A 72,089-nucleotide genomic window follows, 5' to 3' on the forward strand; every position below is an offset into this window, starting at 1 on the left:
CTCATTGACGGAGACCGGGTCTTCGCCCTACAGGCCCTAAACAAATACCAAGCCCAGACCAAAGCATGGCGCGACCACGCAGTCATCCCAAGGGAGTTCAGCGAGGGGGACCTCGTACTCGTCCGAACAGCTCGGACGGAGTCCAAGGGCAAGTTGGAGCCCAAGTGGGAGGGCCCCTTCATAGTCAAGTCAAAAGCTCCCCCCAGCGCTTACAGGCTCACAACGCCAAATGGCGAGGACCTAGAGCACTCCTGGAACATCGACAACCTTCGCAAATTTTTTGTTTGACCCATTCAGGGCTGATTTCGCCCTTGTAATTCGCCGCAAACAATCTTGCACCGGCCCGCACTCTTTTCCTCCCGGGGGGTGAGGTTTTTAACGAGGCGGAGCCATGTAATATATGTGACAAAAATCCCCCGCAAAAACATGTGTCGAAAAAAGACCGCGACGACGGTCTTCGGCATTCGACCAATTCGAAGTCACCGCGAGGCTAAGCGCTAGCCACCCTCGCGTGCGACAAATCCGCGCAGAAGTCGCCTAAGGGTGCAGCCGGACCAAGCACAACAAGTGCGAAAAAATCCAATGTCTATCGCGAAGACTATCCGCGCAGAAGTCGCCTAAGGGTGCAGCCGGACCAAGCACAACAAGTGCGAAAAAATCCAATGGCTATCGCGAAGACTATCCGCGCAGAAGTCGCCTAAGGGTGCAGCCGGACCAAGCACAACAAGTGCGAAAAAATCCAATGTCTATCGCGAAGACTATCCGCGCAGAAGTCGCCTAAGGGTGCAGCCGGACCAAGCACAACAAGTGCGAAAAAATCCAATGTCTATCGCGAAGACTATCCGCGCAGAAGTCGCCTAAGGGTGCAGCCGGACCAAGCACAACAAGTGCGAAAAAATCCAACGTCTATCGCGAAGACTATCCGCGCAGAAGTCGCCTAAGGGTGCAGCCGGACCAAGCACAACAAGTGCGAAAAAATCCAATGTCTATCGCGAAGACTATCCGCGCAGAAGTCGCCTAAGGGTGCAGCCGGACCAAGCACAACAAGTGCGAAAAAATCCAATGTCTATCGCGAAGACTCCGCGCAGAAGTCGCCTAAGGGTGCAGCCGGACTAAGCACAACAAGTGCGAAAAAATCCAATGTCTATCGCGAAGACTATCCGCGCAGAAGTCGCCTAAGGGTGCAGCCGGACTAAGCACAACAAGTGCGAAAAAACCCGAAGTCCATCGCAAAGACTCCGCGCAGAAGTCGCCTAAGGGTGCAGCCGGACTAGCACAACAAGTGCGTAAAAACCCGAAGTCTATCGCAAAGACTCCGCGCAGAAGCCGCCCAAGGGCACAGCCGAACTAGTACAACAAAAGCAGAAACAATAGCATCAAACCATCCGTGCTAAGAACGACTATAATCACAACAACACAGCGTAACCAACCATACCAGACAAAGATACACGACGTCCTCGCAGGCACAGGCACGCGAGGGCACACAACTTCATCGTACAAACCTTTACACATATACAAGCGAGGGCACCACACTCTATATCGGCTCAACCTTAGGAATAATTCCCATCTCTCTATAATTAAATAACATTATCCTAAGCTCCTCACCCGCAAAAAGACTTCGCAGTTCCCCTTCCCCTGTACTCGCAGCGGCCGGCAAAGACAACAGTTCCTGCCGACCAGCCCTACTCACGCGAAGCCGAGCCCCTTCCTCCGCACTAACCCTACGCTTTGCAACCGCCCTTCGTCGTCGGCGCCCGGTGCTAGGACCTGGCACATCTGGCGCGTCCGCGGCGTGTGGCGAAGCCTCCGCCGCAGCCACGTCCAAGGCCGCAAAATAATCCAGGTCCTCCTCCGACGACTCCTCAGTCCACTCAACCGAGCTCCCAGAGTCAGTGAAATCAAAAAACTCAGATATTGACCCACCATATTCATTCCCACCTTCCGCGGTCAAAGCCGCCAAAAACTCAGTAGTAGCGGTTGCGTGCGCAGGCCCAAAATCTTGAACCTGCGCAGCAACCAAAATTCAGTACAACATCCAAAATTCCCCAACCCTAAACACCCACTACGCCACCTGCGAAGGCCCTGACGCTGCGGGAGCCTCCGCCGTTGGCTCCGCCGCCACTTCCGCCGTTGTTTCCATCGCCTCCACTGCGGGATCTTCAATGCTCGGCGCAGCTGCTGCGGGGGCATCAGGGGCGCCTTCGGCCACCTTTGGGGGCAGGTCTTCGCCGGCCGCAGCAGATGTGGGGGCAGCCGTCGCAATCGCTGCGGTCTCCGGGGTTGGCTCCAGGGCGGCCCCGGTCGCAGCCTCCGCAGGGGTCGGCTCCGGGTCTGGCAGCGCGCTGTTCAGAGCCCCGAAGTCGTCCACCCGCTCGCCGCGCTCCGCCTAAGATAAAACACGCAAAACTCAGCAAACACAAGCACACCCCACATGCAGCAAACGCCAAACCAACAACAACATTACCTGAGCCCTCGCGATCTCGGCCCACTCCCTGACCACCTCACGGCCGTGCGGACCCCACATTCGGTCATAGAGGGCCCCGGCGGATTCCTTCACAACGGGGTCTTCGACCGTATAGACATCTCGCTCAAAGTCTTTATCTGCCTGGTCGAAGACCTCGAAGTGCCGGCACCCTTCGCGGGAGAGTGCGTTCATCGCCCCCTCGCAGGTGACCAGGGAGGCGTACGACATAAAGCCCCCCACAACAGCGGGGAGTTCCTGCAGCTCCTCCCGCACCCATTGCAGACAACGAAGCCCGGGCTCTCGGTCCGGCACCTCGAAGTCGCCGGTCCGCGCGCCCAGCTCGCGATATGTATCCTTAAGCTGAGCGCGCGTCCGTTCAGCCTCCGCACGCATCGCGGTCTCGGCCCCCTTCGCGCGGCTCTCCAGGGCGGCAAGCCGCTCTTGCAGATGTTCGGCGAGCTCCTTGGCAAGATTGCCCTCCGCCCGCGCCAGTTTGGCCTCCGCCTGCGCAGCCTGCTCCTTGGCGATGGCCTCGTTCGCCTCCCTCCTCTCCGCCGCCAGTTGGCGCCGGAGGTCAGCTTTTTCCTTCTCCAGGGCGGCCACCCTGTCCGACAGCTTACGGCACTTGCTGTCGGAGGCCGATTTCTCACGGACAGCGTCAGCATGTTGTGTCCGAAGTCTCTCGACTTCGGCAGACACAGCTGCCGTGAGGGCCCCCGACGCAGTACGGCTAGCGAAGTCAGCAACCTGCAGGGCACACGTAAGGCCGTTGCCCCAAAAGAAAGAGGTGGGGGAGAGAGTATAACTCAGCGGACCTGACTCAGCGCCTCCGTCGCCTGACTCAGCGCCTCCGTCACTCCCTTCAGCCGGCGGGTCGCTGCGCTCGCCTCGTCCCTAACCACCGCGAGGGCCGACACCTCGCCTCCGGTGCCAAGGGCCTCGCCCCTCGCCCTCGGCACTATGGCCGCCGTCGCGGTCTCCGCGCCAGGCGCAACCATAGCAAGCTGCCCCTCGTCCGACCCTGCAACGCATCTTCGAATCAAAAAATAATAATAATAATAATAATAATAGGCCAAAGACTTACCACCAAGATAGTCGTCTACAGTAATATCGGTGCCGAAGTCGGCAACGCGCTTGCCAGACAACGGCAACGCTCGGGCCGCCTTCGAGGCCTCCGCCACTCCGCTGGCCGGCGGCACCACCTTCGTTGACTTGGAGCCTCCAGCGCCCGCCGTTGCCTCCGGCGCCTTGCTAGGTGCAGAGGCGCCCGCCTTCGCCGCCAGCGGCGGCTTGCCTCCACCGGAGGCCGCAGCCTTCGCAGCCCCTCGCTGCCTCTTCGGCCTAGCTTCATGCAGCCTGACGGTCGCCTGGCGTTTTCGCGCCGCACCTTGGCGATCCTTGTCCATCACTGCCCACACAACAGCACCGATATTTCGCCCATAAGGAAAAACTCTCCACTGATGAAGCATACGAGATGTAAAACAGTCCTCCTCTGCCGCGCAGGGGATAGGAACATTTCTAGGCCAGCAGCCCCCGGTAACCCTCAGCATCCGAGCCGAAGACTCCCGGAGCTCGGGCGAAGACATCCTTTCCCCCGGGGCCGCACACGTCCTCATCAACTCTCTAGCAAAACTGTCAGACACCCCAAGTCCTCCCATCGCAGTACCTAATTTTCTCTTTTTCGAGGAAGGGGCGGCCGCCGGCGCAGGGTCGTCTCTAGTCTCCACCACCGGTTTCTTACCACGACGGTCCGCTTCGTCTTGACCGGGATAGCCGTCGTACGGCAATTGATTTAATTCGAAGACCCTGTTCAAACGGTCATTTGACCCGCGGATATCAAAGCTGCGCTGGCCTTCCGTCCTCGGCACGTAACGTCCCACGAGCCGCACCGCCAAGTCCTCCGCATCACGCACAAAGGCGGCCGGGTCACGGTTTCGCAAATTCAGTGCGAAGGTAGGACTTCGCACCACCCTTCCTCCGTGAAAAGGCATCTGGCGAGGGCACACTTCACCCAACGCCCAGCCGTGCGCCAAGGGCCAGACCCCGTACGCCACGAACTCTTCAACTAAATCACGCCCACTGCTCTGACCGGCGACGCACCGAAGGGCCCCTTCGTCTGCATCCTCTTCTGCCACTTCAAAAGGCGGATACGCAGAGTAATAATGAGAGCACATCTCAGACACGGGGAGTCCCTCATGGCCTTCGACAGTACCCTCAGCAACGTAAAACCAAAATTCATTCCAATTGCCCCACTTGTTGCGGGCGCACGGAACCAACTCCACTACTGGCATTGTGGTCTTGCCGGTCTTCGGCGTGAATGTGCATGACCCGAACTGGGCAACTCCGTCCCCAACCATCCTCTTCTGCCAATGCAAACAATAATTCTTCGCAAAAACTTCAACCGACGGCTGTCCGCCGTACGAAGTCATCGCCCAGACATACTTCGCCAGCGCCACCATGGCATTCGGTGTCAGCTGATGTATTTGAACGTTGAATCTACGGAGGACTTCGCCAACAAACCGGTGCGCAGGCAAGCGGAGACCGGCGGCGAAGAACGCCTCGAAAACGACCAACTCACCCTCCGGCTCGGGGACTTCCTCCGTCCCCGGAGCACGAGCAACTCCGCCGCCAAAGTAGCCCAACCGCTGCATATCTTCAACGCGGGCTGACGTCATCCGTGACACACCAAAATCAACAGAGTCGCCGGCGCGCAACTCCTCCACCATCAAGCTACTCAACGACTCCTCAGACGAGGCGGCCGCCGGCGGCGTGGTGTCGGCGGAAGAAGAAGAGGACGGCATTGCTACGTACCGTCGGCGGCGGCGGGCGGTCTGCTTCACTCGAGCCAGATCTCCGGCGATCAAGAGCACGGCGGGCAGACGAGCAGCAAGACGGCGGGCGGCTAGGGTTTTCGCGGAGCACGGAAGGCAAAGTTCAAAAAGCACCGACCCCCGCCCCCTTTTATAGGCAGGGCGCGGCGCTTCGGGAAACCCGCAATCCAACAGTACGCCGTCCATCAACGGTCACATCGAAAACCCCCGCGGAACCACTTCGAGCGAGGGCAGCGTCTCCGCCATCTAGCGACGTCTTCGGCACCAGGTGACTTTGTCGAACTGGTCCCTCGGAGGGCAAATGTTGGGGCGAAGGCAAAGACGCCACCCTTCGCTCGTCGCCTTTCGCTGCAGTCGCTGGTCTGACAAAGACAAAACGGGCAGGGACACCCTTCGCTTCATTCAGCACCAGACGAAGGCCTGCGGTCACGTCTCCCCGCAGCACGGCCTCGTCCTGCTCTGAGGCCCACGTGTGATCTGGCCCATTGTAACGGGCCCCGCGTGGCCGCCTTTGTGTTACGGGCCTAGTTTGTAAAGGCATTCTTGTAATTACAGCTTGTAACCCTGCTTTGTGGGAATATTCTGGGGATAAACTAGGTGTCTGAGGGCACATGCGTCCTTAACACAAGGCGCTGGGCACTCAGATACCTATAAATACCCCCGCACAGTGCCCGTGAGAGGCTAGAGAAACAGAGCTATTGCCCCCGAGCACGTAACCCTGTTGTCACCACTGTTCACCCTTGTTGGCCTCTTTGCTGCTGAGAGCAAGTTCCAACACTCTCTATGCTTGTCTCGGGGTGGAACTGGTGGTGGTGGTGGAGGCAGTGGCACTTGTTGCTGCTGTTGCTGTTGTTGTTGCTGTTGTTGAAGTTGTTGTTGCAGCTGCTGTTGTTGTGCCCTCCTTTCCTGGCGTATCTCATCTCGCTCCTGGCGCAACTCCTGTCGTATATCTTCTCTTTCCTGACGCATCTCCTTTCCTGGCGTATCTCACCCTTGCTGTCTCACACCCGGCTTTAAGGAACAAAGCCAGGTGCATCTCATACATGCGCCAAGAAGACAACATATATAATAACAGAGTGTATAGAGATAAATGTCATAAAACATCAGAGTATTTATTACATAGCGGAAGACTTATTACAAAATAAAAGATAAAAGTAAAACGAACTAAGGATCGTCGGCGCCAATGTCAACTAAGAAACGCCACCTAGATCAGATCATACTCCTCGCCTTGTGGCTCCTCCTGAACCACCTGCTCCTCTCCTGTGGGGGGTGTGAGACAGCAAGGGTGAGCTCACACATGATCATAGCTCAACAAGTTGTGGGGAACCAGTGGACATAAACTCACAAAGGTGTGAGTTCATGTGATGTGTCAGGCTAATCAATGATAGGGGTTAAAGCTGAGCATTGCTTTTAAGTAGTTGGTCAAAATTTTATTAGCAGTTACTAAGTGTAAGTAAATACCAAACCATAAGTAAAGTAATAGAACAAAATTAATAACAAACCCATGCAATGCTAATGACAAAATTGAATTTAAGTTCCATAATTTAAACATCAGAGAGTCCTGAGCTGCTCATGACCGTGAGCTCGGCTAGTATACCAGTTTTACACTCTGCAGAGGTTGTACCCTTTACCCACAAGTCATGTTACCCATCTGCCAAGGGATCGCGACTTCCCATACACCTCTACCGAGGAGGCGAGGCAGGGTAACACTACGAGGCCTTTACAAAGTTCCACTAGCTTCCGAAAACCCGCTACAGTTTATAGGAAGTTCCAATGCAGGGTTCCTGGCTGACCGCCATCGCAGCAAAATCAACCAGGGACCTCCCTACACTGACCACTCCCCTACTGCCCTTGCCCCTTTCGGGTAAGGTAGTCTTCCACTAGCTTTCCTAATTAGTCAGCCAAGGGCGTCCCATTAAACCCTTGTGGTGGCACGTGTTACTCAAGTTAAGCTCTATGTTCCAATTAACATTAATGAACTTGACATGAACATAAACAGAATAACAAAAAGAATTGGAACATAGAGGTAGTAAATGATTATCCCAAAACCAGGTAAAGCAATAGCAAACTACCCAAGTGAATCAGGGGTAAACAAAGTAATGAGATAAACAAATCTAGGGTGACCTATTGGGTCCCATCAAAATTAACCTATGCATGAATGAGTGATATTAAAGAACATTATTAGGTAAAAAGTGGTCAAGGGCACAACTTGCCTTCAATGAGCTCCTGCTCAGCTACTTCAACCTGCTGCTCACCAGGATCCTCAGCAACGGGCTCTTCTACTTGCCACAATACAACAAGCGCAGTGCATATAGAGAAATTAACATTACACCAAACATATATACAAAATACACAGTAATAATCTACACATTAAAATAAAATCCTAGGAACAGAAATCATAATTTTTGGAGTTATAGATTTTAAGTTATGGATTTCCAAAGGTTTTATGTGTTTAAAGTAAGATTAAGTGTGAGGTTAATTTTCTTACTGTTGTCATGATAAAACAGTGGCTCTAAGTGATAGACAATAAAATTATAAAAATTTAGAAAGTGGAATGGATTAATTTGGAGCAAGTATGAATTTTCTATGAATTATTGAAGATTTAGCACTTATTTTTGTATTAAAAATGCATTTTCTAATTCATTTACTCATTTTAAAACAGCACTGGACTGGGCCTCAAATCCAGATAAACCCAGGGGCTATTCTACAACTAATCCTGAGACTCAGAGCACTGTTGCTCTGGACGGCGGGTTGATTTCAATGAAACCGAGGGGCTCTTAAGTAAAATGGACCCGCGAAGGGGTACCGTTTGATCCCGGCCGTTGGATCAAGCGCGAGCGATCCAGATTAAATTAAGTTCTTATTCGAATCGGTATGCAAATCCCACCGTTGGATCCAGGATCCACGGTGCGGATTTTATTACTCTAAACCTAACACTGCCCGTACGATCCAGATCGACGGTCCCAATCGACCGAGGCGAAAAGGTATGCCAAGATCTAATCCTAGCCGTGTGTTAGCGGATCAACGGCAGAGGCTCCCCCAACCCAATCCGACGCAGCGAACGGCGGCGCCGCCCACAGTACGCGGCGAACCTCGCCGGCGAAATTCAAATCAGGAGTGCCAGAGCTCCAGCGTCTAACCCGCTCGCTTCTACGTGTTACGGGAACAATAAGGAATCTGTATGAGCCATCATACCGGAGTAATCGTCGCGTAGAGCGCTAGTTGTGGAGGAATGGCGGGACAGTGGCAAGGCGACGACGACGGCGAGCAATTCGGAGCTGCCCCGGTGATCAAACCCGTCCGATTCAGCTGGGGTTGTCTTCCTGGTGATGGCGAAGCTTCACGGCCTCCCCTCCCAAGGCTTCTAAGGCGATGGGGTCGAATATCAGCTGTGGCGGCTCTCTTCCCTAATCCGGCCTCTCTACTGGCGGGTAGAAGTGGTGAACGAGGGGAGAGCACGTGAGTGTCTTTGCGACGCGGCCGGGTCCTCTCTTTCCCCCCATATAGCCCTGGGTCCCTAACGGAAAACGTGGCGCGGACCCGGTAGATTCGGCGCGGTGGATGCGGAGGTGATAGGCAGTCGCGGAGGGGATGAGGATGGATATGACATGCGGGGGCCACCATCAGTGACACGGAGGAGCGCGTGCGCGATTCGCAAGAACGGAGATGTGGGCTGCGGAGTACGCACACCGCGGCTGACATCCGGGTCCCACGAGGCAGAGGTCGTGAGGGTGAGCGCGCGCGCGACGAGACTGACAGCCGGGCCCTGGGTGTAAGTGGCAGCACGGTGAGGCAGGCGCGTGCGGGCTGAAAACTTGGGCCGCGGAAGGGGAGGGAAGAGGAGATGGGCCGAATACGAGGTTGGGGCCCAGTTAGGGTAGTTTTGTTTTATTCTTTTCTTTTCCATTTCTTTTTCCCCATTTCAAATTTAATTTGAATTCAGATCTAATTCAAACCTTTTGGCCCTTCCTTAAAATTTTATATTGTGCCATTAAAGTACTGACTTTGAAGATACTATTTTTGTATATATATTTTCTATAAATTCTATACTCTTCCCCTTTCTTTTCTATATTCTCATGGTTTTATTTTCAAGTTTAAACTTTAAATTCTATGGATCCATTGATATGCTATTAATGGTATATTTATTTTATTAAGCACAGATGCACATCCAAATAAAAACTCGGCATGATGCATAAACTTTAATAGTACATCCTTTTATTACTTATTTGTTTTTGAATATATAGTGTCCACATGTGATGATGCATAAAGGTCAAACCCATATAAAGAGGAATTGTTTCTCTATTGGTATCATTTCTAGCAAATTACAAAGTAGGTGTTACACATTGCCCCAGCTGACGGTTGGCTCATCGGACAGTCCGGTGCACACCGGACAGTCCGGTGAATTATAGTCGTACGCCGTTGATGGTTTCCCGAGAGCGATGAGTTCGCCTGTGAACGGCTCACCGGACAGTCCGGTGCACCACCGGACAGTCCGGTGAATTATAGCCGTACACCGCCGTCGAAGTCTCGAGAGCAGCAAGTTCGCCAGAGCCAGTCTGGCGCACCGGACACTGTCCGGTGCACCACCGGACAGTCCGGTGCACCACCGGACAGTCCGGTGCACCTAGACCGAGCTGACTTTGGCTGAACAGAGCCATCTCATTTCCAATTCAATTTTTCCTGTTTCCAGCACTTAGACACAATACATTAGTCCATAAAACAATGTACTAAGTCTAGAAACATACCTTTTGACATGATTTGCACTTTGTCCACCATTTTGCATAGATTAACACAAAAACACTTGTGTTGGCACTCAATCACCAAAATACTTAGAAATGGCCCAAGGGCACATTTCCCTTTCAATCTCCCCCTTTTTGGTGATTTATGCCAACACAACATAAAGCAAGTAGAACAGGTGCAATATCAATGCAAATGAGAACTCAAAATTGTTTTGATTCATATTTGGCATATATGGATCACTCTTTGCCACCACTTGGTTTGTTTTTTTTTTAAATCAAACTCAAATTTCTATCTCTAAGTCAACCACACTTGTTAAGACATAAAGAGAGTCATCCCAAGAGAAATTGATTCAAGATTTCAACAACTCCCCCTTTTTCCCATAATCAACACTTCTCCCCACAAGAAGCCAACATTTGACAAGAGAGACAATAAAAGAGTTTTGACAAACCAAAAACTCTATTCTAAAGCTCTATTCTACTATTTTAAAAAACTCTCAAGTGGTAGCTGATCCATTTATTGCTTTGGCCTTTATTTTCTCCCCCTTTGGCATCAAGCACCAAAACAGGATCAATCTTGGCCCTAAAACCCCATTGCCTCACCAAAATCTTCAAATAAGAATACAAAGGCAATAAGAGTACATGAGATGAACTTGGAATAAGTTACCCTCTCATCGGAGTGCAGTGGAAGTCTTTCATGGTCCAAGTCCACCTTTTCCCCTTTCAAACCTCCCTTTGAGACTAAAACAAGCAAACTCAAGCACACGGTTAGTCTCAAAGGGTCAAGTTGTAGCACAGCTCCCCCTAAATATGTGCATCACTTGCAAAAAGGATTTGTGAGGTCCAGGGAGTGTTTGTACAACTTGAGCACCACAAGTAAGCAACAAAATGCATAAGGAATATGATCAAAGGCATAAACACATGTATGCTATAAATCAATCCAAGTTCCGCGAATCTAAGACATTTAGCTCACTACGCAGCCTGCAAAAGGTCTTCTCATCTAAAGGCTTGGTAAAGATATCGGCTAGCTGGTTCTCGGTGCTAACATAAAACACTTCGATATCTCCCTTTTGCTAGTGGTCTCTCAAAAAGTGATGCCGGATGTCAATGTGCTTTGTGCAGCTGTGCTCAACAGGATTTTCCGCTATTCGGATAGCACTTTCATTATCACATAGGAGTGGGACTTTGCTCAGATTGTAGCCAAAGTCCCGGAGGGTTTGCCTCATCCAAAGTAGTTGCGCGCAACACTGTCCTGCGGCAACGTACTCGGCCTCAGCGGTGGATAGGGCAACGGAAGTTTGTTTCTTAGAGTTCCACGACACTAGGGACCTTCCTAAGAATTGGCACGTCCCCGATGTACTCTTCCTATCGACCTTACATCCAGCATAGTCGGAGTCTGAGTATCCAATCAAGTCAAAGTTAGACCCCTTTGGATACCAGATCCCGAAGCAAGGCGTAGCGACTAAATATCTAAGAATTCGCTTCACTGCCACTAAGTGACACTCCCTTGGATCGGATTGAAATCTAGCACACATGCATACGCTAAGCATAATATCCGGTCGACTAGCACACAAATAAAGTAAAGACCCTATCATAGACCGGTATGCCTTTTGATCAACGGACTTACCTCCTTTGTTGAGGTCGGTGTGTCCGTCGGTTCCCATCGGAGTCTTTGCGGGCTTGGCGTCCTTCATCCCAAACCGCTTTAGCAAGTCTTACGTGTACTTCGTTTGGGAGATGAAGGTGCCGTCCTTGAGTTGCTTCACTTGGAACCCAAGGAAGTAGTTCAACTCGCCCATCATCGACATCTCGAATTTCTGCGTCATCACCCTACTAAACTCTTCACAAGACTTTTGGTTAGTAGAACCAAATATTATGTCATCGACATAAATTTGGCACACAAAAAGATCACCATCGCAAGTCTTAGTGAAAAGAGTTGGATCGACTTTCCCAACCTTGAAAGCATTAGCAATTAAAAAGTCTCTAAGGCATTCATACCATGCTCTTGGGGCTTGCTTAAGTCCATAGAGCGCCTTAGAGAGCTTACACACGTGGTCGGGGTACCGTTCATCCTCGAAGCCAGGGGGTTGCTCCACGTACACCTCCTCCTTGATCGGCCCGTTGAGGAAAGCGCTCTTCACATCCATTTGGTACAACCTGAAAGAATGGTGAGCGGCATATGCTAGCAAAATACGAATTGATTCTAGCCTAGCCACAGGAGCAAAAGTCTCCTCAAAGTCCAAACCTGCGACTTGGGCATAACCTTTTGCCACAAGTCGAGCCTTGTTCCTCGTCACCACCCCGTGCTCGTCCTGTTTGTTGCGGAACACCCACTTGGTTCCCACAACATTTTGCTTGGGACGAGGCACCAGTGTCCAAACTTCATTACACTTGAAGTTGTTTAGCTCCTCCTGCATGGCCAACACCCAGTCCGGATCTAGCAAGGCCTCTTCTACCCTGAAAGGCTCAATAGAAGAGACAAAAGAGTAATGCTCACAAAAATTTACTAATCTAGAACGAGTAGTTACTCCCTTGCTAATATCACCCATTATTTGGTCGACGGGATGATCCCTTTGAATCGTTGCTCGAACTTGGGTTGGAGGTGCCGGTTGTGCTTCTTCCTCTTCAACTTGGACATCCTGTGCTCCCCCTTGATCACACGCCTCCACTTGAGGTACCTGTTCGTCATCTTGGGTTGGAGGATGCACCGTTGTTGAGGAAGAAGGTTGATCTTGCTCCTTTTGTTCTAGTGGCCTCACATCTCCAATCGTCATGGTGCGCATTGCGGCCGTTCGAACATCTTCTTCATCTACATCATCAAGATCAACAACTTGCTCTCTTGAAGAGCCATTAGTCTCATCAAATACAACGTCGCTAGAGACTTCAACCAAACCCGATGATTTGTTGAAGACCCTATACGCCTTTGTATTTGAATCATAACCTAATAAAAACCCTTCTACAGCTTTGGGAGCAAATTTAGAAGTTCTACCTTTCTTCACAAGAATATAACACTTGCTCCCAAATACACGAAAATAAGACACATTGGGTTTGTTACCAGTTAGTAGCTCATACGAAGTCTTCGTGAGGAGGCGGTGAAGGTAGACCCGGTTGATGGCGTGGCAAGCCGTGTTCACGGCTTCCGACCAAAAGCGCTCGGGGGTCTTGAACTCTCCAAGCATAGTCCTCGCCATATCGATGAGCGTCCTGTTCTTCCTCTCTACCACACCATTTTGTTGTGGTGTGTAGGGAGCGGAGAACTCGTGCTTGATCCCCTCCTCCTCAAGGAACTCGTCCACTTAAAGGTTCTTGAACTCGGACCCGTTGTCGCTCCTTATCTTCTTCACTTTGAGCTCAAACTAATTTTGAGCTCTCCTGAGGAAGCGCTTGAGGGTCCCTTGGGTTTCAGATTTATCCTGCAAAAAGAATACCCAAGTGAAGCGGGAAAAATCATCAACTATAACAAGACCATACTTACTTCCTCCTATGCTTAGATAGGCGACGGGTCCGAAGAGGTCCATATGAAGCATCTCCAAGGGTCTTGATGTGGTCATCACTTTTTTGGTGTGATGAGAGCTTCCCACCTGTTTTCCTGCTTGACACGCTACACAAGGTCTATCTTTTTCGAAATGCACATTAGTTAGACCTATCACGTGTTCTCCCTTTAGAAGCTTGTGGAGGTTCTTCATCCCCACATGTGCTAAGCGGCGATGCCACAGCCAGCCCATGCAAGTCTTAGCAATTAAGCATGCATCTAGACCGGCCTCTTCTTTTGCAAAATCAACCAAATAAAGTTTGTCGTCTAGTACACCCTTAAAAGCTAGTGAACCATCACACCTTCTAAAGACAGACACATCTACATTTGTGAATAGACAATTATATCCCATATTGCATAATTGACTAACAGATAACAAATTATATCCAAGAGACTCAACTAAAAACACATTAGATATAGAGTGCTCGGATGAAATAGCAATTTTACCTAACCCTTTTACCTTGCCTTGGTTCCCATCACCGAATATTATTGAATCTTGGGAATCCTTGTTTTTGACGTAGGAGGTGAACATCTTCTTCTCCCCCGTCATATGGTTTGTGCATCCGCTGTCGATAATCCAGCTTGAACCCCCGGATGCATAAACCTGCAAGGCAAATTTAGGCTTGGGTCTTAGGTACCCAACTCTTGTTGGGTCCTACAAGGTTAGTCACAATTGTCTTAGGGACCCAAATGCAAGTTTTATCTCCCTTGCATCTTGCCCCTAACTTTCTAGCAATCACCTTCTTATTCTTTCTATAAATGGCAAAAGAAGCATTGCAAGCATGATATATTGTAGAAGGTTCATTAACTTTCCTAGGAACATTAACAACATTTTTCCTAGGCATATGATGAACAACATTTCTCCTAGACATATCTCTACCATGCATATAGGAAGAACTAGAAGCAAACATGGCATGAGAATTAAAAGCATCATAAGCATTACAACTCCTATAAGCATTTCTAGACTGTCTCCTATCATGGTACATAAAAGCATGGTTCTTTTTAGCACTACTAGCCATAGGGGCCTTCCCTTTCTCCTTGGCGGAGATAGGAGCCTTATGGCTTGTTAAGTCCTTGGCTTCCCTCTTGAAGCCAAGTCCATCCTTAATTGAGGGGTGTCTACCAATCGTGTAGGCATCCCTTGCAAATTTTATCTTGTCAAATTCATTCTTGCTAGTCTTAAGTTGGGCAATAAGACTAGCCAATTCATCATTCAATTTGGAAATTGAAACTAAGTGATCACTACAAGCATCAACATCGAAATCTTTACACCTCTTACAGATTGTAACATGTTCTACACAAGAGTTAGATTTACTAGCTACTTCTAGTTTAGCATTTAAATCATCATTAACACTTTTTAAAGTATCAATGGTTTCATGACAAGTAGATAGTTCATAAGAAAGCATTTCATTTCTTTTAACTTCTAAAGCATGAGATTTTTGTGCCTCTACAAATTTATCATGTTCTTCATACAACAAATCCTCTTGCTTTTCCAGTAACCTATTCTTGTCATTCAAGGCATCAATTAACTCATTAATTTTGCCAATTTTAATTCTATCTAAACCTTTAAATAAACTAGAATAGTCTATTTCATCGTCGTCACTAGAATCATCATCACTTGAAGAAGCATAAGTGGTATCCTGATTACACACCTTCTTCTCCTTCGCCATGAGGCATGTGTGATGTTCGTTGGGGAAGAGGGATGACTTGTTGAAGGCGGTGGCGGCGAGTCCTTCATTGTCGGAGTCGGATGACGAACAATCCGAGTCCCACTCCTTGCCAAGCTGTGCCTCGCCCTTAGCCTTCTTGTATGCCTTCTGTTTCTCCCTATTGTTCCCTTTTTCCTGGTCACTATCATTATCGGGACAGTTAGCAATAAAATGACCAATCTTACCACATTTGAAGCATGAGTGCTTCCCCTTTGTCTTGGTCTAATGGTCTTGCTTGGCTGTCCCTTGCGACCCTTAAGGGTCGTCTTGAAGCGCTTGATGATGAGGGCCATCTCTTCATCATTGAGCCCTGCCGCCTCAACTTGCGCCACCTTGCTAGGTAGCGCCTCCTTGCTTCTCGTTGCCTTGAGAGCAACGGGTTGAGGCTCATTGATTGGACCATTCAACGTGTCGTCCACGTATCTCGCCTCCTTGATCATCATTCGCCCGCTTACGAACTTTCCAAGAACTTCTTCAGGCGACATCTTGGTGTACCTAGGATTTTCACGGATATTGTTCACCAGATGTGGATCAAGTACAGTAAAGGACCTTAGCATTAGGCGGACGACGTCGTGGTCCGTCCATCGTGTGCTTTCGTAGCTCCTTATTTTGTTGATAAGGGTCTTGAGCCGGTTGTATGTTTGGGTTGGCTCCTCGCCCCTTATCATCACGAATCTTCCAAGCTCGCCCTCCACCAACTCCATTTTGGTGAGCAAGGTGACGCCGTTCCCCTCATGAGAGATCTTGAGGGGGTCCTAGATCTGCTTGGCATTGTCCAAGCCGCTCACCTTATGGTACTCGTCCCTGCACAAAGAGGCTAACAACACAGTAGTAGCTTGTGCATTTTTATGAATCTGTTCATTAATAAATATAGGACTATCCGAGCTATCAAATTTCATTCCATTCTCAACAATCTCCCATATGCTTGGATGGAGAGAGAACAAATGACTATGCATTTTGTGTCTCCAAAATCCGTAGTCCTCCCCATCAAAGTGTGGAGGCTTGCCGAGAGGAATGGAGAGCAAATGTGAATTTGAGCTATGCGGGATACGCGAATAATCGAAAGAAAAGTTTGAGTTAACCGTCTTTCATTTGTCGTAGTCGTTGTCGTCGTTGTCCTTTTGGGAAGAAGTGGACTCATCGCTGTCGTCGTAGTAGATGATCTCCTTGATACGTCTCGTCTTCTTCTTCTTCCCATCTTTGCGTCTGTGGCCCGAGCCCGAGTCGGTAGGCTTGTCATCCTTAGGCTCGTTGACGAAGGACTCCTTCTCCTTATCGTTGATCACGATTCCCTTCCCCTTTGGATCCATCTCTTCGGGCGATTAGTCCCTTCGTGAAGAGAACGGCTCTGATACCAATTGAGAGCACCTAGAGGGGGTGAATAGGTGATCCTGTAAAACTTGAAACTTAAGCCACAAAAACTTGGTTAAGTGTTAGCACAATAATCCCCAAGTGGCTAGAGAGGAGTCTCAACAAAACATAATAACCACAAAGATATCAATCACAGAGATGGCACGGTGGTTATCCCGTGGTTCGGCCAAGACCAACGCTTGCCTACTCCATGTTGTGGCGTCCCAACGGACGAGGGTTGCAATCAACCCCTCTCAAGCGGTCCAAAGACCCACTTGAATACCACGATGTTTTGCTTTGCTTTTCTTAATCCCGTTCGCGAGGAATCTCCACAACTTGGAGCCTCTCGCCCTTACACTTGAAGTTCACAAAGAAGCACGGAGTAAGGGAGGGATGAGCAACGCACACAAGACACAAAATCAGAATGTCAACACGCACACAAGTCGCAACAAGAGCTCGCAACAACAACCCAATGAGTTCACAACTCAACTAGAGCTCTAGATGCTATCATGAAGAAACAAACGCGTGGAATCGAAGTCTCGGTGCTTAGGAATGCTTTGAGTATGCTTGGTGTCCTCCTCCATGCGCCTAGGGGTCCCTTTTATAGCCCTAAGGCAGCTAGGAGCCGTTGAGAGCATTCCAGGAAGGCAGATCTTCCCTTCTGTCACCTGGCGCACCGGACAGTCCGGTGCACCACCGGACACTGTCCGGTGCGGATTTCTTTCCTTTTATGGCGCAGTCGACCGTTGAAGATCCAGAGCCGTTGGCGCACCGGACACTGTCCGGTGCACACCGGACAGTCCGGTGCACCAATGTGACCGTTGGCCCGGCCACGTGTCACGCGCGGAATCCTCGGCCGACCGTTGCCCCGGCTGACGGTTGGCTCACCGGACAGTCCGGTGCACACCGGACAGTCCGGTGAATTATAGCCGTACGCCGTTGATGGTTTCCCGAGAGCGATGAGTTCGCCTGTGAATGGCTCACCGGACAGTCCGGTGCACCACCGGACAGTCCGGTGAATTATAGCCGTACACCGCCGTCGAAGTCCCGAGAGCAGCAAGTTCGCCAGAGCCAGTCTGGCGCACCGGACACTGTCCGGTGCACCACCGGACAGTCCGGTGCACCCAGACCGAGCTGACTTTGGCTGAACAGAGCCATCTCATTTCCAATTCAATTTTTCCTGTTTCCAGCACTTAGACACAATACATTAGTCCATAAAACAATGTACTAAGTCTAGAAACATACCTTTTGACATGATTTGCACTTTGTCCACCATTTTGCATAGATTAACACAAAAACACTTGTGTTGGCACTCAATCACCAAAATACTTAGAAATGGCCCAAGGGCACATTTCCCTTTCACACGGCGATCCCCTCGATCAGGACAATCCTTGGCAAAATGACCCGTCTCGCCACATGCGAAACATGTCAGTTCAGCCTTGTTCTTCTTCTTCTTGAAGTTGGTAGTTTTGTTGGGCTTGTTAGATTTTGGCTTTCCTTTGCCCTTGTTGTGGTTCCTCTGAACCATGTTGGCACTGGAGTGGCCCACGCCTCCTTTAGATCACGTGTCCTTAGCCCGATCTTTCTCCTCAACATCCAGAGACGCTATCAGATTTTCAACTGATATCTCCTGTCTCTTATGTTTCAGAGATGTGGCGAAGTTCCTCCATGTAGAAGGCAACTTTTGCAATAATGCACCCAGCCACAAATCGGTCAGGAAGGACTATCTTAAGGTGGTCGAGCTCCTTGGCTATACACTGTATTTCATGAGCATGCTCAACAATAGAGCGATTATCAACCATCTTATAATCATGAAAGCTCTCCATGATATACAGGTCACTGCCAGCATCTGATGCACCATACTTAGTAGTAAGTGCATCCCACAACTCTTTCCCGTCTGTGTACTGAATATTCGCATCAACCAGACGGTCAACAAGGGCGCTAAGAACGGCTCCCGTAAAGATAGTATTGGCATGGTCGTACTCTTTCTCCTGTTCAGGAGTCAGTGGACCCTCAGGTCTGCCTTTACTAACATGGAAGACATTCATAGCAGTAAGCCAGAGCGTGGCCTTGACTTGCCATTTCTTAAAGTGCATACCATTGAACTTTTCTGGCTTCAGCGCGTCGGCAAAAGCAGCCATAGAAAAACTAGGAAATTGTCTACAATAAGGTTTTTGGATTGTTGAATAATTAGACAAATTCCAGATTAAATTCCGAATATAAATCATGACAAAATCACAAGCACTGAAGTAAAAAGTCAAATCAGATGATGCGAACTGATTAGACATACTGATAGATGGCGCACACCGGAATCAGCAGGGTCGACGACGTCGAAGTAGCGAAATCAGCAGGGTCAACGAGGTCAGAAGATCACGAGCAGTCGCGTGAAGACTTCGGCCTCTCCTGGTGCAGGATCTAGAAGGCGAAGGGTTCCAGAGACCTGCTCTCCTGATCGCAGATGCACCTCTGCGGTCGGGATGAAGAGAACTGGAAGGCGGCTCAGCTGTGAAGAGAGGCGAAAGCGAACTGGGATTATTTGGAGGCTGGCTGCCGGGCTCCTTTTATAGGGCCGAGTCCGCGACCCCCGATCTTATCCGCACACAAAAATCTCGCGATCAGTTGAGATTTTATAGCGATCGGTTAGGATAAATATAACACCTAAGAAACCAAAAAATCAAACGGCAAAAAGGTAGCCGCGCCCCCGCAAGGCGAGGGGCCGAATTTTGGCGGACCATTCACGCGCATGTCGTGCGCCCTTCGCCCCGCCCCGGCCGAGCGAGCGCGCGCGCGTGTGGCTCTCCACACTCTCTCCTCTCATTCATGACTTGGTGAGTGAGTGTGGCTTCCATATTTAAGTTAGCTCTACTCCACTAGAACTAGCAATATGGTGCTATTGGTTCCACCAATTCCCTAGCCATTCACTTGTATGGGCTTTTGAGATTTTTCTGGGATTTATTAGAATTTCTTAACTGGGCCAAGCCCATAAATCCTAACAATTAAGGGGGGCCAAAATCCGTTGCTATTCAAGATATGTTAGCCCCTCAGTTATCTCCATTACCCTTGTCCCAAAACCAGCCTTTTAAGGCATGTGATTCATTTACCTGTGGGTTCACGGCATGGATCTTTGCATTTCGATCCTGCTTCCTCCTGGGGTCACCAGCCTAGAATACCTAGTGGCACGTACCATGTCCATAATTTATAGCCCTTTAGGGCATTGTTCGTTTATCCCAAAAATCATAGGAATTAAGGGAGATTGGAACAAAGTATAGAGGATTTTTAACTTGTAGGTGATTTAATCCCTCTTAGTCCCTAGTCTCTATGGATCAACACAAAACAAACAGGACCTTTTAGAAGGTATATCCCCTTGGTATGATACTTTTATCGAGTGCCAACCCATGTTCCAGAGACCCTGTTTCTCCACCTGACTGATACACAGGTATCTAGTGGTTATTGGTAAAACAAAGTCATCCAATAATACCAGGCCAGAGTGGATGGAAAAGTCACGGCTAGACCGAAATGAAAAATAGAGAGGAACTCAAGAGGGAAGTGGAGTAAGAAATTGTTGCTGTCTATTTTTTCCTCCTGTAGAGTCAGTCTCTTTGTGATTAGGCAATATCCCCATTCCGGAACTATAGAAGACAGATTGCGCCTCCATGGCTCCATATTCTTCGAGAATCCGAGAGGCACACCCGGACCGCCTGCCCTTGAGTACCGCGTAGCGCATCGAAACCCTGCTGGTCCCTGGAGTAGCGGCAAACCAGGGAGGGGAGCACACGCTCGACAAATGGGCTGGGCCGACCTTTGTTTCTTTCCTTTTTCCCCGGCCCTTTTTGTGCGAGAAAAAAAGAAAGAAAGATACTGCTAGTAGACACACGCAACTAGGACCGTTGCCTCGTTATTCCTTCTCCTCTCACCGTACCCTTTTGCAGCAGAAAAAAATTTGGTGCAGCTGGCTGCAAACGAGGTTTGCAGCACCTCAAAAAAAAAAGAGGTTTGATTCCACCCACAGCAGCATTAATATAACTAAAACGTTATTTGGTGGACCTGTAGATGAAATCAATCCTCCTTTTTCGTGAGGGGTTGCAAATATTGTGGTTTGCAGCCGACTGCACCAAATTTTTTTTCCTTTGCAGCGCCTCTCGGTTCTTGACTTCCTTCCTACACGACCAATATTGGAGCCAGCCTGCCCCGTGAGATGTAGCTTGTGGGAAGTTCCATCCCGCTTTAACGTGTCATGTGTGAACCCTTATCCCCTGTTGTGCATTGACAATAATAAAGACGGGGGAGATGCTAATCCAAAAGCATGTTTTGGTATTTCTTGTGACAGAACGCTTGTTTGTTTGACTGGAAGCCACCAGGTCACGCCTGCCGATCACAGATGTATTTTATTATGTGTCCACTTGTTCTTTTTTTTTTTGATTTTTTTTTTATTTTTTTTCCTGCAAGCAGTCCGTGACTGATTCAGCCTATATGTTGCAAGTGCTACCCGTCTCCAGGACTTTTTGTTTCGAGACAAGTACGTGCCCGTCCGCAGGGTGGGTTGGAGCATACACTGATGCAGTAGTTGCCTTAGGTAAGTTAAACGCTCGATGTCGTTTCATCCTACACACGTGTGTTGAACATCATATTTAGCATGTGGACACGGCCGGGTGGTCCTAAACAACTGATACTAGCTAAAGTTCTCAACGATGTTTCTCCAGACAGCGACACAATACTAGCTAATTTATCGGTCCCTGGAATTAGAATACTACATGAAGAAGTGGGACGAGGAGGTCCATCGACAAACAAGCTCAGAAGCTCGAGTTGATTGAGAAGTGGTACCTCTCGCACTTCATGATAGATCGCCAATAGAAGGTCGTCCGGGAGAGAGAGAAAAAACTATGATTCTATGTCAATCTTAATTACTATAGCAGCTCCCCACTGTAAGTGATGATGCCGCATCACATTCAATCTGTTAAAATTTCTTTTGACAATCTTATTAAAGCATGGCCAGAGGATACAGAGAAACTGACGTATACATTATAAAAATCTCACACGCCTATTTTTTTTGTCACATGAGTTGGCACCGAAACGACTGTGACAAACACATCGGCAACAAATGGCTTTTCTCAGTCCTAGCCATATTATGGTATGACAATGAACTCGTATCTAGGGCTCTGAGTACGATCGGACAGTGTGTGCACGGTCTCAGACCGTCCGATCCTCCATCAGACCGTCCAGCACCTTACGCCGGACAGTCTGGAGTCACATAGAGCCCATCACAAGGCTCGCAGGCGATGCCTAACACGATCGGACCGTCCAGGTATAGTATAGGACCGTATGGTCCCTTCTCAGACAGGTCGACCACAGTTGTCAGACCATCTGAAATACCGGAAGCCACCTGTGACCATCCTAGTCCTAGTGCGGAAAGCCGACATAAAGATAGCCGACCACCGGAGCCCCACGATGAATATCAAGACGATGGTAGCTCAGGAGATGAGCCGAAAAAGTTACATATCATTGAGCTTGTTTGGTCTACTAAGGCCAAATCTTCTACTCACCCTTACCTGCATTCGACACAAAAGGGGAAAGTTAAGTTCACATTTTGTCGGGTACCGTATTAGGGGTACCCCCAACACTCCTAAACACGGCTGGAAAATGTCTTCAGAACAAACCATAAACGACTGATAAGCACGATTCAAGTCAGGGCTTCGTCTGCCAAGGGACGCGACCTCGCCTCGCCCGAGCCCGGCTTCGGGCGGGAACAGTAGTCTCGGACGGACTCGCGCCTCGCCCGAGGGTCCCCTCAGTCAGCAGACGCACCCCCGTCTCACCTAAGGCTAAGCTCGGGCGAACTTTGTCGTGCAGCGACCTCGGCCAAATCGCCTTACCAACCGACCGTATCGCATGCGCATTTAATGCGGGGATCGCCTGACACCTTATCCTGACACGCGCGCCTCAGTCGGCAAGGTCGAAGTGACCGCAGTCACTTCGCCCCTTTACTGACCGTTCTGACAGGAAAACAGCACTGTTCACCCCGTTCCGACTACTGTGCCAACCACCAGGGAAAGACTAACAACAGTCGCAGCCACTCCCGAGTTCAGCCTTGGGCGCAACAAGGAGCTCCGCCTCGCCCGACCCCAGGCCTCGACCTCAGCCTCGGCCTCGGGAGGAGGTCTCCGCCTCGCCCGACCTCAGCCTCGGCCTCGGAACGAGTCGCCGCCTCGCCCGACCTCGGCCTCGGATCAACTACGCTACTAGGGATCCATCATTACCCTACCCCTTGCTAGCCGCTTCAGGCTACGAAGGAACAAGACCGGTGTCCCATCTAAGTTACTCCGATAACAGGTAATGATGGTTCCCCGCGTGCGCCCATGACGTCGGTTGCTCTCAACCCCCTACGGAAGCAAGGAAACGTCAGCAGGATCCATGCCGCACCGCCAGCTATGCTTCTACAGGGCTCAAGGCACTTCTCCGACGGCCACGTTGGTACATGAACAGGGCTCAAGTCACTTCTCCGCCAGCCACGTTAGCACGTAGCTACACCCCCATTGTACAGCTAGACATCTCCTTGTATCTATAAAAGGGGATGTCCAGGGCCTTCCTAAGGCACGGGGAAAAAGACGGGAAAAAAGGGGACGGAAGGGGGGCGAGCAGAGGCAGGCAGAGTAAGAGAGACGCGGTGGAGGCTAACTCAGACACCTCACCCCAGGACCGGATCCTCTCTCTCTCTCTCTCTCGCTCTCCCTCGCGACGCTTGTAACCCCTACTGCAAGCACCCCCGGTGCAAGATAATATAAGCCTCATCCCTTCGCTTGTGTTCCATCTTGCATCAACCCATCTGGACAGGGGCACGCGACACTAAAATTCACTAGTCGGTCCGGTTGAGGGTCCCCCGAGTCCGAAACACCGACAGTTGGTGTGCCAGGTAGAGGGAACGCCTCGTGTTAACAATACTTTCCCGTTGAGTTCCAGATGGACAATCTTCAGCAGCCTCTTCAGCCCGGGACGGTGCTCCGCTTCGGAAGTCTCGAGTTTATGTCCCTCGACGGCGGCTACGACATGGTACTGCTCCCCTCGCAGTACGACAACAACGGCGGTCGTCGGCTCGCCCGGCGGAGACGAACTCGACGACGACAACATCTCCACGTGGCGGAAGAGGAACACCTGGGTCAACCCCTCCACCCTCCTCGCCAGAGGAGACGGAGACGGAGCAACCATGGCCAGGCAGGGGGCAGCACCTCGACGGCTGTCGGACCAGAGCGGGTCGACGACGCCGGCACCCCTGCGGGGGACATGTCGGGCGTTATCCTCGCACCTGAGACAACGATGGGTGTCTCTTCCCAGCAAAACGCCAGCCCCAAGCGGACCGATGACGCCGGCACCCTTGCGAGGGACTTGTCGGGCATTAGTCTCGCACCTGAGATAACGACACATTCCACCTCCGATGCGACTTCACCACCGTCCATCAACCAAGAGGTACCATCCGTTTTCCACCCTGTTCCCTTTAGATTCAGCTTCGACCCGCCAAGTGACCCCGCTTCGGTGAGCGCTTTCACGAGGGCATATCCTGACCTTCCGGGGTACCATATGTGGTCAACTTGGGACCGACTGATGGCCGTCTCAACCTTCGGACCTGCGGGTTCCGAGGAAGAGGACGACCCCGACGTCAGTTGGGATTTCTCCGGACTCCGTGATCCCAGTGCCATGTGTGACTTCATGTCCGCATGTGACCACTGCCTCTCCGGCTGCTCTGATGATGGTCATAGCCTTGACGACGAGGGTTGCGACCCAACTCGAGAGTGCTTCCACATCGATCAGGAGGATCACAACGGAGAAAACCACCTTGGTATGCCAGGAAGTGACGGCGCCCTTGCACCTGCGTCTCGTGTTGAGATACAGCGGGAGCTAGCTGTGGCCTAGGTCCCCACGGGGGGTCAGGGCTCACAGCTCGAGCAACTCCGCGAGATGCAGGCCAAGCTCGACAAAGAAGCGGGGCAGCTTGTGCAACTCCGGCAAAACCTCGAGCAAGAGTGGGAAGGCCGAGCGCTCACCGGAGGAGCACGTCATCGGGCCCGGGACGTCTAGCGCCGCATTGTTGACGATGCCAGGGCAATGCTGCCCCCAGCCATCAACAGGGCTGGCCAGGACCTGGCTGCAGTGGCATTGTTGCTTCGAACAATGCCGGAGCCATCCACCACCGAAGGGCGACGTATCCAGGGAAAACTCAAGAACCTCCTCGAAAACGCCGCAGCCCGACAAGCCGAGAGCTCCGCCTCCCGAAGGCGAGGGTGCCCCTCGGTGCATCACGTAGCATCCTCCCGACACACGCGCGAGGGCTCGGTCCACACCGAGCCTACAAGAGGTGAGACACCTACAGCCAGGGATCGCCTCGGTGACGATCAGCACCACCGCGACCGTCGAGCCTGCCTCGAGGAGAAGGTACGCCGAGGCTACCATCCCAGGCGTGGGGGACGCTATGACAATGAGGAGGATCGAAGCCCCTCACCCGAACCACCAGGCCCGCGGGTCTTTAGCCGAGCCATACGACGAGCGCCGTTCCTAGCCCGGTTCCGGGCCTCGACTACCATCACCAAGTACTCGGGGGAGACGAGGCTAGAGTTGTGGCTCGCGGATTACCGACTGGCGTGCCAGTTGGGAGGAACGGATGACGACAACCTCATCATCCGTAACCTCCCCCTTTTTCTCTCTGACGCTGCCCGGGCCTGGCTGGAGCATCTGCCCCTGCGCAGATCTTCGGCTGGGACGACCTAGTCAAGGCCTTCGCTGGAAATTTCTAGGGTACATACGTGCGCCCTGGGAACTCATGGGATCTCCGAAGCTGCCGCCAGCAGCTAGGGGAATCCCTGCGAGAGTACATCCGACGGTTTTCAAAGCAGCGCACCGAGTTGCCCAACATCACCAAATCAAGATGAAAGAGTCCAACCAGCTCGCGACTTCTTTTATCACACCTTTTGGCATGTATTGTTATACTACTATGCCATTCGGCTTGAGGAATGCAGGTGCAACGTACCAGAAGTGCATGAACCATGTGTTCGGAGAGCACATCGGTAGAATGGTCGAGGCTTACGTCGATGACATCGTCGTCAAAACAAGGAAAGCCTCTGACCTCCTCTCTGACCTTGAGGCAACATTCAGGTGCCTAAAAGCGAAGAGCGTAAAACTCAATCCTGAGAAGTGTGTCTTCGGAGTCCCCTGAGGCATGCTCTCAGGGTTCATCGTCTCCGAACGAGGCATCGAGGCCAACCCGGAGAAAATCGTGGCCATCACCAACATGGGGCCAATCAAAGATTTAAAAGGAGTACAAAGAGTCATGGGATGCCTTGCGGCTCTGAGCCGCTTCATCTTGCGCCTCAGCGAGAAAGGGTTGCCCTTGTACCGCTTCTTAAGGAAGGCCAAGCGCTTCACTTGGACTCCCGAGGCCGAGGAAGCCCTCGGAAACTTAAAGGAACTCCTTACTAATGCGCCCACCTTGGTGCCCCCCGCCGCAGAAGAAGCCCTCTTGATTTACGTTGCCGCAACCACTCAGGTGGTCAGCGCTGCGGTCGTAGTCGAGAGACGAGAAGAAGGGCACGCACTGCTCGTCCAGAGGCCAGTCTACTTCATCAGCGAAGTGCTATCTGAGACCAAAACCCGCTACCCGCAAATCCAGAAGCTGCTATACGCAGTGATTCTGACACGGCGGAAGCTGCGACACTACTTCGAGTCTCATCCGGTTACTGTGGTGTCATCTTTCCCCCTGGGAGAGATCATCTAGAGCCGAGAGGCCTCGGGTAGGATAGCAAAATGGGTAGTGGAACTCATGGGTGAAACGCTTTCATTTGCCCCTCGGAAGGCCATAAAATCCCAAATCTTGGCCGACTTCCAGGCTGAATGGACTGACACCCAGTTGCCAACGGCCCCAATCCAGGCCGAACTTTGGACCATGTACTTCGATAGGTCGCTGATGAAAACCAGAGTAGGCACGGGCTTGCTCTTCATCTCACCCCTCGGAGAACATGTGCGTTACGTACTGCGCCTCCATTTTCCGGCATCAAACAACGTGGCCGAGTACGAGGCCTTGGTTAATGGACTGCGCATCGCCACCGAGCTAGGTGTTCGGCGCCTCGATGCTCGTGGCGACTCGCAGTTCGTTATTGACCAAGTCATGAAGAACTCTCACTGCCGCGACCAAAAAATGGAGGCCTACTGCGACGAAGTTCGGCGCTTGGAAGATAAGTTCTATGGGCTGGAACTCAACCATGTTGCTCGACGGTACAACGAAACCGTAGATGAGCTGGCGAAAATAGCCTCGGGGCGAACGGCGGTTCCCCCGAATGTCTTCTCCAGGGATATATACCAGCCATCCGTCAAAATAGACGACGCGCCCGAACCCAAGGAGACCTCGGCCCAGCCCGAGGTACCCTCGGCCACTGAGGGTGAGGCCCTGCGCATCAAGGGAGAGCAGGATGGGGTTACGCCAAACCTGAACTGGCAGACCTCGTACTTGGAATATCTCCTCCAAGGAGAACTGCCCCTCGACAAGGCCGAAGCCCGACGACTGGCTCGGCGCGCCAAGTCGTTCGTTTTGCTGGGCGATGAAAAGGAGTTGTACCACCGCAGCCCCTCAGGCATTCTCCAACGATGCATATCCGTCGCCCAAGGACAGGAGCTGTTGCAAGAAATACACTCGGGGGCTTGCGGTCACCATGCGGCGCCACGGACCCTCATAGGAAACGCCTTCCGACAAGGTTTCTACTGGCCGACCCCAGTGGCCGACGCCGCTAGGATTGTACGCTCCTGCCGAGGATGTCAATTCTATGCAAGACAGACACACCTGCCTGCTCAGGCCCTCCAGACGATACCTATCACTTGGTCGTTCGCCGTGTGCGGTCTGGACCTCGTTGGTCCCTTGCAGAAGGCACCCAGGGGCTTCACGCACCTGCTGGTCGCCATCGACAAATTCTCCAAATGGATCGAAGTCCGACCCTTAACCAGCATCAGGTCCGAGCAGGCGGTGGAGTTCTTTACAAATATCATCCACTGCTTTGGGATCCCAAACTCTATCATCACCGACAACGGCACGCAGTTCACTGGGAAAAAGTTCCTAGACTTCTGCGAAGACCACCACATCCGTGTGGACTGGGCCGACGTAGCTCACCCAATGACAAATGGGCAAGTAGAGCGCGCCAATGGCATGATTTTGCAGGGACTAAAGCCGAGGATCTACAACGACCACAACAAGTTTGGCAAGCGGTGGATAAAAGAGCTACCCTCGGTGGTTTGGAGTCTGAGGACGACGCCGAGCCGGGCCATGGGCTTCTCGCCATTTTTCCTAGTCTATGGGGCCGATGCCATCTTACCCACGGACTTGAAATACGGTTCCCCGAGGACAAAGGCTTACGATGACCGAAGCAACCAGGCCAGCCGAGAAGATTCATTGGACCAGCTAGAAGAAGCTCGGGACGTAGCCTTGCTACACTCGGCACGGTATCAGCAGTCTCTGCGACGCTACCACGCCCGAAGGATTCGGCCCCGAGGCTTCCAGGTGGGAGATTTGGTGCTTCGGCTACGACAAGACGCCCGAGGGCGCCACAAGCTTACCCCTCCCTGGGAAGGGCCATTCATCATCGCCAAAATTTTGAAGCCCGGGACATACAAGCTGGTCAACGATCAAGGCGAGGTCTACAGCAACGCTTGGAACATCGAACAGCTACATCGCTTTTACCATTAAAATGTTTCAAGTCGTTTATGTACCTCGGTCCCTTTACATGTACAAAAGTCTAGCTGTCAAGGGAGGATCGGCCTTGCCTCAGCAAAAACCGACCCTCCCTCGAAAGCTAGAAGGGGGGAACCCCCTCTGCGTCAAAATTTTCCTCGGAAAAGTCTTCTACCCAAAACGTCTTTCGTGCCTTCCGACTATGTCGATAGCGGAATCCCAAAAACGAGCGTCTGAGACCTTGAATGGCAAGGCCGACCGAGCCGAGGGACTCCTACGCCTCCAGGATACGGATACCTCACTCGTCACCTTCCACGAAAGGCGGCTCACGCTCAGATAAGTGATTCTGCTACCGAACAAGTCCTAACGCTCGGGTAGAAAGCGACCTTTGTACCATTTCGACTATATCGATAACAAAACCCTTAAAACGAGCGAGAGAGACCTCGAACGGCAAGGCCGACCGAGCCGAGGGACTCCTACGCCTTCGGGATACGGATACCTCACTCATCACCTTCCACGAAGGGTAGCTCATGCTCGGATAAGTGACTCTGCTACCGAACAAGTCCTAATGCTCGAAACAAGAGGAAAGGAAACACAACTTTATAATCCGACATTGAAAATGTTTAGGCCTCAGCGCAAGAAACATACGCATACTTAAAACAAACTGTCTCTGCAGGCTCAGACATCGGCAGGGGGAGGAGCAGCACCCTCGGCATCGTTTCCACCCTCGGCAGAATCTGGCCCAGCCTTAGACGGCGACACGGGCGGAAGGACCTCCACCTCGAAGGAGGAAGCCAGCACCGCGCTTGGGCCCTCGACAACCACGTCAAGCCTCTGGACCTCGGCTAAGGCAGCCTCCTCTTCGTCGGGTAAGCAGTACCCCTCGCTGACCCGCTCCAGATCCACGTCGTAGTGGGAAGCGAGCACGGCGATGGCCTGCCTAACGCCATGGTGCAGTGCCCCGCGGAGTCTGCTGCGCACATGGCCGCCCAAGGCCCGCAGGTGACTCTGAGGGGAGCTACCCGAGGGAACGTCGTCGAGGCCAAAGGCCCGGCAGAAAGCCGAGATAGCCTCGGACATGGCCACGCGGTCGGCCTCCTTCTGCTTAGCCGCCTGGGCAAGCGCCTAGCAGTTCTTAACGGATAAGAGCCGTCTCGAACCCTGCAGATAGCCGGACAACGTTCTTCAGACATGAGGTGAAGAATGGGGACAGAAACAAAGTCACAAAGCGGGCAAAACGTACCTTCGACCCGGACACGCTGCTGCGAGGCCTTAGCTTGGGCGGACCAAGCAGACCCGACGGCCACGGCCAGGCCCTCCGCAGGGGTCCCGGCCCGAGCGGTCGCCTCGGGGTCTAGAAAGGGGGAACCCCCTCTACGCCGAAACTTTCCTCGGAAAAGTTTTTCTACCAAAACAACTTTCGTGCCTTTCGACTGCATCGATGGCGGAATCCTAAAAATGACAAGAGAGACCTTGAACGGCAAGGCCGACTGAGCCAAGGGACTCCTACGCCTCCGGGATACGGATATCTTACTTGTCACCTTCCGCGAAAGGTAGCTCACGCTCGGATAAGTGATTCTGCTACCGACGAACAAGTCTTAATGCTCGAAATAAGAGGAAAGAAACACGACTTTACACACAAATACCCAAATGTTCGGGCCTCGGCAGCCACAGAAGACAAACACACGTACTTGGGATAACTATGCTACGTAGGTGTCAGCAGCACCCTCGGCAGCTCTCCCGACCTACAGCAGATATCTCAGTACTTGGAGCAATTACATTTTGCTCTTACATTCCCTTACAAACGGGACCTAGCTCCATTCCCGCAGGAATGAACTACCTCCACACCGGATGGGCTACAAGATAACGAGCTCCAAGCGGCTCGTCGGCGACCACTGCACTAGCAGCGCGACAACGACCTCCGCCTCGGGCGGCTAGACAGCAGCAGCGATTGCCTCAGGGCAAACGCTACTGTGAAAAGGCCCTCGCTCACATCCCCTCACGAGGGACGAGAACCAGCCATTAAAGCCAAAGAGCCGGAGGTCTAGAGCGCAGGTGGCACTGACGGTCTCATCGGCGGAGGCAACCGCTTTGGCAGAGGGAGCCTCACCTATGGCGACCACCACCTCAGCACCGACGACAGCGGCCACCTGCCCACCAACACCGCACCGGCGAACGGCGGCCGCCCCAATGCGCACCGACAGGTCCTCACTCCCGTCCTCGCCGAGGCTGTCCCAGAACACGAGTACCGCCCTCGCGGCGTACGATGTGTTGTGCGACCCCCCGGTGCAGCCGACAGCGTAGGGAGGACCTAAACGTGGCCGGCCCACGCACGGCGCGACCGACACCCGTGCGGCGGACGGGCAGCCACGCTCCACCCCAGCGGTAGGAGGCAGCACAGGAAGCAGCACCAGAGCCGCTCAGGCCAGGGAGCCAGACACGCGGCAATTGACAGCGCCACGGACGACGAACACTCTTTTCCCCCGATCACTGAGGGAAGGAGCGGGCCACTGCCCACGCGGAGGCGGGCCCCAACTCGGTGCACCCTCCTCCCCAGCACGGATGATGAACATCCTTGAAGCTGAGGGTAGGGGGAGGCCACGGCCCGGCTCGCTCTTCCCCACCACGAGGCCTGCGATCATCGTCCTGGGTGACCGCCGGCGGGGGACTGCAGCCGGGCTGCATGATGAAAATCCTTGAAGCCAAGCGATGGCTAACGGGCACCAACCCCCACGAGGTCGTGCTCCTCCAACAGCAGCAAGAAGAAGGCAAGACCACCGGCATTGCCACGGGCGCAAGCTCTCCGACGGTGAGGTCGCCAGAAAACACCGGCACACCTCATCTGGAGGCCCGGAAGGCGGAGGGGCGTAAAGAAGATGAGAGGAGTAAGGCATGGTTAGTGCCCGGGAGATCGGTCCCTTTTTATAGGCAGATCTCCCCACTTACGACCTAAAACGTCGCGGGCAAAGTCTCCCCTGACGTGCTCCAGGATTCTTGCCCTGCGACACGGGGGCTAGGTCCCACATGTCATACAAACTGACCTGCAACGCGAAGATGGCGAACCGCTGCACACGAGGCATGCAACCGCCCCGCGGGTAAGCGCTCCCTCATTCTCGCCAAATCCAGCGGTCGAAAGGGCGGGCCGCCGCGCCAGAAGCGTGCAACCGCACCACGGTTATACGCCCTTCCAACTTTGTCGCAACTGGCGGTCCAGCATGGAGGCCCAGACCCACATGTCATGTGACCGACGCACCGGCTACCGCGTGCAAAGAAATCGCACCGCCACCTGCGCCAATGCCGCGTCTTCTCGACTGCAGAACCAGTGCTGCGACTCGAGGCAGCCTCGCGCATGACCCAACAGTGCCAACTAGGTGCGACGATCATGGGTCAGTCAGCCGCGGGGATAGGCGCGACAGTTGATATGACCAAAGGCGGACCGGCAGCAATTGCAGCAACAGACATGCGGAAGCAACGATCCAATCACCTACAGGCTCGCATCTTCTCCTGAAGCAACAGGGGAGCCCTCTCCCACGGTATAAAGACGACGCACCCGTGCTCCGTTCCTCGAACGACTCGCGCACGCGCAACAGACGCCCCGCGAATCGCCCGTCCCGTCGCATTAACTCCCTAGCAGGGCAAGCGACACCTCTGGCAGGCGAGGCGGGCGCCGTTTCACCTCCGTCATGATAACCACGTCAAAAAAGGTGCGCCACATTATTTAAATTCATATCCTTTTCCTCTCTCTCTCTCTTGCCACAGGGATCGAGAAAAGGGGATATTCCGAAAGGATCCTTCTCAGCGAAGGAAATGGACCCCAAGCTCTCCTACTGATCAGGGGTTCGAAGGTTGTGCCCTCCAGGGTTCGGCAACCGCCCTAGAGCAGTCGGGCTCCGAGCCCTTTACTGATCAGGGGTTAGAAGGCTTGCCCCTCGAAAGGGTTCGACAGCCGCCCCAGAGCACGCAGAGTCAGGGATGACCCTAGGTACGTCCGTAACATGGCCGAGGCTCGGGCTGTGCTCCCGAGGTACCCTAGGACATTTTCGAGACTAGCGGGAACGATTTATAATGGAATCCCACCGGAGGGAGGCACCGAGCCCTCGGACCCTATCAAATGGGTCCGGGTCCAGCAAATCCCCTGCAGGTACTTTTGGAGCGCGCCTCTGGGCCACTAGCCGACCCTTATCGAACGGGGCTCGGGCGTCCACTCGGATCACCCGATAGCAACTCACTGGAAACACCGTGTTCGATGCCCTCCGAGGGTAACATGGCGCTTCCCCCCCTTCCTTCTTGCAGAAAGGCGACGAAGGGGCGTACAACAAAAGTTGAGACGGTCCTTGATCGTCCTCTCACTCCGTGCAGAGGCTCGGGGGCTGCTCTCGCACCAGGCTACGCCCAAATTGTCGACCACGACGACAAACCAGCTTAAAAACTCGGGGCCTGACCATGCACCTGGGCTGCGGCCAGGCCGCATGAGGGAACAACAAGGCCGACCGAGGCATCACAAAAAGAATTAAGACCTCAGAGGAGTCAAACCACTCCTCCAAGGCCTCGGGGGCTACACCCGACGGGTGCGCTCGCGTGCACCCATCGAAACAAAATGTAACCAAGAAAGGCTGGTCCCCTTGCAAAAATCCGGCAGAACCTCCAAGCGAGTGCCTACACTCCCTTCGAGGCTCGGGGGCTACTGTCGGGTACCGTAATTAGGGGTACCCCCAACACTCCTAAACACGGCTGGAAAACGTCTTCAGAACAAACCATAAACGACTGATAAGCACGGTTCAAGTTAGGGCTTCGTCTGCCAAGGGACGCGACCTCGCCTCGCCCGAGCCCAGCCTCGACGCGGGAATAGTAGTCCCGGACGGACTCGCGCCTCACCCGAGGGTCCCCTCAGTCAGCAGACGCACCCCCGTCTCACCCAAGGCTAAGCTCGGGCGAACTTTGTCGTGCAGCGACCTCGGCCAAATCACCTTACCAACCGACCGTATCGCATGTGCATTTAATGCGGGGATCGCCTGACACCTTATCCTGACACGCGCGCCTCAGTCGGCAAGGTTGAAGTGACCGCAGTCACTTCGCCCCTTTACTGACCGTTCTGACAGGAAAACAGAACTGTTCACCCCATTCCGACTACTGTGCCAACCACCAGGGAAAGACTAACAACAGTCGCGGCCATTCCCGAGTTCAGCCTCAGGCGCAACAAGGAGCTCCGCCTCGCCCCACCCCAGGCCTCGACCTCAGCCTCGGCCTCGGGAGGAGGTCTCCGCCTCGCCCGACCTCAGCCTCGGCCTCGGTAGGAGTCGCTGCCTCGCCCAACCTCGGCCTCGGATCAACTACGCTACTAGGGATCCATCATTACCCTACCCTTAGCTAGCCGCTTTAGGCTACGAAGGAACAAGACCGGTGTCCCATCTAAGTTACTCCGGTAACAGGTAATGATGGTTCCCCGTGTGCGCCCATGACGTCGGTTGCTCTCAACCCCCTACGGAAGCAAGGAAACGTCAGCAGGATCCATGCCGCACCGCCAGCTATGCTTCTATAGGGCTCAAGGCACTTCTCCGACGGCCACATTGGTACATGTACAGGGCTCAAGTCACTTCTCCGCTAGCCACGTTAGCACGTAGCTACACCCCCATTGTACAGCTGGACATCTCCTTGTATCTATAAAAGGGGATGTCCAGGGCCTTCCTAAGGCACGGGGGAAAAGACGGGGAAAAAGACGGGAAAAAGGGGACGGAAGGGGGGCGAGCAGAGGCAGGCAGAGTAAGAGAGACGCGGTGGAGGCTAACTCAGACACCTCACCCTAGGACCGGATCCTCTCTCTCTCTCTCTCGCTCTCCCTCGCGACGCTTGTAACCCCTACTGCAAGCACCCCCGGTGCAAGATAATATAAGCCTCATCCCTTCGCTTGTGTTCCATCTTACATTAACCCATCTGGATAGGGGCACACGACACTAAAATTCACTAGTCGGTCCGGTTGAGGGTCCCCCGGGTCTGAAACACCGACACATTTAATGTTGCTAAGCGTGATAAAATATTTGATAAATTACTTAAGAATGTTAACATTAAACTGTTGCATACGGTTCCCCCGATAAAAGAATTAAAAAGGCGTGTGTATTGTAAATGGCATGGCTACTTTCTTCATAACACTAATGATTGTAATGTCTTCCATCGGCAAATACATCAGCTATAAATGAAGGCCGATAGAGATTTCATGTAGTGAAGATTGATAGACCACCTGTCCCTGTCAGCACATTAGAGCAGACAAGCAAAAAAGACTTGGTCCGACCATGTTTGGCCGATAAAGGCAAAGATAAAAATATTATCATTGGTGATCCTTGCACGTCAATTATATCACACGAAGTGGATACTCGGATGGCTCCAGACAAAAGAAACACCGGTGGCGCCAGGGGGCAAGCACGATCGGATACCTGATCACGGTCACATGTCCTGCGTACGTCGGACGGTCCGAGCACTAAGGCCGGACGGTTCATAGACAACTAGAAGCAGCATCGACTTCAGACCGTTAGACTAGATCGTTCTAAAATATGTACTAGGAAGCAAAACACTTCCAAGGCGTCTGGCCGGCTTAGCAGAGTCAGCCTTACTTTTGATCGGCTTCTTACTAAATATATGAAGAAGAAAGCCGTTCCACACGACCAACCAATGAAACGAACAAAGTCAAAAAAGGTGATATGTCATTGCATATCATTGCATCATATATGATCACAAGAACCGATGAATTACGTCGGGCTAGAGTTCATATTTGGGGAATAAGGCAAGTTGTGGAATCTATTGTTTCCCGAAAGAGTCTAGTAGTATCAGGTGCTTTTGGTTCACCAAGCTCCACCAAAAGACAGGGATATGTGTTGAACACCATATTTGGCACCTAGACAGGGTCAGATGGTCTGGCACTATGGCTCAGACAGTCCGCGCCCCCACGAGCAATAGTACTTATCCAGTGCGCGGTTATCATAACCTATTTGTGGGGATCTGTTGGATCTCGCCTAGGAACAAGTGCATACCTCCTCTCCTATAAATATAAAGAGGTACGACCGATTAAGAACCCCTCGAACACATTCCAATTGAACCAATCTACTGTATTTACCTTACTTTACCATTTCTGTCATAGGAGTAGAGTTGTAGCTTTCTCATCTCCACCCTATTCGACTCTACATTGTTTAGATCCGTCTTGAGTAGCCAACCGAATTCAAGATGACCCTAGGATCTTATCCCTCATAGGGAGCAAGATCCAGTTTATCTATTCAATATATTCTTTCTCGACTTGGTTTCTTAATTCCTAAGCGACTCTATATCGTCTGACGACGTTACGGGTGACCTGCCGACCAGAAGCACCTTAAGATCTCTCTCACAGGGGACGAGATCTAGGTTTCTATGAGAAAGTAGACGACCCTGCGCCATCGTGGATGGTCCGGAGCGACGTAGGGAAGAAGCCGCCTCTATAGCAAGGTTGCAGAGCATCCGGACCACCGCAGAGCACTATGATGTTTGCGTCACGCACATACGTGATCCTTTGTTGAGCTATGATCATGTGTGAGCTCACCCTTGCTGTCTCACACCCCCCACAGGAGAAGAACAGGTGGTTCAGGAGGAGCCACAAAGTGAGGAGTTTGATTTGATCTAGGTGGCGTTTCCCAGTTGACTTCTGCGCCAAGGATGATCCTTAGTTTGTTTTATACTTATCTTTTATTTTGTAATAAGACTTTCGCTATGTAATAAATACTCTGACGTTATTGTGACATTTGTCTCTATACACTCTGTTATTATATATGTTGTCTTTTGGCGCATGTATGAGATGCACCCGGCTTTGTTCCTTAAAGCCTGGGTGTGACACCGCGCCATCACTAACCGTCGAGAGCGACGCAGGGAAGGAACCGCTCCTGCAGCGAGGTCGCGGACCGTCCGCTCCACCGTAGAGGGCACCGCCAGTCGGTACACACTCTAGTGTTTAGTGCCATATTGGCGCCAACATGTTTTTGGCGACTCCGCTAGGGAGGAAGGTCGAAGATCTTCAAAAAATCAGATTCTATGCCCGATTCTAAAGATCTCAACGATGTTTCTCCAGACAGCGACACAATACTAGTTAATTTATCGGCCACTGAGCATGAGGAGTTAGAATACTACATGAAGAAGTGGGACGAGGAGGTCCATCGACAACAAGCTCAGAAGGTGAGATCTAGGTTCCTGTGAGGAAGTAGATGACCCTGCGCTATCGCGGACCGTCCGGCGTAGAGCGCGGATCGGCCGGAGCGATGTAGGGAAGAAGCCGCTTCTATAGATCGGCGAACCGTTCGCGTCACCATAGGATATCGTCAGACGGTATATCTCTAGTGTTTGGCGCAAAGATCGGTGCCAACAACACAGACATCCACTCTGACGTTTGCATCAGGCACCAAGTACGTGCGTGATCCTCTCCAGCCTAGCCACGCCACGGGCGTACACAAGTGCGCAAGTAGTAGCTTGCGAATTGCTGCTACTAGTGGTGACTCTGCCGATCGATGGTCACCCCCTCGATCGGGCAGGTAGGATCGCTGTTGCTGGTCCTGCCACTATACTCACTACTAGCGCACTACAGTTGATGGTAATAATTAACAGGAGATAAGCACGTACTACTAGTGCATGGATGGCGACTGCACGCTCGTAGTAGTTGAGTCTCGGTGCAGTGCTTCTCCTTCTCCCTGTGGCGGCTAGGCTGCTGTGGACGACGGTTCCGAGGTGGACGCCGCCGCCGCCGCCGCGCCGCCAGCTGCCGAATGCACCTGCGGTGAAGTAAAATTAAAACCACGGTCCTTGCACGTTTCACCATCTTCCAGTTCCACGGGCGTTTTTTTCCCCCACTTGGCGCGTGATGAGCGTTTCAGAGAGCCAGAGTCGACCTGTCTTGTCCACTTGGTCGGTTTTTACCCTTTTTTTCCTCCTTTTTCTTACAGCAGAATCAGGAGTCAGGACCGACCGACCCATGAGGCCATGACCATTTGAAGTGAGCTTCTTTTTTTCCCCAAAAAAATAAGTAGTCAATTGTGCGACTGTGGAATTTTGTTGCAGCTAGCTGCTCCAAAGAAAAACTGGAGGAGGAGGATCGAATCCAATTGACCTCACATCATCATCGTCCTGCAGCAGACGCAAGCAAGCAGGAACCATGCATGTGTGCAGTGCAGCCAGCGCCGCTAGAGCAGACTCGGACCGGACTTTCGCCGGCTTCCCTTTTTACAGTGCACATCCGGCTGATGACAGCCGTGCGTGCGTACGTGCGTGAGCTCTGATCGAATCGAATAAAGTTTATTTTCCAGACTACTAGCTGCTAGCTCATTCACAGATCTCTTTCAACGCACGTGTGGTCTTTTCTTTGAAATGGAATCGTCATCACTCCTATATATGCAATAATAATGGGATCATTATCACACATGCTTAAAGAAACCGAGAGAGATAGAGTAGTATGCTGATGCCTCGATCGCTTTAGCCCCCCCGGGGGTAGATTCTGAATTGTTCACGTGTTGACACCCGTACGTGCGATACTAGCTAGCTGTTGATGACTTGATGCCTCGCTTTAGCCTGAATGCGATGTGGCGGTGAGAAGCCTCCATACATCTGTAAGTCCTAGCATACATATCGCCAAACCGTAGTACACCAGGCAGGCACGTTACACTCGCTAGCTGGTCCTTTTGACTGTGCCATGCATCATGCATGCATGCGGGCATTCGGTGTTGCTTGCTTGCCACGGCGTCCAACTCATGCATTCTATACCGTCCACGGTTTAAATTTTTTTCCATTTAGGGCGGGACAGCTCTCGAATCACTTCCACGTACGCAGGGCCGGCCCTGGGGTGGGCGGCCGCCCTGAGCCCCCGAAGTTATGGGGCCCCTAAATATGTATTAAGTATAAGTATATGTTGTGTGCTATAAATATTTAGTAATTGGTTTTAATCAAACACTATTTGATAGTCTGTTCGCTAGATGTAGCTTGTTGAAAACATAAGAAACGAATCGACGAGCCTATTGCTGTCACCGAGAAAACAAATCGTCGTAAACTCCTAACACGACGTGGCGACACCCTGAGTGCGTGTTCGATAGATGACTATAGCCGTAGTGTATAGTGTACTAGTTCTTATATTATATGGTATATGTGTGTATTTTTGCAATCTCACGAACTAATGATTGTTTGTTGATATATTCTATATAGGATTTTAAAGTCAAAACTTTTATCCTAAACTCTTATTTTACTTTGACACCAAGTGAGTAAAAGACCAACATAAGAGATTTTTGAATGGTGTATTGTCTGCTACATGAATTTTCGAGAATTTCGTAGAGGTGGATTGTTATCTTAATGTCTCTATTGCCTATCGTATCTTAGTGACTGCTGCATCTGCCGCAAAAACTTTTTAAAACTAAAATTATTGAAAAAACTATTTATGACCAAACAATCATGTTTTCGAAAACTTTATATATAAATATATATTAGATATATAATACACATATATATACATATATAGAGGAGAGGGGCCTATAAATTAGTTTTCGCTCCGGGCCCCTAAAATGCTAGGACCGGCCCTGCACGTACGTAGTCAAACATTACAAATCCGAACTGCTGTACGGTGGGAGCGGAGTGAATCTAGCTAGGCGTTATTTGGTTCACTTATTTGTGTCGTGAACGATGACCCAGTAACGTTAAACTCCTGTTTGTTTAAGTCCAATCATAATCAGATATCTTACTATAAACTAATACGGTCTTATTCAAACTTGTTACGGTCTTATTTGTGAGTGTGAATCATTACCGTTACGATTTACGCTACATTTCGTGAAACTAAACAACACCCTATAGTCTCTATTTTGTTAGAAGAGTGGGAGTCAAAAAAAACCTACTTCCTACCGCTTCCTCCTGCTCCCCACTCTCCAACCCATCAACAATGACTTCACGGACAATTTACCAAACAGTTTTCATCAGATAGATACACTTTTGCTACAAAATCAAATCAGCTCTTGGAGATAGAGATAATCATGGAGTAGAGCTATGGCAAACGAGACATTAGTTTATTCATTATGAAGGCCAGGTCAGATATGTGCGTGTGTGCTCGGTTTGCATACGTACGTATATACCTAGCTGCTGCTGCTGCAGGCGATGTTTCGTGTGATTAGGAGTGGATATCGAGCCAGCTCGGTTCGGGTCGACCGAGCTCGAGCTGGCTCGGCTCGGCTCGTTAAGCAACCGAGCCAGAGAACCAGCTCGGCTCGGTTCGTTTGCCAGCTCGAGCTGGCTCATTTAGCTCGCGAGCCACAACAAAAAATAGTATACATGTATATATACAACAATATAATTAATTGCTGATTAATTTCATACTAATTTAACACTAGAAAATATTAACAATACTCATAATTTTATATATCACATCATTTAAACCCTAAACTAACATAGTTCATCACTTATTAATTCATTCAATACAAGTATATGCTTTGTTTTACAGATAAATGATAGCTCGTTCGAGCTAACGAGCTGGCTCGTTAGAACCGAGCTGAGAAGTTAGCTCAGCTCGTGATAAAATTGAAACGAGCCGAGTCGAGCGAGCTCACGAGTTATGAGTATTTTGTCCGGTTCTACGTGTGATCTCAACGATTCAACCACTCCAAAGCTACTAGCAGTTAGCGCTGTCGTTGATTAGTAATGAACCGACATATTTTTACTGTTTGCTTGACTTTAATTCGTATAGTTTCTATTATTTATATAGTGTTTTGTCTTTATAGCTAGATTACAGATACAATAGTTTAAACAGTTGGCTTTAATACGAAGAGAACAGCCACGTGTCGAGCTGCATATACACGGCACACATGCGTAACTGGTGTGGCACATATTTACGTGTACGTGGCCGTCGTGGTAGCGCATATGCTTTGCGGAAAGAAACCAAAGCTATCGATATATGTCGCCTGCAACCAGACCCAAACCGCTTTGCCACGTACACGTACGTACCGATAGGTGACAAATGGCAACTGCCACGTGTCGACGCAAGGAATAGCCATATGCATGGCCATGTGGACATCCTGCAGTTACCACCACGTGCATATATACGTAGTGTACAGTACGTAAACGTAACACTATCTATGGTGATTGGTGGTACGGTGCGCCCTTTGCTTATATTGTAAGCAAACTTTCTTTTACAAGGAAAAACTAAGCAAATAATATATTAATATCTTTACAGAGCCAGCTGCTGCAACTGTAGAGTGCTTCGTCCGTCGTATTCACCTCAATCTACTTGTATTGATGCGGATTAGAGTAGAACTTAAATTAAATTACACCCTAATTCATCACAATACATGTGAATTTAGATAAATACGATAGGTCCAAACAAGACCTTATTGGGTTTGTTCTAAGTAAAAAAAAGTATTGCTACTTTGACGCTCCATTTTGTAAAGGTCCTCCTTGACACTCGGCAAAGGTTCCTGCTGGACTAGCACTCGACAAAAAAGGCTCCAGTGGGCTCCTTTGCCAATCCCATTTGCGAGAGCTCTGCTAGGCACTCGTCAAATGCTCCCTCTTTGCCGAGTGTTTGCTGGACTAGCGCTAGGCAAGGGAGCACTAGTGGGCCCCTTTGCTAGTCCCTTTGCCGAGTGCACGACAAAGGATGCTTCTTTACCGAGCGCTGGAGCCACAACACTCGGTAAAGAAGCTTTACCGGTTCCCAGGTGTGCCTTCTTTGTCGAGTGTCATGACCATAACACTCGGCAAATTATCTCTTTGCCGAGTGTTGCACTCGGCAAATTGACTAGAAAACACTAAACCTAACACTCGACATAGTTAATGGTCATCAACTATAGACGACAGCTGATGACCCTTTGTCGAGAGTCACATTTCACCGAGTGTTTGACGCTCGACACCTTTGCCGAGTGTCGTCTTATGCCGAGTGTTTGGTGCTCGATAAAGGGTGTCTGTCCCGAGTGTCGTTCTTCGTCGAGTGTGACACTCGGCAAATCTTATTTTCCAAGTGCCCAATAAAATGCACTAGGCAAAGAGTCGAATTCTGGTAGTGGCAGCTATACCTTCTCCATGACATTAAATCATGTTACGCTTATCCTTGACCGTCTGATCACCAAGTGTTTGTGCGCCCGTCTTGACTTGGTCCAATCCTCATTTTTGTTTCAGTCAACACCATCCGTACATGTACACTTGCTTATCAATGTGTGCAAGTGCTAGCCATCCACGATCAATCTTATGGCCCTCCATCTCTCGGTTTAAGCCTCCACATTCGTCCTTCACCACTCTTAGTCCATCGCACATGAACTCTCTGCTTGACCTTCTGTGTTATTGTTGACCTCCTTACGCACTTTCACTGATGCACAGACCAAGAGACCACATATTCAACAGAAGCTCTAATTATCTACCTCAACCATTCATCACTCACAACATAGACACCTACATCATTATAAAAAGTACGAGCATCCATGGTGCTGTCACAAGGAACCAAACTAATTAGCTTACTTGTGTAACACCCCGTCCACTCCCGAATCGACGGTACTCACTTTTGGCAGCCCTCTAGGATCATAGACAATTCCCATAGACCAACATGAGTCTTTTGTGCGCACTTTGTCCTCACTCATGCGCACCCGAGGAAACTTCCCGGTCATGTCAGTCACCCATCCAAAATTGCTATAAGCCAATCACACTTAACTTGAAGGTTCTTTCGAGATAGGCTTCCAAAAAAAGAAGATGCACCTTGTTAGTATAAGTATTTTATTAATTTTATTAAGCGTTGGGCCAGGATATCATCATCTATTGGGGCTAGGATATCACAACTTGCAACTTTTTATGTTGAACTTATGGAAGATTCTATCACATTATTTATTTGACCCGGATTGGCATCCTCAGCATAGTGTCCGGCCGTAGGGGGCCACACAATTGACTTTTTTAGCACACACGTGTATAGTCCGTACTGTGTCCTAAATTGTGGTTCAACTGTCCTCGATGTCAACCTTTATATATCTTGTGTAGGAAGACTGGCCATGCGTGATTGCATGTGTGCCGTGTGCGTGATGCATCGGTGTGTGTGAGTGTGCATGATCAGGCAATTGGGATTTTGGACGGCCATGGTCGGTGAGAATTTCTGGGACACATGAATAGACAACATGATGCATGCAGATGCAGGCAACAAGTTGATTGCAACGTGCTCTCGACTACTCACTCCGTCGTAATCTATATAACGTTTTTTATTCTAAGACATACGTAGTATTATTTAACTAGCTAGTAAAGTGCTATACATTGGTACGATTTCTATTTATACATAGCTTATATATAATATAAAATACAAAGATATGTGTCTTCCCCGTTGGCTACGTAAATATGAATATTAGTTTGAAGCTGACAACAATGATATCATTTTTATAACTATTATTTATTTTGTTATAGCTTTTTTATTATAGATACTCTAATTGTAACTTATTTGTTTTATTTTGTTATAGCTTTTTTATTTCGAAAATCTCTTACCTTGGCCTTTTATTCACTTGGTGCCAGAGTAAAACAAGAGTTTGGAATAAAATTATATCTTTAAAATCCTATATAGAATATATTAATGATCAATTATTAGTTCGTGATATTGAAAAATACAAACATATAACATATAATATAGGAACTAGTACACTATACACTACATCTACAATCATCTAACAAACACGTACTCAGCACGTCGCCACGTCGCGTTAGGAGTCTGCGACGATTTGTTTTCTCTGTGATTGCAGTAGGCTCATTGATTCGTTTCTCAAATTCTCAACAAGCTACAGCTAACGAAAGGACTACCGAATAGTGTCTCAACCGAGACCAATTATTAAATATCCATAGCACATATCATATACTTATACTTAGTACATATTTAGAGGCCCCATACCTTCGGGGGGGGGGGGGGGGGGGGGGGGGCTAGGCGGCCGCCCACCCTACCCACCCCAGAACTGGCCTTGAGAGAAGGTATCTGGTGCACATGAGAGATTGATGTATATATTAATCATCATCGTCCATCTTAGATCAAACGTTGTATATTTTGTAAATAACACATACCTTTCGTTACTATCCTCATGTGAAAAGAGTATCATCCATGAACTGTGATGATTTAATATGTGTATCATCTGCACCAACCTCCTCTCGTATAAAATGGGCCACTCTTCTATGCGTTTGATGTCTACTGTCCCTCTTTGCTAACGTCTCACTGTCTGTCCCCACCTTCCTCTATATCTAATTGGAGGAGAAAAGCTTGATATCTCAATTCTACTGTCATCATTAGCTCTTCCCAACCGATTGTTCATGGCTATTGTTGGTCACTTGATTTCAACCCCTTAAATGCATTGAAGATAAGGCAACACAGTCAAATCGAGCTTCGTATTCATCCCTTCTATCTACCATTCCTTTAAGGAGCAGACAGATTGAAGTAATGAAGATAAAAAGCTTAAATAAACAAGAAAAAACCTCAAAATGTGATAGGGTATAATGCATGATGAGAGTTGAATAAAGAGACATAGGATTTATATGTAAGAAAGGTTATTTGTTCATGTTTCTTCTTTTTTATATCAGACAAAAATACACACAAGTACATTGGGCTTCCTAAAATTACAATCAAGCAAGAGGGAAAGAATGAATACAACTTTGTACAAAGAAGAATGAATCATGTTCCGTTCCTCAAAAGTTCCCAAATCCATGACACTGTTCCTCTATTTATAGGCACGGGTTACCGCTTCAGCGAATTTCACATCTTCATCCACGCTCTACTCTACTGGAAGGGTCTACAATGGCTTGCTAGCGCGCAAAATGTATATGTTTATTTGGGCACATTTGAGGCTTGGTTAGAGACATCCTAACTGGTGTGTGCATGTGTTAAAGACGTCACTGATCTATTGTGATATGTGATCATATAATTGTCAACGCAGGCAATTATACGATACAATTTTTTACTATAGCTACAGCTAGCATATATGCATGCACGCATTTGTTTTTTTCTTTCTTTCTTGGAAACGCGTTACTCAGGTAAGCTAGTACATATATCTCGTCGTCGGCTCGTCGCCGATGAGTAGTAGCTAGAGGGCGGGCCATTAATTGCATTGGATGGAAATGGCAGCGCTTTACTTAGTTTATTTCTTGACCGATGGGTGGATGCTGGGTTAGGTAATGTACGCACGCACGCATATTGTTGTGGAGTATGAGTGGAAGAAAACCTCTTGTGCAGACGATCTTCAACGAATTATGTTATGAAGATTTGTTAAGTCATCCCACATTCTAGCTAGAACGTGTGATTATATCAAGTCCGTTTTGAGACCAAGTGATGATGCTCTTTCCAGTGGTAATGACCGATCGAGCTATTCTTGACGGTTTTAAACCGTCAAGAAAATAATTTGTAGAAGTTTTTTTTTTCTATCGATCCATTCCATTTTCGTTTTCGTTTTCTAGAGCCAACAAGGGAGAGATCTCCGTCGTCTCCATGTGATTGTGGTTGCTACACGGTGATAGTCTCATATGTGATGAGTAGAGGGTAGCTAGGTCCGATCCGTGCATGCATATGCTTTTGTTTCGATGTTTACATTGGCGCATTCAGAATAGATAGATAGTTTTTTGGTTGTTTATTGCATCAGAATAAATAGTGGTATTTGAGGATGCAGCTGTGTACACGGGCGGAGAAAAAGAGCGCGAGTGAACTAGCTTGTAGCTGTAACAATAATATGACGACCAAAGCACGAGCAGGAGTGAACGTGCAAGAGATGGACGCGTACGTTGCATTTTATTGCATTACATCTCGACAGGTGCAAACCAAATTTCCGTGTAATCTTTTTATAAACCAACTAACAAAAATAAAAAAAATGAAAAAAATATAGATGTACTTCATTGCTTACTCTACCACGATATAAAATTTTGAAATTTAAGTTCATCATATGCAGGTTAAGGGATATATAAAAAAAGAAAACTCTGATATATATCTCAGAATTTATATATATATATATATATCTTGACATATGATAAATTTAAACTTGAAATTTTATACAGTGGTAGAGAGTAGGCAATTAAGTATATCTAATTTTTTTTGTAAATTTTGTTAGTTGATTTACACAGAAACTTAGGGTGTGTTTTTAGTTTGAGGAATGAAGTGGTTCATCTTTTTCTTATTCCTTACTTTTTTATTTGGTTTGTGAAATATAATAAGTTGATCTATCATTATCTCATTACTTATAAGGTAATAATTAGTATATACATGGAAAGTTAGTTAATTGTACCAAAATTTATGAGATGAACTTATGATGTATCATCTCATAAATATGGTGTCGACTTCATAAAGCAAACACACCGTTAGTTTGCACCTCATTCATTGCCCTGGCGTCGGTATAGACGTACGTACGCTGGATCGATCGAATCAATGGACACGTGCACGCCCCATGCCCATGCACGCATATGAGTCATCGCTGCCGTCACGCGCACGTGCACGGCGCCACCGGCCGCCGGCATTTCCCTCCGACATCCGCCGTCCCCCGCCGCATCCAACGGCGGGGACACGAATGTCCGGCGCACCAGCGAGAGAAAAAAAACCCCCGCATCTGATGTGGCATTATGCTCTGCTGCGCTTGCTAGGTAGCTTGGTAGGTACGTACCTTGGTGTTTTCCTTGAGCAACCGCCTCTCCTCCTCCTCCCCTTCTTGCTAGTAGTATATAACATCCCCCGATCCCGTCCCTCGCAAAATTTCAGGCCTCTCGCCGCGCCATTTCCACCTTAAAACTGATCCCTTCGCTTGAATCTCCCTTCTTCTTAAAATAGATCGCGCGCGCATGATGACAGTCGACCTTGGCCTGCAGGCGGCGCCGCCGCCGTCGTCTTCCGGCGGCGTGCCGAGCAGTTGCACGGCGCTGCCGCCGGGGTTCCGGTTCCACCCCACGGACGAGGAGCTCATCGTCCACTACCTCCGCAAGCGCGCGGCCGCGGCGCCGTGCCCGGCCCCCGTCATCGCCGAGGTCGACATCTACAAGTTCGACCCATGGGACCTGCCAGGTTAGCTAGGCATCCATCGGTCGTCGTCGTCGATCGAGCTTCATGCATGCATGCATGTCGCCGCCATCATAATAAGTTCGCCGCGCGCGCACGCACGCACGCACGCATCATGCTTTATTGCTTGCTCGACGACGACGACCATTCATCCCGTTTCTGCCACGCATGCATGCAGCCAAGGCGGTTTTCGGGGAGGCGGAGTGGTACTTCTTCAGCCCGAGGGACCGCAAGTACCCCAACGGCGTGCGCCCCAACCGCGCCGCCGGGTCAGGCTACTGGAAGGCCACCGGCACCGACAAGCCCATCACGCTCTCCTCCTCCTCCTCCTCCTCCGCCGCCGCCGCCGCCGGCATGATCGGCGTGAAGAAGGCGCTCGTCTTCTACAGGGGGCGGCCGCCCAAGGGCGTCAAGACGAGCTGGATCATGCACGAGTACCGCCTCGCCGAGGCGCTCCACGCCGTCGTCAACGCCTACAGACCCACGCGGTTCAAGAACAACGCCTCGTCGTCCATGAGGGTACGCGCGCACGCCACTGCACCTCCACAGTCGTCGTCACTGCCTAGCTAGCTCGATCGTACTCGTAGCGTGGACTCCGAGAGATCCGAATCCGATCGACGATCCTTCAAATCTCCATGCACAAAACCAGTTTATCCAAAAACTAACGACTAGCTAGCTAGCTACAAACTGTATCCAAAGCTAACTATAAATTGCGAGAAGGAAGAAGAAAAAAACAAGAACAGAACAGAAAAACACTTCGTGCATATGCGCGTGTCTGTCTTCTTGCTTTTGGTTTTAGATCTGGCGTACGTAATTACTCGATTAGTTTTGAGTTTTGAGAGGAGGACAGCCGTGCAAAATTGATTCTGTCTTTATTATATGGTTGATGACGATAGGAGAGCTAGCCTGCACCCGCATATAACTAGGAATCTTTTTTTTTCTTTTTTTCCCTGTTACTTTTGAAAGTTTTCTTCCTCCTGTTGCTTGTGTGTGGATGCCAGTTTAAGCAAGTTCCCGGGGTCAATGAACCACTGCGTTTCTTTAACCCCTTCTCTCCTTGATAGAGAGAGACGTCAACTCGCTCGGCTCGACCGAGATATACACAGCGACCAGATTAACTGATCCATCCCAATTCCCATCCGTGTGCCAATTATTGGCGTGTTGATCGCGCGCACTGGTCACTTTCGCTCCCGAGCTAATTAGCTTCCAGTCAATGACACGTGTTCGGCGTACGTCACGAGATCGAAAGCTAGCTAGCTCGAGCCATCACTGACACCTACTGTTGGTCGACAACACCCGCAGCTGGACGACTGGGTGCTGTGCAGGATCTACAAGAAGACCACCCCGCAGCTGGCGTACAGCATGTCGCCGCCGCCGCACGAGGAGGTGGAGGCGTCGTCGACGTCGTTCATGGACGGCGGCGGCGGCTTCGACCTCAGCCGCCTGCACCCGGCGGACGACTCCGCCTCCGTCTCCGCCGACGACGACATCATGGCGTTGGCGGCGGCGGCGGCCACGTCGTACTACGCCGCCCGGCCGCTGCCGCGCCCGGCGTCCATCTCGGACTACCTCCTCGACTACTCGGCCGTGTCCGAGCTGTTCGAGGCCACCCCGCTAACGGAGACGACGGCGCAGCCCGGGACGGCGACGGACGCAGCAGGCGGGTTCTACTACGACTTCGGTAACGGCGGCGGCGAGCCTGCTGCAGCCGCCTCCGTAGTAGCGCAGCAGCATCAGCTGAGCCCACTCAAGAGGCGGTCTTCCGTGGACGAGGATAACTGCAACGGTGGCATTACTGACATGCTGCACGCTTCGTCGTCGTCCAGCAGCAAGAGGGTGATGGGCGATCATCACTCATCGTCGTCGTCCATGGCTGCAAACAGCTCCGTGTTTGAGCCCGGACAGACTTCTTCTCATCAGCTGCACGACAGAATATGACGCAGCAGCATGCATGCATGGGTGGTCGCTCCCTCGCTGCTGATTATGCTAGGGCTAGCTAGGAAAGAATACCGCTGCTGATTATTAATTTCATTAGTATTCATGATTGATAAGGAAGGAATTCAACATTTATGGATTATTAGTATATATTATATATGTAGTTATAAATAATATATATACTTACCCAAGTTTATATTGTAACTGTGTAAAAATAGATTGATTAGAGCAAAAGGATATTTACAGTGACGATTTCACTGGCTATAGTTAGATCTGATTGTAGCTAGATGTAATGCACCTAGGTAGCTATAGGTTGTAACATGCATGTAAGAACACATTTGTTGAATAAGATCCCATAATATGTATAAAAATCTGTTTTCCATTATATATATGTGAGTAGATACATAGCACATATATATAAATGTCTAGATTATTATTATTATTATTATTATTATTATTATTATTATTATTATTATTATTATTTCTTATACGTAGGCACTGGGAAATCGACGGTCTAGGCCATGCGCGATTTCCAGCCTTCGAAGCAAACAGCCTGATCTTTAGGACATGTTTAAGAGCAAGGTAAATGATGGAGATTAGAGAGGCTAAAATATTCTTGTTATTCAAAATTAATATTAAAGAGGTTTTAGCCTCTTCGGACTGTGTCTCCATAGAGTATAGAAAATAGAGACGTGAAACTATAGATAACACTGTTTACATAGAAAAGTTTAAAATAAGATATAAGATAGAGGATCTGCTGCAGAAAATTAAGATTAAATCCTTTACTATTTAAAATTAAATAGAGAGATTTAATCTTCTATTCTCTCTCAATCCACCTCTAATCAAACAAACTCTCAGCGCCCTCCACTTATCTAGCTCCTAAACAAGCTCTAGAGTGTCAAACCACGGCTGAATCGGAGGGAAACCAATCCTATACATGCAGTTACTTTTCATATCGGGCCAACATGTCAGTGACTTATCTACAGTTAGATCCTGCTGCAGATGATCTTGTCGCAATCGGGAGAGAGGGAGAGCAATGTGTCTGTCTTTTGTATTTGTTTTGTTTTGCGCCTGAAAGCTTTGGTTCATTGCACCAAGCAAAGGGAAATAGCTAGATGCATGGAGAGAAAACATATCTATCGCAGCAAGTTGGAAGAAGAAATCCGTCCTTATCCATAAACGGCGAATAATAATGGCGATGGATGCTGGATCGGGCACGCACCTTGTTGCTCTCTCTGCAGTGCTGAAGATGAGAGTAGTTTAACTGGACTGTATGCACATTCTTCCACATCTGTTCGAATTTGTCAGTAGTACACCATCTGAACCAGGAACCATGGTCGCCATCTCGTCAAGGGAGCTGGACCATGGCGAGCAAGCAGTCGCCGAAGTGCAATACCATTGTGCAAGGGTCCGACGCGCCTTCTGTCACGCGTATGTGTGCCTCTGCTGTGTGGGGTCAGCTATGACTTGCTGCTGTGAAAGGTTTATGTATTGTGGAGTGTTGCTGGTGAAGGTCATCAAACAAACAGTTAATACAATTTCAGTCTATTCCTCTCTGTGCTATCTTCTTCCTTCCGCTCCTCTCTGCTTGCTCCTCCTCTGTGTACCCTTCTGCTAACAATTGGTATCAGAGGATCGATCCTCGGCATCCGTCATGGCACCTTCCTCTTCATCGGATTCCTCACTCGCCCCTGGCTTTGGAAATCCAGACTCGCTTGCTCCTCGCCGAGTTGGACAAGCGATTCCAAGCCTTCGACAACAAGTGGGACTCCAGAGTGTGGACGCTGCACTCCTCCGACAACGACGACTCGGTCGCCGGCCCCGTCAATGCGCTCGCTGACATTAAGCTTGCTGACACGCCCATACCCGGGAGCTGCCTCATCTCCATCGACTCTGACGCGCCGCTCGACGTCAACCTCACCAGAGGCGGGCCGCCCTCCATCGATGGCCACTCCGCCTCCCTCACCCCATTCGTCCACGACGTCGCCGCCCAGTTCTGTTACCAGGAAGTCGAGGCACACCTCACTGCATCAGACGACGGCGACAGATCAGACATCCGCGAGACCGACGTCAGGGCCCCCGCGCCCGACGACGGGTTGTTGGTGTCGCTCGAGGGCATCTGCCAGGAGGGGAACCAAGGCGAGGAAACCGCACCGGTGGCCGACATGGACCTCCCCGCGGCACACGCCAACGCATCAATCGGCGCCATGACTTCCACGGTTTCCATGGGGACCGCATCGTTCGGCACCTGCTCCGTGCGAAGGGGTCACGTTGCGAGCGAGTCTCTGGCGTCCGCGCTCAAGTTGCTCGACCGAATGTCTAGCCCAGGCTTGTACAGCTGCTCGAACACATCCGCTACGACTTCAACTTTGGCGCTGGAGCACCAGACTCGTGCCATCCTCGTCGATGCCAAGGCGTTCGATCGACTCGTCCACAACCTCTCCTGTTTCTCTGCGATCGGTCCCGACGAGGCCGAGTCCGTGTACCGGATCCTGGGCATCCTCCTGCAGCACGGCCCCGCCAATCAAAAGCGCTTCGACCAGATCAATGGAGTCGATGCCCCGCTTCAGGTGGTTGCTGTGTACACATCTAGGGACCCGAAGACCCCCGATGAGGTGGAGAAGCTCGAGAACATCTACCACTGTCTCTGCGACGTGCTCATGCCCCTGGAGAACAAGGAGAAGTTTGTCAAGGCTGAAGGTATTGAGTTCAGCACGCCGTCCGTGCTGGTGACCGAGGAGGACGAGGTTCTCAACGCCTTGCCCAACAGGTGTTCGATGAATTGCTTCATCATCGTATATAGCTATTTCTTGCCTCTATTCAGTTGCAGCTGGGATGCTGTGCCGCATAGGCAACCATGGCCACCACCCGTACAGTTTGTGATATTGGGTGAGGGTGTTCCAAGCTGCCTTTCACCTTGGCCATCCTTCATCTTCGTTGAGTTACCTACAGTGAGGTATTTCTGTTTGTTACCTGAGCTTCTATGGGCAGTATTAGCTTATCAATGTGGCAGCATTATATTTGTTGGTGTGGTCGAAGTTGCTGTACGACTTGATTTGTCGACCTTCCATGAAGTTGCAGATGATGGAGAGCAGCTTGGGGAGCGTGTGGCTGAGCTGGATGTACCTGTCAGTGGAGTTGAGGACGGACTGGCAAACACAATCCTCATATGGAGCTGTTTCTCACCCACTCTGTGTTGGAAAATTCCGTGGCCACCACCCTTTTTGTTGGAGAGTTTTTATACTGGAGATCATGCATTGTTTATCAAGGAAATCGCAGCAATCAATTCTCTGGAGCATCTCAACTCTCTCCTGAATGTGCTTCAAGCACGTGGTGAACAAGTTGTTTTTCCTAGATTTGGAAGACCTTATGTGTTCAATGCAGAGATGATAAAAATAGTTAAACATACATCGGAAGCCAAAGATTCAGCTCGAGTGGCACTGAAATCAACATGGTGGACGCTTGGCTGCAGTTACGAAGAGGATGCTGAACTACCTTCATTACTGGATAGATGTCTGCTATTGTTGATTTACGAAGAGGATGCTGAACTAATGGACTTGGAAGATCTATATTTCAGCAGATCAGCTAATATTGGAGCGTTCATTTGTCCACAGTGCTATGGTGTTCACAGTGCTATGGCATTGATGGATTCCTCGTAGCGCTGCTCGTCGGAGTCGACACCGCTGTCGAAGAGGTTGCCCCAGTTGTCGGTGACCACGTCGGCTCCGACAACCGTGGACTGGGTTGGAACAGGGACGCGTCTGGATGCCTCTCGCGCGGCATCCCGCATGGCCCATTGCGCATCGAACTTGTCAAAGAGCTCGCTAATGGCGTCGAGGATGAGCTTCGTGTCGAGCGACATGTCGATGCAGTGCAGTCGAGGAAAACAGATCGAGGTAGAAAACTTTGAGGATCGAACACCTCTGATACCAATTGTTAGCAACTTAGGTCACTCAACTCAATTAGGCAGCACGAAGAACACAAATTTAGAGAATCTGATACAAATTCAGAGAAGAGTTTGGGGAATAGGAGTAAGGGAAAAACAGAAAGGAGAAGCGCAACAACTATAGTGATCTAGAAGGAAAAGGGATCTGGGTACATGAGAAGAGAGGGGTGGAGAAGATGAACAGTACGAGAAGTAGAAACTAGACAGTGTATGTTTCTGTAATAATTCTTTGATGTCCCGTTCCTCTCCCTCCTTGCTTCTTTGTAGCACAAGCCATCATATAGTTGGGCTGGACCATGGACTATTGGGCCGGCAGTCCCTAACATTCCCCCCTTCTTAAAATTCGGCTTGCCCTCAAGCCGATGTGTAGCATTACTTCCATCAGGATCCCAAGAAAATTGCAAGCACCTGATGCTTCTCAACCAGATGAGCATGATCCATATAACTGAATGAACTACCTGGAGAATCCTTTGTGATGCAAACACAAATGCAGCATCGACGGACAAAGCCTTTCTTTCTCTTGCACTTGGACAGAAGGAAAGGTGACACACCGTTGACAGGTTGTAACACCAGGCATGTAGCATCTGGAGGTCTAACGCCACTCTGCCAGGATCCCAAGGAATTAGCAGGCCAATGGTCCATGTCAAATATTGATCACAGCCGACTAGGTATGTTATTCCAATAGAGGTCAGCATCAAACAAAGCTCATGATTGCACTGTGATACCTTGAACACGATCATCAGATGCACTTTGTCCAAGACAAATATTGAGATCAGATTGCCACTCAGAAGTACCAGTACTTGTATTGAGGTCAGGTTGCAGTCCAACCAAGTAACCAGAGTATGTGTAACTTCTAATTTCCCCCCAACACCTGTAAGTGCATTTGTTGTTGTTGCCAAATTGAAAAAACTGAAACAAACTTGCATCCTGCCAACTTCCTGTGGTGAAGAAATCGGTATGGCAAGGCTTGTGGTCGATACACTGAGAAGCGCATTTGTCGGTGACGAGTGGAGCATCATGGATGTCGAGATTGACATGGGAGTAAGAATCCCGTCCTCGGTGCTGGTCGAGTGACAGATGCTGAACAAGAGCCCATACTTGGAGTAGGACACCGGATCCGCTTGAGCGAGCTGAAGGCGTTCGACGACAACAAGGCCGGCGTCAAGGGCCTCGTGGACGCTGGCGTCACGACCATCCCTGCCATCTTCCGTGGCCATCTCCTTCAGGAAGGGCCGAAGGTATCGTCCTCTAGCAGTAGCAGCAGTACTATCTTGGGCGAGCGTGGGAACGACGCCCAAGATCTCGTTGTGGAAAAAGGGAGCGCGACCTTCCTCGGGGCGAGTGAAGGACGCAAGCGCGTCCGCGAGGATGACGTCGAGCAGCGCGTCGGGGTTGGTGGAGGTGACGAGCGCATTGACGGAGTCGTCCGCCGCTCCGGAGTTGGTGCGGGCCAGCGCGGGGTCGATGCTGGGCTCGTCGGTGGAGGCGTTGGGGAGGACGAACCTCTCGGGGTCGTCTGGCGGATCGATGGCGAACTCAGCTTTGGCAGCCGCGTCCTCGCCACCGAAGAATCCGCCCCAATTGTCGGCATTGATGGATTCCTCGTAGCGCTGCTCGTCGGAGTCGACACCGCTGTCGAAGAGGTTGCCCCAGTTGTCGGCGACCACGTTGGCTCCGACAACCGTGGACTGGGTTGGAACAGGGACGCGTCTGAATGCCTCTCGCGCGGCATCCCACATGGCCCATTGCGCATCGAACTTGTCGAAGAGCTCGCTAATGGCGTCGAGGATGAGCTTCGTGTCGAGCGACATGTCGATGCAGTGCAGTCGAGGAAAACAGATCGAGGTAGAAAACTTTGAGGATCGAACACCTCTGATACCAATTGTTAGCAACTTAGGTCACTCAACTCAATTAGGCAGCACGAAGAACACAAATTTAGAGAATCTGATACAAATTCAGAGAAGAGTTTGGGGAATAGGAGTAAGGGAAAAACAGAAAGGAGAAGCGCAACAACTATAGTGATCTAGAAGGAAAAGGGATCTGGGTACATGAGAAGAGAGGGGTGGAGAAGATGAACAGTACGAGAAGTAGAAACTAGACAGTGTATGTTTCTGTAATAATTCTTTGATGTCCCGTTCCTCTCCCTCCTTGCTTCTTTGTAGCACAAGCCATCATATAGTTGGGCTGGACCATGGACTATTGGGCCGGCAGTCCCTAACAGAATTAAAGGCTAATCACGAAGATAGCGCTTGCGCTACAGGTAGAAAATGCAAGAGGAATTGCAATGAGATGGTTAGTGTGGGCTAAACGTCCAAAGTGGACAGGTGTACTCATGAACTCTCTTACGTTCTTGTGGAAGGGCCGGGCATTCAGGAGTAGCCTTGATTTGATTCAGAATAAGTCTGATCAAACTACAAACACATGTGTCATGGGTTGCTATACGATGAGATAAGCAACAGCGCAATATTCTCTCTATACAGTGGCAGAATGTCGAGGTAAACTTCAGCCGGGTGGTAAAATACATCTGTCTAATCCTAAGAAAAGGGGCTGTATAGGGTTATCCCGAGTAGATGGTGGAATACAAGAACACATGAGAATTAGAGTGGTTCGGACCACCGGAGTTAGGCATGGCAGTTGGACCCGTGGGTATGGATACCCGCGGGTTTCGTACCCGATGGACATGGATACGGATACAAAAATTTACTCGCGGGGTCTTATCGGGTCGGATACCCGACATATATCGGGTAGGGTATGGATATTATATTTTACCCGTGGGTATCCAGTGGATATCCGAGATATCAATTTAACAATTATATAGACAATATTCAAAATGAGGCCCATGAAATTGAAGCCCAAAAAACCCTAAACTCCCACGGCCCACACGCCCACTGCCAACACTAGTCCCATCTGCCGCCGGCCGCCCATCACCACTCCCAGTCTCCCTCCCACACGCCATTTCCATATCCACACTACACGTCCGCACCCAACACCACTCCTCTAACCCCCCTTCTCACGGTGCGTTGCCACCATCCTAGGCCCAAGCACAATAGCACTGCCCAGATCTATTTCGGACTACCAGAGCTTGAATGCTGGTCTGATGGAGGTCGATGCCGTGCCACCCCGCCCAGGTGTGTGCGGTTCATCGACTCCCCATGATCTGCGCTGGAGCCCGAAGCTCAACGTCGCGCCAACGCCCAGGATCTGCACCGAAGGTCAACATCGCGCCACCCAGTTTCGCGCGGCCACGCCCGAGCTCCACGCCACCCCACCAGCTCCTCGCCCAAGCTCTGTTGACTCATGGCCTCGTCCGTCAATAGGCTCCTCCGCTTCGGCGAACCTGACAACAGCGCACCAAGCTCCATGTTGCCCGAGTCATACATTCAGGTAGCAGCCCCATTGAATTTTACATGTTGTTATTTATTCTATAATAACATATCCAGTGGGACCCGATACCCGACGGGTACCCGTTGGGCATGGGTACGGGTACAATTTCTCGTCCGATTAGCTTGGTAGGTATGGATATTTCTTGAAAGCTCGGTATAATATCGGGTTGGGTATCGTTATACCCGGACTTAACCTGACCCGCTGCCATCCCTAACCAGAGCGTAATATCCTACGTCCACTTATGAGTTATATTGTTGTGAGCTTGTGCTTGAGTCCAAGTGAACTCGTGAGAGCTTGAGTGTCCGTCCTCTTGTATCACATGTGCCATCTCTTTTATAGTCCAAGGGGGCAAGTACAAGGGTGTTGAGCCCCGATAGGTGGGCCCAACAATCTAGTATTAAATAATGTACAACATGGAGCATCAGATACTATGATGGACAAAGAACTTCTCCCTCGGTCGCCGTGAGGATCTTCTGACCAGGCCTGCTTCTGCCCTGTCTGCCGCCTTGAGCCGGCTACGGTCTTGCGGAATGGAGTCTGTTATGCTGACGTATGTAGGGCTAGCCTTGCTGACGTGCGCAGAAGTTGTGGCGGTATACTCGAGTTTTCACTTCCGGTCAGTACTACAAAGCGTGCCTAGCCTGAGTCAGTGGTTGCTTAAGATGGCGCCGCCCACGCACACGGCACTGTGACACAACCGTCTTGCCTTGGTAACAAGCGGTTTACTGTGCAACCCATATGCATTGAAGGAAATGGTGACGCCTAAGAGGGGGCGAATTAGGACTTCTAAAAACTATCTCTAAACTAGGCCACAATTACTTCCCTAGACCAAAACCTATGCAAATAAACAATCTAAAATGTGCAAACTAGGTTTTGTATATGTGTTGCTATCTCTACCGCAAAACCTAAGTTTCAATCCTACGTAATCTAACTAGAGAAGAGAGATTGAAACCTAAATACTTAATGTAAGCAGAAGGTAAAGAGCAAGGCTAGAGATGCAAACTCCCGTGGATGATGCTGGTATTTTTGCCAAGGTATCCGGAACCATGCAAGGTTCTGACTAATCCTCGTTGGTGCCCCTACGCAAAGGGTAGGCCATGCGAGGGCCAAGCACCTCGGTCGAGTAACTCCAAGAGCCATGGGCCTTCTCCACATGCAAGTGGTGCTCTACTTCTGGCTCCTCTCGGACGCTCCCCATCTGAAAGGGAAATGTGCCCTTGGGTCATTTCTAAAATGTTTTGGTGATTAAGTGCTCAACACATATTCTCTAAGTGTTAAATTGTGCCAAAGATTGAAGAAGTGCAAATCATGCAACAAGGTACGTTTCTAGGCTTAGTACATTGATTTGGGTACTAATGTATTGTGTCTAAGTGCTAGAAACAGGAGATAAGCAATTGGAAAAATAGTTGGCTGTGTACAGCCAACTCTTGCTCGGTCTGGGTGCACCGAACAGTGTCCAGTGCGCCAGGACTAGTCTCGGTGAACAGGCCGCTCTCGGGACTCGACGACGGCGTACGACTACAATTCACCGGACTGTCCTGTGGTGCACCGGACTGTCCGGTGGTGCACCGGACTATCCGGTGAGTCGTCCGCGGCGAAGTCGTCGCTCTCGGGAAAAGTTCAACGGCGTACGGATAAAATTCACCGGACTGTCCGGTGAGCCAACGGTCGACTGCGCTAACGGTCGGCTACGCAATCTTCACGCGACGCATGGGCACGCCAATGGTCGGCAGGGGGCACCGGACTGTCCGGTGCGCCACTCGACAGAAGGCAAGATTAGCCTTCCAAGATTGTCTCCAACGGCTCCTAGCTGCCTTGGGGCTATAAAAGGGACCCCTAGGTGCATGGAAGAGTCACTCAAGCATACTTTAAGCATTCTAAGTCTTTCACACTCCGTCTCCGCGCACTTGATCGGCTGTGTTAGTGATTTGAGCTCCGTTCTAGTTGTGAACTCGTTGTGCTTCATTTTGAGCTCAAGTCTTGGCTTGTGTGCATGTGTATTGCTGCGGATTTGTGTGTGTTGCTTCCCACCCTTACTCTTGTGCTTTCACTATGATAATTGTTGTAAGGGCGAGAGACTCCAACTTGTGGAGATTCCTCGCAAACGGGAAAAAGAGATAAGCAAAGAAAATCCATGGTATTCAAGTTGATCATTGGATCACTTGAAAGGGGTTGAGTGCAACCCTCGTCCATTGGGACGCCACAACGTGGAGGTAGGCAAGTGTTATACTTGGCCGAACCACGGGATAAACACTGTGTCTCTCGTGATTACATTTCTGTGATTACTTGTGTGTCTGCAAGAGCTCGCTACTTAGCCGTACTAACACTTAACCAAGTTTTGTGGCTATTTAGTGTTGATTTTTATAGGATCACCTATTCATCCCCCTCTAGGTGCTCTCACCATCATCTCCACTATCGAGCTTCCGGCCGTAACGTCGTGGGCCTCATTCCTCCGGTTCACGGTGGCGACCGTGACACAAACTCGGTTGTCATGGTCTCGCAAGACTTTCACCCCACTCGGTATAATTACAATGGCTCACGCAAGAGCCAAGGGTTATGTGTGTTTTTCTAAACTCACTCAACTAACTAGGATTCACCTAGATCAAGAGCATAAGCAGTCTAACTAACCTAAGCACTTTGCAAAGCACCTACGCTAATCACTAAGTGATTCTATTAAGCACTTGGGTGTATGAGCACATGGAAATGTCTACAACATTGTTGACACCTTTTTGGGGCACCAATCACTCAACAAGAACCAGCGGTGGTGCTCTCTAGTCAGGCGCAGACGGTCCACGACCTTGTGCGAGGCTAGGGTTCCCTACCTGACGGCCGGACGGTCTGCGCCCTAGGGCCGGACGGTCCGTGACCTGGCGACAGGGTCGTCTTCCTCCTCCTTGCTGGAATCTAGATCTCGTCCCCTGGGGGGAAAAGATCTTAAGGTGCTCTGGGTCGACAAGTCACCCGGGGCGTCCCCAAACGACGTGGAGTCGCCTAGGAATTAAGAGATCAATTCAAGGAAGATGTCTTGGATGGACAACTAGATCTTGCCCCCCGGGAGGGGTGAGATCCTAGGGTCGTCTTGGGATCGGCAGGCCACCCAAGACGGATCTAGACGACGTAGAGTCGAATAGGGGTGGAGGTGGATATGTGGAAGACTACAACTAGAAATATGCTACATCTACTCCTAGGGCAGGAAAAGTAAAAGTCGCCTACAGGGGGGGTGAATAGGCGGAATCTGAAAATTATAAACTTAAGCACAACTACAAGCCGGGGTTAGCGTTAGAAATATAAATGAGTTCGAAAGAGAGGTTGCAAAACAAATCAACCAAGGAAATAGAGCGGATGACACGGTGATTTGTTTTACCGAGATTCGGTTCTTGCAAACCTACTCCCCGTTGAGGTGGTCACAAAGACCAGGTCTCTTTCAACCCTTTCCCTCTCTCAAACGGTCACTTAGACCGAGTGAGCTTCTCTTCTCAATCAAATGGGACACTAAGTCCACTACAAGGACCACCACAAAATTGGTGTCTCTTGTTTTGATTACAAGTGAGTTGAGCACAAGAAAGAAGGAAGAAGAAAAGCAATCCAAGCGCAAGAGCTCAAAAGAACACAAATGTCTCTCTCTAGTCACTAATTTGTTTGGAGTGATTCTGGACTTGGGAGAGGATTTGATCTCTTTGGTTGTGTCTTGTATTGAATGCTATAGCTCTTGTATGAGGTTTGAAGTCTGAAAACTTGGATGCAATGAATGGTGGGTGGTTGGGGGTATTTATAGCCCCAACCACCAAAGTAGCCGTTGGTGGAGGCTGCAGTCGCATGGCGCACCGGACAGTCCGGTGCGCCACCGGACACTGTCCGGTGCGCCAGCCATGTCACCCGGCCATTAGGGTTCGACCGTTGGAGCTTTGACTTGTGGGGCCACCGGACAATCCGGTGGTGCACCGGACAGGTCCTGTAGACTGTCCGGTGCGCCTTCTGGCGCCTGCTTTGACTTCTGCACGCGCAGGCGCGCACTGTAGCGCATTAAATGCCTTCACAGACGACCGTTGGCGCGAATTAGTCGTTGCTCCGCTGGCACACTGGACAGTCCGGTGCAACACCGGACAGTCCGGTGAATTATAGCGGAGCGGCTCCCAGAATTCCCGAAGGTGGCAAGTTCGGAGTTGGATTCCCTGGTGCACCGGACACTGTCCGGTGCGCCAGACCAGGGCACACTTCGGTTGTCTTTTGCTCCCTTTGTTTGGACCCTTTCTTTTGACTTGTATTGGTTTGTTGTAAACCTTTGGCACCTGTAGAACTCATAGTCTAGAGCAAACTAGTTAGTCCAATAATTTGTGTTGGGCAATTCAACCACCAAAATTCATATTGGAAAAGGTTTGACCCTATTTTCCTTTCAATCTCCCCCTTTTTGGTGATTGATGCCAACACAAACCAAAGCAAATATAAAAGTGTAGAATTGAACTAGTTTGCATAAAGTAAGTGCAAAGGTTGCTTGACATTGAAACCAATATACTTATTCAAATAGATGTGCATGGATGGTTTTTCTTCTTATTAAAATTTTGGACCACGTTTTCACCACGAGTTTTGTTCTGCAAATCCTTTGTAAAATTCTTTTCAAAATTATTTTGCAAATAGTCATAGGTATATGAATAAGATTTGAAGAAAGCATTTTCAAGATTTGAAATTTTCTCCCCCTGTCTCAAATGCTTTTCCTTTGACTAAAACAAAACTCCCCCTAAATAAAAATTCTCCTCTTAGTGTTCAAGAGGGTTTTGCAAGTTTTGAAGATACTACTTTCTCCCCCTTTTGAACATAATAAGATATCAATTTAAAAAACTTCATTTTTAAAATTTGGTGGTGGTGCGGTCTTTTGCTTTGGGTAAAATTGGTGGTGGTGCGGTCCTTTTGCTTTGGGCTCATACTTTCTCCCCCTTTGGCATGAATCGCCAAAAACGGATATTTGTGAGTGAGATATAAGCCCTTTTAAACTTTCTCCTCCTTTGGCAAACAAAAATATGAGTGAAGATTATACCAAAGTGGAGAACGAAGCGGAGTACTGGCAAATACAATTGGAGTTGAGTGGAAGCGCCTTCTTTGCCGAATACTCCATTTCCCTTTCAATATCTATGACTAAGCATAAGATAATACTTGAAAACACATTAGTCATAGACATAAAAGAGATATGATCAAAGGTATTTAAATGAGCTATGTGTGCAAAGAATTAATCAAAATTCCTAGAATCAAGAATATTTAGTTCATTCCTAAGTTTGGTAAAGGATTGCTCATCTAAAGGCTTGGTAAAGATATCGGCCAATTGATCTTTGGTGTTTATATAGGCTATCTCGATATCCCCCTTTTGTTGGTGATCTCTCAGAAAGTGATACCGAATGGCTATGTGCTTAGTGCGGCTGTGTTCAACGGGATTATCCGCCATGCGGATTGCACACTCATTGTCACATAGGAGAGGGACTTTGCTAAACTTGTAGCCATAGTCCCTAAGGGTTTGCCTCATCCAAAGCAATTGCGCGCAACAATGGCCTGCGGCAATATATTCGGCTTCGGCGGTAGAAAGAGCTACTGAGTTTTGTTTCTTTGAAGCCCAAGACACCATGGATCTTCCCAGAAACTGACAAGTCCCTGATGTGCTCTTCCTATTAATTTTACACCCTGCCCAATCAGCATCAGAATATCCTAATAAATCAAATGATGATCCCTTGGGGTACCAAAGACCAAACTTAGGTGTATGAACTAAATATCTCAAGATTCGCTTTACGGCCCTAAGGAGAATTTCCTTAGGGTCGGCTTGGAACCTTGCACATGCATACAGAAAGCATAATGTCCGGTCGAGATGCACATAAATAGAGTAAAGAACCTATCATCGACCGGTATACCTTTTGATCTACGGATTTACCTCCCGTGTCGAGGTCGAGATGCCCATTGGTTCCCATGGGTGTCTTGATGGGCTTGGCATCCTTCATTCCAAACTTGGTAAGAATATCTTGAATATACTTTGTTTGGCTAATGAAGGTGCCTTATTGGAGTTGTTTGACTTGAAATCCTAAGAAATACTTCAACTCCCCCATCATAGACATCTCGAATTTTTGAATCATGATCGTACTAAACTCTTCACAGATAGATTTGTTAGTAGACCCAAATATGATATCATCAAAATAAATTTGGCATACAAACAAATCATTCTCAATGGTTTTAGTGAATAAAGTAGGATCGGCCTTTCCGACTTTGAAGCCATTAGTGATAAGAAAATCTCTTAGGCATTCATACCATGCTATTGGGGCTTGCTTGAGCCCATAAAGCGCCTTAGAGAGTTTGTAAACATGGTTAGGATACTCACTATCTTCAAAGCCAGGACGTTGCTCAACATAGACCTCTTCCTTTATAGGTCCGTTGAGGAAGGCACTCTTTACGTCTATTTGGTAAAGCTTAAAGTCATGGTGAGTAGCATAGGCAAGCAATATCGAATTTACTCAAGCCTAGCTACGGGTGCATAGGTTTCACCGAAATCCAAACCTTCGACTTGTGAATACCCTTTGGCCACAAGTCGTGCCTTGTTCCTTGTCACCACACCATGCTCATCTTGTTTGTTGCGGAAGACCCACTTGGTTCCTACAACATTTTGGTTAGGACGTGGAACTAAATGGCATTCCTCATTCCTCTTGAAATTGTTGAGCTCCTCTTGCATTGCCAACACCCAATCCGAATCTTGAAGTGCTTCCTCTACCCTGTGTGGCTCAATAGAGGAAACAAAAGAGTAGTGTTCACAAAAATGAGCAACACGAGATCGAGTAGTTACCCCCTTATGAATGTCTCCTAGGATGGTGTTCATGGGGTGATCTCGTTGGATTGCTTGGTGGACTCTTGGGTGTGGCGGTCTTTGATTTTGCTCATCTTCCTTGTCTTGATCATCGGCATCTCCCCCTTGATCCTTGTCCTCCTCTTGAGGTGGCTCATCTTCTTGATCTTCTCCTTCATCATCTCGAGCCTCATCCTCATCTTGGGTTGGTGGAGATGCTTGCATGGAGGAAGATGGTTGATCTTGTGCTTGAATGGGCTCTTCGGATTCTTTAGGACACACATCCCCAATGGACATGTTCCTTAGCGCGACGCACTGAGCCTCTTCATCATCTAATTCATCAAGATCAACTTGCTCTACTTGAGAGCTGTTAGTCTCATCAAACACAATGTCACAAGAAACTTCAACTAGTCCAGTGGACTTGTTAAAGACTCTATATGCCCTTGTGTTTGAATCATATCCTAGTAAAAAGCCTTCTACAGCCTTAGGAGCAAATTCAGATTTTCTACCTCTTTTAACAAGAATAAAGCATTTGCTACCAAAGACTCTAAAATATGAAACATTGGGCTTTTTACCGGTGAGGAGTTCGTATGATGTCTTCTTGAGGATTCGGTGTAGATACAACCGATTGATGGCGTAGCAAGCGGTGTTGACCGCCTCGGCCCAAAATCGATCTGAAGTCTTGTACTCATCAAGCATGGTCCTTGCCATGTCCAATAGAGTTCTATTCTTCCTCTCCACTACACCATTTTGTTGTGGCGTGTAGGGAGAAGAGAACTCATGCTTGATGCCCTCCTCCTCAAGAAAGCCCTCTATTTGTGTGTTCTTGAACTCCGTCCCATTGTCGCTTCTTATTTTCTTGATCCTCAAGCCGAACTCATTTTGAGCCCGTCTCAAGAATCTTGTCAAAGTCTCTTGGGTTTGAGATTTTTCCTGTAAGAAGAATACCCAAGTGAAGCGAGAATAATCATCCACAATAACAAGACAGTACTTACTCCCGCCGATGCTTATGTAAGCTATCGGGCCGAATAAATCCATGTGGAGTAGTTCTAGTGGCCTGTCAGTCGTCATGATGTTCTTATGTGGATGATGAACACCAACTTGCTTCCCTGCTTGGCATGCGCTACAAATCCTGTCTTTCTCAAAATGCACATTTGTTAGTCCTAAAATTTGCTCTCCCTTTAGAAGCTTGTGAAGATTCTTCATTCCAACGTGGGCTAGTTGGCGATGCCAGAGCCAACCCATGTTAGTCTTAGCGATTAAGCAAGTATCGAGTTCAGCTCTATTGAAATCAACTAAGTATAGCTGACCCTCTAATACTCCCTTAAAAGCTACTGAATCATCACTTCTTCTAAAGACAGTAACACATGTATCCGTAAAAAGACAGTTGTAGCCCATTTTACATAATTGAGAAACGGAAAGCAAGTTGTAATCTAATGAGTCTACAAGAAAAACATTGGCAATGGAATGGTCAGGTGATATAGCAATTTTACCCAATCCTTTGACCAAACCTTGATTTCCATCCCCGAATGTGATAGCTCGTTGGGGATCTTGGTTTTTCTCGTAGGAGGAGAACATATTTTTCTCCCCAGTCATATGGTTTGTGCACCCGCTGTCGATGATCCAACTTGAGCCCCCGGATGCATAAACCTACAAAACAAATTTAGTTCTTGATTTTAGGTACCCAAACAGTTTTGGGTCCTTTGACATTAGATACAAGAACTTTGGGTACCCAAACACAAGTTTTTGATCCCTTGTGTTTGCCCCCAACATACTTGGCAACTACCTTGCCGGATTTGTTAGTTAGCACATAAGAAGCATCAAAATTTCTAAATGAAACATTATGATCATTTGATGCTTTAGGAGTTTTCTTCTTAGGCAATTTAGTATGGGTTGATTGCCTAGAACTAGATGCCTCATTCTTATACATAAAAGCATGATTAGGGCCAGAGTGAGACTTCCTAGAATGAATTCTCCTAATTTTGTGTTCGGGATAACCAGCAGGGTATAAAATGTAACCCTCGTTATCCTGAACCATGGGAGCCTTGCCCTTAACAAAATTAGACAATCTTTTAGGCGGGACATTAAGCTTGACATTGTCTCCCTGTTAGAAGCCAATGCCATCCTTAATACCAGGGCGTCTCCCACTATAGAGCATGCTTCTAGCAAATTTAAATTTCTCATTTTCTAAGTCATGCTCATTAATCTTGGTATTAAGTTGAGCTATGTGATCATTTCGTTGTTTAATTAAAGCTAGGTGATCATGAATAGCATCAACATTAATATCTCTACATCTAGTGCAAATAGTAACATGCTCAACGGAAGATGTAGAGGGTTTGCAAGTATTTAATTCAACAATCTTAGCATGCAAAGTATTATTTTCATCTCTAAGATTGGAAATAGAAGCATTGCAAACATCTAAATCCTTAGCCTTAGCAATTAATTTTCATTTTCAATTTTAAGGCTAGAAAGAGAGGCATTCAATTTGTCAATCTTAGCAATTAAATTGGCATTATCATTTCTAAGACTAACAATTGAATCATCACACACATCAAGCTTTTCAACCTTAGCAATTAGTTTTGTATTTTCATTCCTAAGGTTGGAAACAATGTCATGGCAAGTGCTTAGCTCACTAGTTAATTTTTCATTTTTCTCCACTTCCTGAGCATAAGCATTTTTAACTTTAACATGCTTTTTGTTTTCTTTAATTAGGAAGTCCTCTTGGCTATCCAAGAGTTCATCCTTATCATGAATAGTGCTAATCAAATCATTTATTCTTTCCTTTTGTTGCATGTTTAAGTTGGCAAAGAGAGTAAACAAATCATCCTCATCATCACTAGAATTGGCCTCATCACTAGATGTAGCATATTTTGTGGAGGATTTGGATTTTACCTTCTTCCTTTTGCCATCCTTTGCCATGAGGCACTTGTGGCCGACGTTGGGGAAGAGGAGCCCTTTGTTGACGGTGATGTTGGCGGCGTCCTCGTCGGATGAGGAGTCAGTGGAGCTCTCGTCGTAGTCCCACTCCCGGCAAACATGGGCATCGCCGCCCTTCTTCTTATAGTACTTCTTCTTTTCTCTCCTCTTTCCCTTCTTGTCGTCGCCCCTGTCACTATCACTAGATAATGGGCATTTTGCAATAAAATGACCGGGCTTACCACACTTGTAGCAAACCTTCTTGGAACGGGGCTTGTAATCTTTCCCCTTCCTTTGTTTGAGGATTTGACGGAAGCTCTTGATGATGAGCGCCATCTCCTCGTTGTCGAGCTTGGAGGCGTCGATGGGGATTCTACTTGGAGTAGAATCTTCTTTCTTCTCCTCCGTTGCTTTGAATGCAACGGGTTGTGCTTCGGGTGCGGAGGAGGATGCGCCTTGCTCGATGATCTTTTTGGAGCCTTTGATCATTAGTTCAAAGTTCACAAATTTACCTATTACTTCCTCGGGAGACATTAACTTGTATCTAGGATCACCACGAATTAATTGTACTTAGAGTAGGATTAAGAAAAACTAGTGATCTTAGAATAACCTTGACCATCTCATGGTCATCCCATTTGGTGCTCCCGAGGTTGCGCACTTGGTTCACCAAGGTCTTGAGCCGGTTGTACATCGCTTGTGGCTCCTCCCCTTGGTGAAGCATGAATCGACCGAGCTCCCCCTCAATCGTCTCCCTATTGGTGATCTTGGTCACCTCATCTCCTTCGTGCGCCATTTTGAGTACGTCCCAAATCTCTTTGGCGCTCCTCAATCCTCGCACCTTGTTATACTCCTCTCGACTTAGAGAGGCGAGGAGTATTGTGGTGGCTTGTGAGTTGAAGTGCCGGATTTGGGAAACTTTGTCCGAATCGTAGTCCTCATCCCCTACGGATGGTACCTGAACACCAAACTCAACAACGTTCCAAATACTAGTGTGGAGTGAGGTTAGATGATGCCTCATCTTGTCACTCCACATGTTATAATCTTCACCGAAAAAACCAGTGGTTTGCCTAATGGAACGAAAAGTAATGGAGTACGTTTAGAAATGTGAGGGTAGTGTAGGGGAATCTTACTAAACTTCTTGCGCTCATGGCGCTTAGAAGTTACGGACGGCGCGTCGGAGCCGGAGGTGGATGGTGATGAAGAGTCGGTCTCGTAGTAGACCACCTTCCTCATCTTCTTTTTCTTTTCGCCACTCCGATGCGACTTGTGTGAAGGGGATTCCTTCTCCTTCCCCTTGTTGCAGGACTCTCCCGATGGAGCCTTCCCATGGCTTGTAACGGGCTTGTCGCCGGTCACCATCTCCTTCTTGGCGTGATCTCCCGACATTACTTTGAGCGGTTAGGCTCTAATGAAGCACCGACTCTGATACCAATTGAAAGTCTCCTAGAGGGGGGGGGGGTGAATAGGCGGAATCTGAAAATTATAAACTTAAGCACAACTACAAGCCGGGGTTAGCGTTAGAAATATAAACGAGTCCGAAAGAGAGGGCGCAAAACAAATCAACCAAGGAAATAGAGCGGATGACACGGTGATTTGTTTTACCGAGGTTCGGTGCTTGCAAACCTACTCCCCGTTGAGGTGGTCACAAAGACCGGGTCTCTTTCAACCCTTTCCCTCTCTCAAACGGTCACTTAGACCGAGTGAGCTTCTCTTCTCAATCAAATGGGACACTAAGTCCACTACAAGGACCACCACACAATTGGTGTATCTTGTTTTGATTACAAGTGAGTTGAGCACAAGAAAGAAGGAAGAAGAAAAGCAATCCAAGCGCAAGAGCTCAAAAGAACACAAATGTCTCTCTCTAGTCACTAATTTGTTTGGAGTGATTCCGGACTTGGGAGAGGATTTGATCTCTTTGGTTGTGTCTTGTATTGAATGCTATAGCTCTTGTATGAGGTTTGAAGTCTGAAAACTTGGATGCAATGAATGGTGGGTGGTTGGGGGTATTTATAGCCCCAACCACCAAAGTAGCCGTTGGTGGAGGCTGTTGTCGCATGGCGCACCGGACAGTCCGGTGCGCCACCGGACACTATCCGGTACGCCAGCCACGTCACCCGGCCGTTAGGGTTCGACCGTTGGAGCTCTGACTTGTGGGGCCACTGGACAGTCTGGTGGTGCACCGGACAGGTCCTGTAGACTGTCACGGTGCGTCTTCTGGCGCCTGCTCTGACTTCTGCGCGCGCAGGTGCGCACTGTAGCGCATTAAATGCCTTCGCAGACGACCGTTGGCGCGAAGTAGCCATTGCTCCGCTGGCACACCGGAAAGTCCGGTGCAACATCGAACAGTCCGGTGAATTATAGCGGAGCGGCTCCAGAATTCCCGAAGGTGGAAAGTTTGGAGTTGGATTCCCTGGTGCACCGGACACTGTCCGGTGGTGCACCGGATAGTCCGGTGCGCCAGACCAGGGCACACTTCAGTTGTCTTTTGCTCCCTTTGTTTAAACCCTTTCTTTTGACTTGTATTGGTTTGTTGTGAACCTTTGGCACCTATAGAACTCATAGTCTAGAGCAAACTAGTTAGTCCAATAATTTGTGTTGGGCAATTCAACCACCAAAATTCATATTGGAAAAGGTTTGACTCTATTTCCCTTTCAAAAAGTAAATAAGGTAATTGGTTCGATTGGAATGTGTTCGGGGGTTCTCAATCGGCCGTACCCCTTTATATTTATAGGGGAGGAGGTCTGGACCTTTTCCTAAGAGATAGCCAATAAACTCACATGTGATTAGATGGATAACCACGCACGAGATAAGGATAAACATCCGAGTTAATCTAATCTCGGGACACGTGGACCGTCCGAGCCCAAGGGCCGGACCGTTCGCTCATTTTGGTGTCCAACATATGCCCCCCTGTCTTTTGGTGGAGCTTGGCGAACCAAAAGCATCAGCGAAAACTTCAGAAACAATTGACCTCATGAGCTTTTGTTCCCGAAGTAAGGACTCAGCTCGATGCAAGTCATCGGTTCTTGCGATCAGATAATATAAATACTTGATGGAACTTTAATGCACAGAGGCCGTTTTGGATCGCATCCTCTTCGGCCATGTCTACCTGATCAACCTGTCAATAGGCAAAAACTTGTGGTGCCCCCCCAGCCCAAATAAGCAAATGGATTGGGCCAGTAATACGAATTCATCGCCCTACCACCCCACACATGAGCAGGACAACACATCGGCGATGGATAGAACGGGACGCACCATGCTATCCCCGGAGGAGGATGACAAGGCGATCTTGGTTGTGCTACCTTTTGGGTCTGTTTAGTCGGCTTTTGCTTTCGCACAGATCGCCCTTTTGACTTCGTCTGCTTTATTGGTCGGTTGTATGGAACGACCTTCTTCGTATATTTGGCAAGCAACTGACCAAAAGTAGGGCCGACTCTACTGAGTCGTCCAGACGTCTCAGTAGTATTTTGTTTACTAACACTTGTTTTGGAACCTTGTGGTCCGGTGGTCTGAGGTTGCTGCTTCTGACTGTCTGCGGACCGTCCGACCATTATAGCCGGACCGTCCGCTCCTGTCTCGGACTGTTCGGCCTTAGTACCCGGATCGTCCGGCGTACGCAGGACAGGTGACCGTGATCGGGTGTCCGATCATGCTTGCCCCCCGGTGCCTCTGGTATTCCTTTTGTCCGGAGTCTTCCGAGTAACCATTCTGCATGACATATTTGGTGTGCGGGGATCACCAATGACGATATTTTTATTTTTGCTTTTATCAGACGCACAAGGCTGAATTATAGCCTTTTTGCTCGTCGGCTCTAATGTGGTGACATGAACAGGTGGCCTGTCAATTTTCACCTCTTTTTGAAACCTCAACCGACCTTCGTTTATAGCCGATTGTATTTGCCGACGAAAGACGACACAATCATTGGTGTTATAGAGAAAGGAGCCATGCCATTTACAATAAACGCACCCTTTTAATTGTTCAACCGGAGGAATTACATGTGACAATTTAATATTACCATGTTTAAGCAACTCATCAAATATTTTATCACACTTAGTAATATTAAATATGAACTTAACTTTTTCCTTTTGTGTCGAGTGCGGGTGAGAGTGAATAGAAGATTCGACCTTAGTGGGCCAAATAAGCTCAGGGACATGTGACTTTTTTGGTTCTTGGGGCTTGGGTGACTGGTTATATTTATGCCAGTCTTCCGCACTAGGCAGATCACAGGTGACTTCTAGTGCTCCGGACGGTCCGACCTACGTAGTCGGACGGTCTGCGAGTGGACCGGATGGTCCGGTACTATCCCCAGACTCTCCGGTCACGTCAGGCAACACCTGTGACCCTTATGGTGGGCTCTGTGTAACTCCGGACTATCCGGCGTAGGGTGCCAGACGGTCTGACGGAGGGCCGGACGGTCCGCGATTGTGTGCGGACGGTCCGACCGTGCTCAGAGTTGACTCACCATTTAGCGAAGATGGTGGTGACGGTCGTCCTGGATATGAGTCCATCGGCATACCAGAATATGGTTGGGACTGAGAAGCCTCATTTGTCGCCGATGTTTTTGACGCAGTTATTTTAGTGCCCAATTTATGTGACAAAAAATCAGGTGTATGAGTATTTTCTAATGCATGTGTCATATTCTCTATATCCTCCATTATAATTTTAATCTGATTGTCAAAAGAAATTTTAACAGATTGAATATCGGCTAATGGCGTGGTGTTACTTACAATGGGGAGCTGATGCAGCAAGGCTGACAGTGAATCATACATTACTTCCCTCTTCTTGACGACCTTCTGGTGGTGATCTACCTTGAAGTGCGAGAGGTACCACTTTTTCGCCACCTTGCTTATCTGAGCCTGTTGTCGTTGGAATTCCTCGTCCAGCCTTTTCATGTGGTCTTCTAATTTCTCATCCTCATTGGCCGGCGAGTTAGTCAGCCTTGTGTTAATGTCTAGGACGACATTGTTGTGATCTTTGGGATTGGCCATTGCGACTGATCTGATAGGTCTAATTTAATAGATCTGATCTAATGGATCAGATTTGATAGATCTGATTTTTCGTCCCCAACAGAGTCGCCAAAAAGTATGTTGGCACCTTTTTGGGGCGCTAATCACTCAACAAGAACCAGCGGCGGTGCTCTCTGGTTAGGCGCGGATGGTCCGTGACCTGGTGCGAGGCTAGGGTTCCCTGCCTAACGGCCGGACAGTCCGCGCCCTAGGGCCGGATGGTCCGTGACCTGGCGACAGGGTCGTCTTCTTCTTCCTTGCTGGAATCTAGATCTCGTCCCCTCGGGGGAAAAGATCTTAAGGTGCTCTGGGTCGACAGGTCATCCGGGGCGTCCCCAAACGATGTGGAGTCGCCTAGGAATTAAGAGATCAATTCGAGGAAGAGGTCTTGGATGGACAACTAGATCTTGCCCCCTGGGAGGGGTGAGATCCTAGGGTCGTCTTGGGATCGGCAGGCCACCCAAGACGGATCTAGACGACGTAGAGTCGAATAGGGGTGGAGGTGGATATGTGGAAGACTACAACTAGAACTATGCTACATCTACTCCTAGGGCAGGAAAAGTAAATAAGGTAATTGGTTCGATTGGAATGTGTTCGGGGGTTCTCAATCGGTCGTACCCCTTTATATTTATAGGGGAGGAGGTATGGACCTTTTCCTAAGAGATAGCCAATAAACTCACACGTGATTAGATGGATAACCACGCACGAGATAAGGATAAATATCCGAGTTAATCTAATCTCAGGACACGTGGACCGTCCGGGCCCAAGGGCCGGACCGTCCGCTCATTTTGGTGTCCAACAAACATGTATTGGTATGTTGCTTGGGCTCCCACACCTTCAAATGCCCGGTTGGAGGGGTATATGTAGCCTCCCCTTCAATTATAGCCATTGGACATAAAAGCTGGTTGTTTCTGTCGTCGGGCGCACCGGACATGTCTGGTGCCCTGGCCACGTCAGCCAACCGTTGAGGTTTGTAGCAGTCGACTGTTGGATCCGACCGTTACCTAGACTGTCCGGTGCAGACCCGACAGTTCAATGCTACAGCGCTTGAGAATCCCTGGTTACAAACTCTTTGCATAGACTGTCCGGTGACCACCGGATGGTCCGGTGCAAACTGGACAGGTACTGTTCACTGTCCAGTGCGCCACCAGAGCGCTAGCTGACTGCCCTCTCCTTGGATTTCTTCACTGTTTTCTTGGGCTTCTTTTGCTCTTGAGCCTTGAACTTCTACACATCTTTTATATCTTCTTTTGAGGTGTTGCATCCTTAGTGGCTTAGTCCAATCCTCTTCGTATCATGTGAACTAAAAATATAAACACTAGCAAACACATTAGTGTAATACCCAATTTGTAATTGGTAAGAGATAATATAAAAGGGGACACAATTTCACTTCATCCATATGTGAGTTTGACTTTTATGCATCATCACATGTGAACACCCTATGTAAAAACAAATAATTAATAAGATAAAAGCCACTAAAATATGTATCATGCTGGTTTTCATTTTTGTGTGCATCTTGTGACCATATAAGAAATCATATGAAAGGAAAATATTAAAGTCCCAAAGTGGAATCCAGAATATAAAAGAAATTATATAAGTAGAAAAAAAGAGAAAATATATAAAGATATAAAGATAAAAATAATATATATCTAAAAATATCTCCAAAGTTGGTACTCTTGATTTTACAATACAATTTGAGGATAAATTGGGCACAAAGATTTGAATTTAAATTCTAGATTTGAAAATAAGAAGGAAAAAGAATAGGAA

At 49.2% G+C, this 72,089-nt stretch overlaps 1 protein-coding gene across 1 annotated transcript; it reads left to right on the top strand.

Moving 5' to 3' along the window:
* Positions 1-45,971: 45,971 nt before the first annotated feature.
* LOC103634720 (NAC transcription factor NAM-B2) lies at positions 45,972-48,647 on the top strand. Its single transcript, XM_008657306.4, has 3 exons — positions 45,972-46,333; positions 46,506-46,846; positions 47,630-48,647. Exons 1-3 carry the CDS (start codon positions 46,114-46,116, stop codon positions 48,263-48,265), a joined length of 1,197 nt encoding a protein of 398 aa, XP_008655528.1. The 5' UTR covers positions 45,972-46,113; the 3' UTR covers positions 48,266-48,647.
* Positions 48,648-72,089: the final 23,442 nt, after the last annotated feature.

The sequence above is a fragment of the Zea mays genome, chromosome 8 (genome assembly GCF_902167145.1).
Source record: "Zea mays cultivar B73 chromosome 8, Zm-B73-REFERENCE-NAM-5.0, whole genome shotgun sequence".
In the NCBI taxonomy this organism is placed as follows: domain Eukaryota; kingdom Viridiplantae; phylum Streptophyta; class Magnoliopsida; order Poales; family Poaceae; genus Zea; species Zea mays.

Excerpts from the sequence above, each read along its gene's own strand:
- LOC103634720 (XM_008657306.4), top strand. The coding sequence starts at position 46,114 with ATGATGACAGTCGACCTTGGCCTGCAGGCGGCGCCGCCGCCGTCGTCT. Across the intron at positions 46,334-46,505 it reads CGACCCATGGGACCTGCCAG|CCAAGGCGGTTTTCGGGGAG; the intron begins GTTAGCTAGGCA and ends GCATGCATGCAG. Across the intron at positions 46,847-47,629 it reads ACGCCTCGTCGTCCATGAGG|CTGGACGACTGGGTGCTGTG; the intron begins GTACGCGCGCAC and ends CAACACCCGCAG.